Raw genomic sequence first — 72,089 nt, forward strand, 5'->3', positions numbered from 1 at the left:
TTGCTTCTCAAAATTTGTGTGGCTACTTTATCTGACCCGAGAAATCGTCTGTATGATTTACAGACATTTTTGTTTTAGGACCCTGAAATCCTAAAAACCGTGTATTATACACTTAAATTTGAGTCGTTTGTGAGGTCGTTTCGGGTCATGTTTCTTTTCCTACCAATTTTTATTTTTTACCACGTGTCTGGGTCACTTCATGAGTTACCATATTCAATTTTCAACACTAAATAAGAAGTATTCATCTATTTTTAAGGAGTGACTGATTTTCGTCCGAGAATTATTTATCGCATACCGGCACCCTCAAAAGTTTTTTTTTGCTTCTCAATATTTGTTGTTTCTCAATATTTGTGTGGACGTTTTATCTTACCCGAATAACCATCCGTATGATTTACGGACATTTTTGTTTTCAGGATCCTGAAATACAGAAATTGAGTATTATACACTTAAATTTGAGCCGTTGGGAAGCTCAAACCGGGCGATGTTTCTTTTCCTCTCAGTTTTGTCACCATGTGTATGGGGTCGCTTCCTGATTTACTATATCCGTTTTAAGCCCTAACAAGTTATCATCTATTTTTAAGGAGTACTCGATTTTCGTCACAAACTAGTTTATTGCATACCGGCAAACTCAAATGTCCTCTGTTTTCATCTCAAAATTTGTGACACTGCTTTATCTGACCCGAGGAACCGTCTGTATGATTTACGGACATTTTTGTTCCGGGACCCTGAAATCCCGAAAACCGTGTATTACACTTAAATTTGAGCCGTTTGGGAAGTCAGACCGGATCATGTTTCTTTTTTTTCCCAGTTTTTCTACTACGTGTCTGGGTCGCTTCATGAGTTACCTTATTCGATTTCAGCCCTAAATAACATGTTATCATCTATTTTTAAGGAGTAATCGACTTCATCGCAAACTAGTTTATCGCATACCGGCAAACTCAAATGTCCTCTGTTTCATCTCAAAATTTGTGACACTGCTATATCTCACTCGAGAGACCGTCTGTATGATTTACGGACTTTTTTGTTCCGTGACCCTGAAATCCCGAATACCGTGTATGAGCCCGTTTGGGAGGTCGTACCGGATCATGTTTCTTTTCCTCCCAGTTTTTGCACTACGTGTCTGGGGTCGCTTCATGATTTACCTTATTCGATTTCATTTCTAAATAACAAGTTATCATCTATTTTAAAGGAGTACTCGATTTTCGTCCCAAACTAGTTTATCGCATACCGGCACACTCAAATGTCCTCTGTTGGCATCCGTTATAACAAGAGTAGTTCACCTTTTTTTTTTTTGGATAAATTACAAATAACCACCACGTATTTGCGTATTTTTACAAATAACCACCTTGTATTTCCATTTTTACAAATAACCCCCAGACTTTGTATACTCCCAAATCACCACCGTATATTTGAACCGAGACTCGTTTTTCATATTTTCCGACTCGTTAATGAAAAACTTACGCAAAATACCCATATTACCCCCGCTTACTTACCTTCACTAACTTTACCCAAACATCATCGCTTTTATTCGGAATGTAGTCACTCCTTGGTTTATGCTTTAGGAGAGTTGAAATTTTAGCTACACTTTGTGTCAAAGCAGCGATTTTCTCCAAGAGGATACAATTCACTTTCCCTCAAAAGGCTTGGAGTTATGTGTTGCTTCATAATTGTGTATGATATTCATATTACTGGATATATACGAGTATTAGATTATTTGATTATCACGATCGATTGAATAGGATCAATTGATTTGGGAATTTTGGGGATTTAAGGTTTGAAAAGTATTAATTGAATGATTTGGGGGAATTGGGGAAAATATTGGGTATGTTATGTTTGTTAAAGTTAGTCAATGTAAATAAGTGGGGGTAATATGGGTATTTTGCGTAAAATTTTCATCGAGTCGGAAAATATGAAAAACGAGTATCGGTTCAAATATACGGTGGTGATTGGGAGTATACGTTAAAGTCCGGGGGTTATTTGTAAAAACAGAAATACAAGGTGTTTATTTGTAAAAATATGTAAATAGGTGGTGGTTATTTGTAATTTATCTTTTTTTTTTTTTTAACTTAAATATGTTTGTGTGACATAAGATTTGATGCAAGTCATTATAAAACTTTATTTTAGATGTTCAACATGTTTTCTAACCTAACTTGTTGTATGAGGCCGTTTGTTTGTTATCAAGGGTGGAATGGGGTCTCTTTTGGGATATTGGTTTGTATCAAAGGTGGAATGTGGTCTCTTAACATTGCTTTTGTTATCCGACTTCAGCATGTTACATGGTTTGGTTACTCAAGCAGAGTGATACGAATACGCATCCAACGAGGAAAGGCAGTAGCTATTGAGGTTCTTAACACAACAATTGAGGTATATGATCAGTACTTGTAACATAATAGCAAAAATATTGGACTGATCCACGGCAAGAGCACAAGAGTTGGTCACAAACGGAACAATTTATTATTTACCAAACAGAAATCGAACATTCAACGATGCTCATAATAACAACTCAAAGATCAGAGAAACATTGTTCACAGATATTACTGAAACGTAATACTTCCAAACATTAGTAAAAGACATAACACACAATTATCATAACATCAATCAACTAAAGCACTGCAACATCTCCCACTGACAACCACCCCATTGACAACCACAGACCAACAAGCAAGCTTAGAAGCCACCACGAAGACGGAGGACAAGGTGGAGGGTAGATTCCTTCTGAATATTGTAATCAGCTAAAGTGCGGCCATCCTCCAACTGCTTCCCAGCAAAGATCAACCTCTGCTGATCTGGTGGGATCCCCTCCTTATCCTGAATCTTCGTCTTGACATTATCGATTGTGTCACTGCTCTCCACCTCCAAGGTGATAGTCTTCCCAGTCAATGTCTTGACGAAGATCTGCATCCCACCTCTGAGACGCAAAACCAGATGGAGTGTTGACTCCTTCTGAATGTTGTAATCAGCGAGGGTGCGGCCGTCTTCAAGCTGCTTTCCAGCGAAGATCAATCTCTGCTGGTCTGGGGGAATTCCCTCCTTATCCTGGATTTTGGTCTTGACATTGTCAATGGTATCAGAACTCTCCACCTCGAGGGTAATAGTCTTTCCAGTCAACGTCTTAACGAAAATCTGCATACCACCACGCAGACGGAGAACCAAATGGAGAGTGGACTCCTTCTGGATATTGTAGTCAGCAAGAGTGCGACCGTCTTCTAGCTGCTTTCCAGCGAAAATAAGCCTCTGCTGATCTGGGGGAATTCCCTCCTTGTCTTGGATCTTAGTCTTGACATTGTCAATTGTGTCGCTGCTCTCAACCTCCAAAGTGATGGTCTTGCCAGTGAGGGTCTTGACAAAGATTTGCATACCACCACGAAGACGGAGGACCAAGTGGAGGGTGGACTCCTTTTGGATGTTATAGTCGGCAAGGGTTCGGCCATCTTCGAGTTGTTTACCAGCGAAGATCAAACGTTGCTGGTCTGGGGGAATTCCCTCCTTGTCTTGAATCTTTGTTTTGACATTGTCGATTGTATCGGAACTCTCGACCTCGAGAGTGATTGTCTTTCCGGTAAGAGTCTTAACGAAGATTTGCATCTGATCATTAAATTACAACAATCAATCAGCGATCAATCATATACAAAAATTGACAGTACTTATGAAAACAAGATCAATTGCGGAAAACTCAAAAACTCAAAACCTCAAAACCTCAAAACCAGATTAGTAAAAATTTAACAAAGCATGAAACAAACAATTTAATCTATAACTAATGAAGCTATTGTCCTTTGAACATAGATCAAAGGTCTTCAATTATTTAAATAACATAGATAAACTCTAAAAGAACGTTAAAACAGGTGAAAATTAGGTTAAACAAGCCGACAATTAACAAAAAAACTGATTAGTTTGATAATCTAGTTCGCAAATTTAGAAAATAGCAACAAAGCAGGTTGATTAGCTCACTAATCTAGATATTAGCCACAAAACAGGTGGATCACCTCACTAATCTATAAATTCAACGAAATAGGTGGATTATTCTACAAATTAACGAAACAGGCGGATTATTCTACAAATTGACAACAATAACTCAAATTCAAAAACATAATTAACAAATCAATTTGATAAGTTCGATAATCTACGAAAAAACAACGAAATCAATTCGATAAGTTCGATAATCTACAAATTAACAACGAAATCAATTTGACAAGTTCGATAATCTATGAATTAAGCACAAATCGATTCGATTGGTTCGCTATTCAACAAATTAACAACAAAATCCTCAAAATCAAAACATAAGCATACAGTTTACGATCGAAACAATTAAGAAAATCGTTCCATCAGATGTTCTACCGATTAACGTAAACCCTAAATCAATACACAAATTAAACAATCTAATTGAACAATTAATCAATACAGCTCTCAAGCAAAATTAAATTAATTAAATTAAATAAAAAGAGATTAAAATTATACCTTGAATGAGTAAGAGAGAAATTTAGGAATTAATTTGGGGGAATTTGTTGAAGAAGATTATGATGATGAGAATTAATCGAATTGTGAAGGATGAAATAATTGGGGGAGAAATTGTGAGTATTTATAGTGATTATTAGACCTAGTTGTTCAAGGATTCACGGCACTATAACCAATTAGAGATTGACACGTGTCCCAATAAATTAATGGAAATCCTCACGGTGTGAATTTTTTGGTAGGATTAGTATTTTTTTAGGGATAGAGATATTGTTTTTTTTGTTTTATCAATTTAAAATTATCTAATATTTCTAGAACATTCATAATGAGGCGGCCCCAACAAATGGACTATGGAGCTATCAATCGTCAAGTGTGCCTAGTTGGTTCTAGTAGGTTGAATTTGCACTGGATCGCATTACTTTGTTTGATGGCGTCATGTGGATTGCTTTATCTAGATTTAGAACTCGGTTTAGAAAAAAAAGTTGGAAAATTGTTGAGTGAATAAATAGTACGAGTAATTGACATGGTTATTGGTTACCTTCTTAATTGATATTGTGAATTAGGAAAAAATTTTACAGAGACGTCAATTATAGACCTCATACACATCTAGTAGGGAGAGAGGTATGCAGTTATGAATCGTAGTATAACTAGAATAAAAAAAATTGTACTCCTTGACACCCTTCGAGCCTTTGTTTTAAGCAACATCAGTTTGATAGCTTTATGAACAAACGATTACCCAATTACCTCTTCGGGTTTATCAACTAAGTTTATACATACTATTAGCCCAATCGATATAGTCCATTTAACGTTTCTACTAGTGGTCCGAATACGAATGAGGACAATATCGTCAACAACTGGTGTACTGGACGTGTTATGTTACAGGTTCAGTTTAATACATACAGACTACAAAGTACATGACAATCTTTTTCATTCCTCAGGTGATAGCGGTCTGCTCGAAGCGGATGTCATATAGAAGTAATAGAACTGAACACGAATGAGAACAATTGTCAAGATACAGCTCACCCATGATAAAGGCACATGTGAGTATCCCACATTGGAAAAAGAGGAAAGAGTTGTTTATCAGAGCATCCACAATAGAGAGGATGTTATCTTCCTCCTATTTTTCCACTCTTCCTATATTTTTTCGACACCTCATTTTCTCTTTCATCAATCTTATTTCTCACCATTACCATCCTCTTCCATTATTTTTTCCTACAATAGAGATGATCTTCTCATATTACCTCTCTTACTTTAAATAATCTCAAAATTCTATAAATGATAAAAATAAAAGAATTATTATGCACAAGACAAATAGTGATTGGTTTGTTGGCACTAGGGCCAATGTAAGCTTTCCTCTAAAACTATAGGAAGTAAGCATCTTCCTCTTGCTAAGAGGATATGTAATATGTGCCTCACAATAGAGAGGATGTCCTCTTAGAGGAAAGAGAGTGTTAAGAGGATCTCTCATCCTCTCTATTGTGGGTGCTCTCATATAAATCAAGGAGTTACTCCACCCATTACCAATTGGTTTTGGGATGGAACCTCCTCGGACTTATAAGCTGGACTCTCTCTCATCCAACTATGTCAACAATATTCTAGAACCTGACTATAAAGCATCCAAACAATGAACAAATACCTAATTATTGCTAGTTTCTAACACTAATTAAAATAAATGATTAGCACCCGACTAGGGGTGTTAATGAGACGAGACAGCTCGTGATCAACTCGATATCGGCTCGATCAAAGCTCGGCACGTGCGAGATCGGCTCGAGAGCTTAACGAGTCAAACCGAGCAAACGCTAACTTGGCTCGAAAAGCTCGTGAGCCACTCAAACTTGTGTGATTATATAAGATATTGCTTATATTTTATAAATATATTTTATCTTAATTATATATTTGTATCACATATATCAAATGGCTCACCGATTTGCCAAATATTATACATTTAACTTTCGAGCCTTGTTGTGAAAATATCGGAAGCAAAAAAAAATCAAAAACTTAACCATTATTTATAGGCTCGATTTGAGCTCGAGCTCGTCTTAAAGCTCGCAAGTTTGATATCGAGCACATTTTTTACAAGCTCGGGCAAGCTCGCGATCGGCTCGAGATCGAGTTTTTGTTCTTGAGCACAAGCCGAGCAAGGCCAAGCTGGGGCTCGACTCGGCTCGTTAGCAGCCCTACACCCGACTGAAGATTCGGAATGATAACATACTTTAATTGCTACGTTTCTAGCACCAATAGAGCTAAACTATTAGCACCAAACCCATGAGGCACTAAACCAACTTCAATTGGGCTACATGATTAGCACCCGACCCATGAAGGATTCAAACGATCACCATAATCTAATTGCGAGTTTTTAGCACCAATTGGGCTAAATGATTAGCACCCAACCATGAAGCATCCAAAAAAATGAACAAACTTTAATAATGCTGTTTTTATACCACCCCGTTTAGCAATCACCCGGTCACGTAACACCCAACTTAATAACTTGCTAGTTCCTCTCCCATCAATATTATGAATAAAACATAGTATAAAGATCTAAAATGCAAACTTAATTAACTGAAACATAGCACAGAGATGAACACAAACGGAACAATTTATTCACAAACGAACATGAAACTTACACAGATAAAGCACCAGTCATTGCTGATGCACACATATTGTAAAATAAACCAGCCATAGTTCACAGATTATAAAAACCAAACACATCAAACACTACCAACATCAACCAGCTTCCCAAAACACAGGACCCAAACACCGGTACAACAACAAGCTTAGAAACCACCACGAAGACGGAGGACAAGGTGGAGGGTAGATTCCTTCTGAATATTGTAGTCAGCCAAAGTGCGCCCATCCTCCAACTGTTTCCCTGCAAAGATCAACCTCTGCTGATCCGGGGGAATTCCTTCTTTGTCCTGGATCTTAGTCTTGACATTGTCAATGGTGTCGCTACTCTCGACCTCCAAGGTGATAGTCTTGCCAGTCAATGTCTTGACGAAGATCTGCATCCCACCCCGGAGACGCAACACCAAATGGAGTGTTGACTCCTTCTGGATATTGTAGTCAGCAAGAGTGCGACCATCTTCTAGCTGCTTTCCAGCGAAAATAAGCCTCTGCTGGTCTGGGGGAATTCCCTCCTTGTCCTGGATTTTAGTCTTGACATTGTCAATGGTATCAGAACTCTCAACCTCAAGGGTGATGGTCTTTCCAGTCAAAGTCTTGACGAAAATCTGCATACCACCACGCAGACGGAGAACCAAGTGCAGGGTAGACTCCTTCTGGATATTGTAGTCAGCAAGGGTGCGACCGTCTTCTAGCTGCTTGCCTGCGAAAATAAGTCTCTGCTGGTCCGGGGGAATTCCCTCCTTGTCTTGGATTTTGGTCTTGACGTTGTCAATGGTATCAGAGCTCTCAACTTCGAGGGTGATGGTCTTGCCAGTTAGGGTCTTGACGAAGATCTGCATACCACCACGCAGACGAAGGACAAGATGGAGAGTGGACTCCTTTTGGATGTTGTAATCGGCAAGGGTTCGGCCGTCTTCGAGTTGTTTACCAGCGAAGATCAAACGTTGCTGGTCTGGGGGGATCCCCTCCTTGTCTTGGATTTTGGTTTTGACATTGTCGATTGTGTCGGAGCTCTCGACTTCGAGAGTAATTGTCTTGCCGGTGAGAGTCTTAACGAAGATTTGCATCTGATCATACAAATTACAAGAGTGAATCAGCAATCATGTGACAAAATTGACATTAACTGATGAAGAAAAGATCAATTGCAGGAAACTAAACAATTGAAACCCTAACTACTCGAAAACATGTGATTAGAGACAAAAGTAACCGTATTTCACAAATTATTAATAAAAACCAGATCATTTAATAAATAATCATCAATCTACAAATTAACAAGGAGCTAATGTGCAAATTAACAACGCGCTAATGTTCAACTATCGACAAAATCAGTTTGATTATCCAGCTAATTGACAAATTAACAAAGAAATTTGATCGATTAACTCGCTAATCCACAACGAAATTTGATTAATTATCTCACTAATCGACAAAATTAACATCGAAATATGCTTGATTATCTCGCAAATTAACAAATCAGCCAAGAAATTTGTTCAATTAATTCATCAATTGACAAATTAAAAACGAATATTCAAAAGTGAAGCTAAATCATAAAGTTCAATCAAACGAACTAGAAAATTAATACCGTATACTCCAAATCAATAGCTAAACTTAACAGTTGAATCTATTAATTAATACGCCTCAAGCAAAATAGAACAACAATTCAGAACATGTGTTAGAAAAACCGATAATACAATTAGAGATAGGGATTATACCTTGGTTGAGGAAGGCGAAAATTAGGAGTTGATTTGGGGAATTTTGTTGGAGAAGATTATGATGATGATGAGAATTAATCAAATTGTGAAGGATGAGAAATTTGGGGGAGAAATTGCGAGTATTTAAAGAGATTGTTAGGCCCTGTTCTTTCTGGCTTTTTAGAAATGAATCAATCGAATCGAATCGAATTGAATGAATCAATCGAATCGAAATAATCGAATCAATGGAATGAATCAATCAATCAATGAATCGAATGGAGCTGAAATGGATCAATCGAATCAAATAGAGCTGAAGCCAAATCGAATCAATCAATAAAGTTCAAATTGAAATTTGAACTAAACTGAAATAATCATATTAATAATAATATTAATAATAATATTTAATATTATTGTTATTATCAACTATAATAATAATAATATTCATAGTATAATACTATTTATACTAAAATTAATATTTTTAAGAAAAAAATTATAATATTATACTCCCTCCGTCTCCGGTAATTTGTTGTCTATTCCATTTTTTGGGGTGTGTCTCATTCAATTATTGTCCTTTGTATTTTAAGAATGAACTTGATGAACAATTTGATCATTCACACTCAATTTGGTCCGCTTGTCATTTTATAATTGGCCACTCCTCTTTTCTTGGTCTTTGTGCCAAAACCAAAGGACAACAATTGACGGGATAGAGGAGGAGGAGTATATGAATAATCATAAATTATAATAATGAAAAAATAGTAATTTTTTACTAATAATATTCTTAATAACAATAATAAATAATAATGTCAATATTAATAATGATATTAGTAAAAATAATTGTTTCGAATAAAAACACTCAAGTAAGCGTTGCTCGAATCCGGCCGGGTCAACGACTCCTCTCGTGACGATGGCACCTCGAACCTATGTTTGCTCTCTCCGGATGGATCTTTCACGCGTAACAAATAGGGCCTCAAAAGGTTCGCAATAGGTTCTTCTCTGATGCCTTACGGTACTGTTGGATAGTTGGGACCTTGCTTGAAGCTAAGGTTTCCGTGCCCTCTCATAGTAGCTCGAGTAGTCTTACTTCTAGAGAGAGGAAGTTGTTGGTGAGAAGTATTTTACCATTGATGGGTGAATAATGAGGTATTTATAGATTTCTATGTGTACCTCAAATGATGGCTGGCAAGCATAGTTACCATATTCGCTATGAATACGCCTTATCGATTCGCGATTCGCTTATAGAAAATGTGTTATATGTATTTTCAGTAATCAATTGATAGAATTCGCTTTTAACAATTCGTGATTCGTAGAGTATCAAGCGAATCCGTAACCATGTTGGCAAGCGTGTTGACTTGTATGACCCCGTATTGGCTACTGGGTCAAGTCGGTTGGGTGTGCCCCATCAATAATATTACTAATAAATGTTATTAATTTTAATAATAATAATAATACCAATAATTATAACAACAACAATAACAACAATACTACTATTAATAATAATAATAACAATAATAATAATAAATAATATTATTATTAACATTAATAACATTATTATTCATTTTAACAACAACAACAACAATATTATTCATTTTAATAATAATATTCATAATAATAATAATAATAATAAATAAATTATTAATAACATTATTATTAACACTATTATTAAATATAATAATAATAATAATAATAATAATAATAATAATAATAATAATAATAATAATAATAATAATAAAGAATAATATTAAAAAAAATAGTATTATTGATAACAAAATTAATAATAACTATTAAATTTAAGATGAGTAAAAATTTGAAATGAGTTTGAACTTAATGGAGTCAATCAATCAATCAATCAATCAATCAATCGAATGGAGTCAATCAATCAATCAATCAATGGAGTCAATCGAATCGAATCGAGCCGAATCAATCAATCGAATGAATCGAATCAAGTAGGTCAAAATAAGCCCCAGAAAAGAACAGGGCCTTAGACCTAGTTGTGTTAAGACACACGTCATTATAACCAATTAGAGATTGACACGTGGAGGTTGTTACGACGTGGCTTGACCTGGCCCTCACGTCTTTCCGTTCCTTTTCTTGAGTGGTTGATTGATTGAGAGTTGGGGCGGTCCAACAAGTTAACGGAGATTCTCACGGTGTTAACTTGTTTGGTGGAAATTAGGAGTATTATTTTTATTCTTTTTTGTTGAGATTTTATTTTATTTTACAGAAAAAAATCTTAAAAATTGAGCTGTCAAGCAAGTGTTTCTAGTTGGGTCTAATTGGAAATTTGGTATGAGGATTCAGGATTGCCATCTACTTTTTATGTTTTAGTGAAAAACTAGTTTGAATACCCGTGCGTTGCAACGGGGTAATAAACTTATTTATAAATGCAAAAAAAAAAACGTTATAAGGGTTTAATGTTTACATTTTATATCTAATGATTGCTTTACATATTATTAAAATATCTCTTTAAAAAAAAATAAAAGATAAATATATACGTGGGTTAACTCTTATTTATAATCATATAATCACCCTACCTTATACTAATCTTTCGATGTGGGACAATCCTATTATTTATATGTAATATATTCACCAAACTTGGATTATTTTTCTGATGTGGGACAATTCTACTATTTATACATAATATATATTCATCAAACCTGCATTATTTTTCAATGTGGAACAAATAACATACTAAGAATTACACTATCTTTTTTTCACTAAGTTCGACATCCAACCAGATCCTGAATACCGAATACGGACAATTGCTACTCATTATATCTAATAGTTATATTTAAATTTAATAATATGATCAAGTACTCTCCATTAATATTTGTACGTTGTTTTTCTTCAAAAAATAAATTCATAATTGAGATACAGAAATTTTCCGTGGTACACCTTAATTTTGTCAGATTTTTCGTGTTACCCCTACTTTTAAGAATCTCCCTACGGTACCCTTGAGGTTCCATTTTTTTGCCCATGGTACCCCCTAATGTAAAATTTATTAAATGGACTTTAAGTTTGATGGTGTGACAATAAAATAACGATTAAAAAATAATTCTCCCTTTATTGTTTTATTGGTACGAATATCTCTCTCTTTTAAATGAAAATTTAATTAACTATATCATTATAATATTAGAAATTTCTCATGGTAACTTTGAACTTTGATAGATTACACATGGTACCCCTAATTTTAAATTTCTACAAATGGTACTCTTGTGTTCACCTTTTTCTTTCTCAGAATACCATTTGACAACTTCCGTCATAAGCCCATTACTCTTATGACTTGGGACGCCTTTTTCTTTTGTTATCTCTTAAACAAACACTTCATTATCTAATTCCTAAATCCATATTTTATTTAATAAACTAACATTTAATACCTAAATAACAAAACACAAATAGCATGGCATGCTCAATTACTCATCTAGTTACTCATATGAGTAATAGCGTTAAGAAAATAAAGTAAACACAAGGGTATTATATGTAGAAACTTAAAATTAGGGGTATTATGTGTAATCTACAAAAATTCGAGGGTATCATGAAAAATTTTCGTTATAATACTGACCATTTTATCGATCTTTCTCCCACCTAAAAAAAATGTTACAACTTTAAAAATTTAACATTTAATTCAAGATTATGTTTAAAGTCTCTTATATAATAAGTATACTTTGAGAGATTAATATATTTGGGGTGATACCTAAGTTCCAAGGATAAATCCTATTTATAATCATGGGATCACCCCAGCTTATGATAATCTTTTGATGTGGGACAATTTAACTATTTATACGTAGTATATATTTATCACACCTACATTCTTTTTCAATGTGAGACGAATAACATATTTAAAAGTACACCATATTTTTTGAACCTAATTCGACATCCAACCCGATTTAATAATAAGTAAATACTATATTATCTATTAATATTCATACATTTGTTTTCTATTTTTTTTATCATAATAAAAATGTGCAAATGATATGAACCTATACTCTAATGATAGAATTTTTTTTAACACAATTCTAATTATATTATTTAAACGTAGTATATTTATCACACCTACATTATTTTTTAAATGTGGGACATATAAAATCAATAGGTAGAAAATATAATGATATAAACTTTTAAGGGCACTCCAAGACAGTACTTAAGATACTCAAATGATTTTGGGTTGATGCCTAAGTTGCAAGGATGCCTCTTATTTATAATCATGGAATCACCTACCTTATGTTATATTTCGATGTGGGAAAATTCTTTTTTTTTATATGTAGTATATTTGTCACACTTATATTATTTTTTAATGTGGGACATATAACATACTATAAAATACACCATCTTTAATATGTGCAAATTATATGAAATCTATACATACTCTAATGATAGCATTTCTTACCATGAATCTAATAATATTATTTTCATAATTGTTTTACCGACATTATTTCTTTAGTTTTGTACTCTGTCAAGAGACTACCATTAGTAAAACCTTTAGTTTTGTATTTTTTGATTTTCTTGCTCATGTTCTTAACTCTTCCCCGAGTAGTTCCCAACGATTTCCACTTTATTTTTTTTATATCATATCGTAATGATTGAAAATCTTAAGAGCTCTTTAAAACAATATTTATGAGACTCAAATTTTTTTGGGTAGATCATAAGTTCCAAATATGCCTCCTATTTATAATCATAGGATCACATCACCTTGTACTAATCTTTCGATGTGGGACAATTATACTATTTATATGTAGCATATTCACCGCACCTACGTTATTTTCCAATGTGGGACAAAACATACTAAAAAGTACACAATTTTACATATTACGAAGTACACCATCTTTAATATGTGCAAAGAATATGAAATCTATACTCTAATGATGACATTTTTTCCCACAAAGCTAATTATATTATTTTCATAATTTTTTTAACGATATTTTTTTGCCAAATGAAATGTAAAAGGTTGATATAAAAATTGGAAATATCACTTAAATATAATTTAGGAAATATACATATTATAATAATTAAAAGATTCTCCACTTTATTTTTTACATTAAAAATTATACTTTCCTAAATTGATTTTTGATGATGTGGACGCTCTCAGATCGCTCGAAAAAACTCTCTTTTATATATATATATATAGATTGTTAATAACTACTCCCTCCCCTATTCATTATATGACGTTTTACAAATGTGCACAGGAATTAAGACCATCCCCAAGCAAGGTCACCGACTGGGTCGTGACCTTGCCGGGTCACGCTAATGACTCCTTAAATTAGGATTAACAAGATGATTTTGGTGACCTTGAGTAACTGAGGGGCACCAGGTGACCTTGAATAGGGAAGGTGGTGAATGTTGGTGACCCGATAGGTGGCACCTTTTGATTTGTTCGGCAAAAAAAAGAAAAGGGAAAGAAAAAAAGGACAAGCGAAAAAAATTGTCTCTGGTGTCTTTGCGTTGTATATCTGCAATAATTGAAATAGTAATTACTAGTAAATAAATTAAATTAGAATTTTAGATTAAATTAAAATAAAATAAATTATAAACATACAAAAAACGACTATATCTTTTGATTATCTATCAAATTAACTCAAATTTGATATTTTTTTACCCACTTTTATTTTTTCTATATTCTTATACTTACTCCATTATATATACTTGGTAAAGAGATTTCTTGATGCGCGATGGTGATGATGGTATTCAATAATGGTGTTGATGCGCTAATGATGGTGATGATGCATGTGTCGACTTTGAGAGGATCTGGGAATTTCGATGGTGATACAATGATGATTTGAAAATAAAACAAGAAGGCAGATGATGGTTGGTGTCATTTGGGGGATAAAACAAGATGGTGATGATTTGGGAAATAAAAGAAGGGAGAGAAATTAATTTGGGGAAATTAGAAGGATTTCGGATCCGGGATGGGGTAATTTGGGAAATTAATTTGGGGGAGGACAATCAAGTTTGATTTTGTGGTATAGAAGGCTCAATAACGTTTAACTTAACTTGGTTTTTTTCCTTTTTTTTTTTTTTTTAGTTTCGTTTAGTATTTTTTTAACTCGATTAAGTCGTTTGATTTTAAATACGATCTTAGATTAAATTAATTTTTTATTTAATATTCGGAATAAAATTAAAATATTTATCAAATTGGAATAATTATTTTGTTAAAATATTTACGAAATTACAAAATTAAGTTATTTATAATTTGTTAATAAATATTAATTGAAAAAGTAAGAGAAAGGTTTTGGTGGGGTAGATAATGTGGGAAATGATTGAAAAGGTTGGAAAGAGGAAAATGATTGGGTTGGTGACCTAGGTCGTGACCTTCTGCATGGGAGGGTCAAAGTGGGTCAAGATAAATAAGTTGAGATTAAGGGTTAAAACATTGGTGACCCAGTTAGCGTGACCTTCTGCTTGGGGATGGTCTAAGATGTGAATTTCCTCCACTTTCTTATCTCTCTTCATTTATTTACGGTACATATGTTAGCATGTATATTCTATTTTAAAGGCATTTTGTTCTAGAAAATGGTGCATTGTTAACCACTTGTCCTTTTTTTTGTTTTTGTTATTGGTTGAAATGGAAAAGCTGCATAAACCATATCTTGGAAGATGTGGAGCCTTAATAAATAAAGACTAAAACGTCAAATATAGAGTAAAAAATAGAAAACCTTAAAACGTCATATAATCAAAATTGGAGGGAGTACCTAGTATTTACGGTATTTTATAAACTATCACCCTTTATTTCATTTATTACAAAATACCACCTATATTAGAGTGTATATCTCAACTCACACCGTATTTTACTTCCGAACATATTTTTACTTATTTTCCGACTCGGTTACTAACTAAACTAAAAATTATCTTAATTAACCCTCCAAATAATACCCCCAAAACAATTATAATAACTCTTATGAAAACAAAATCACCCAGTATACCTTATAAGTTATACCCCAATCAACTTATCAATCAATCAATACTATATATTAATTCCAGAAACCAAGGGATTTCAATGTAATTAAAGAAATCTATACAAATTAATTATATTATATAGTTTTAAATCGATAGCACCGTGTGATGGACTTGATAAAGGGACCTCAATGTAAATATTATATAGTTTTGGTTAAAAGTATAATATAAAAATGCCTTGATGAAGAATATTTATGAAAATTACATTAAAGTAATTAAATTTAGAAAACACAAGGATATAGTGATTTTCCTTAAAATTAACATGCACCACTTATAGAATTAATTAGTATCATCATAGAATTATACATTAAATTAAATGTAGTAAAAGTAATAGTAGCAACAACGAGATTAATAAAATTATTAATGTGGGAGTAGTTACAGTTATAATAATGATAGTGAGAGTAGTGAAAGTAACTACGAATGTAGTGAAAGTAACAGTGATAACAATGAAAAAAAGTATGAACAATTAAATAACCAATCGACTCATGGAAATATTTTATTTATTTAAATATAGAGCGGATAAAATTAACGGGAATAATAAATTTAACAGAAAAAAAATAGAGGAATTAGTAAAAGAAACAATAGTAACCACGGGAGTAGTGAACGTAATGATATTAAGAAAGAATGTCGTGAAAGTAATAATATTAATAGCGTGGTAGTGTGTGTCTCATTTGAAAATAATTTAGTACATTTCATCATAATTACAAGATATGCCGTAGGAAAATATATTACAAATTGTAAACGTGTGAGTTAGATAATTTTTTTTGGGTATTATTTTGAGGGTAAATTAAGGTAATTATTGGTTTAGTTAGTAATCGAGTTGGAAAAATGTAAAAACATGTTCGGAAGTGAACATGGTGTGAGTTGGGATATATACACTCTTAGGTGATGTATTTTGTAATAAATGAAATATAAGGTGATAGTTTGTAAATTATCGTAAATACTGGGTGGTTATTGACAATTTTCACTATGTTTTACAAGTGAATAAGTTGACATATATCATGTCCTATGACAAGTGGATGAGGCTAAACAAGCCATTAGTATAATACTCCCTCCTATTCACTAAGGGCATTAGCAATAGATGAACCTTCAATAGGTTTGTTCTCATGCCACATAAGATAATATACAAACTCATTTATTTACAAACCTCATAGCAACAATAGATAAACCTCTTCAAGGTTCATAACATGACCCACTATACTATTTCTTCTCTCACATTCTCTCTCCACAAACCTGTATACCATATTGTAACCCCTCTCATCCATGAACCTCAACACTCATGCCCAACAATAGAGAGTTTATAGACAAACCTCTAAAATAATTGACACATCATCCTACAAACCTTTTGACAAACCTCTATTGCTAATGCCCTTCCACATTACTTTTTGGTAGAATTTAGTGGTATGGTGATATGTGGATATAAATGAAAGTAAGAGAGAGAATGTGAGGTCATAAGTTATGATAACCATAAATAATATACCAATAAGAAAAGTGGAAGATCATTGTGAATTTGCTGTTTTAGGAATTGCGTAAAATCTTAGAGGATAGGAGGGATAACATTCTATGGAAGATGTTTGAAAAAAATTGAAATTTGCAAAAATGAGATCAGAAGGGAGAGATAGTTGACTTCGTAGAGTCAATGGTGTTTTTTCCTACAAACCAATTGGAAATCGGAGGAATAAGTCACTGGTTTATGAAGTGGATAATAACCTGATGTGAGACATTCAAATAAGGAAAATGAGACGGTGTCACCGGGTGATAGTAAAATTGGACGCCATTAAGGGCATTAGAGTAAATTACGTAGCTATATTCATATCCCTCCTCTAAAATTTGAATTTCAAGCTGATTAGTACAAAAGGGTAGTCTAGGAATTCAGAATTGCATGATTAATTAGAAATAGCAAATATTAAATAAAAAACAGCAGATTTTTTCTAACACTTTGCCCCTTTTAAGGAAAAACGGTACAACAAACAAATTGTTCTCCAACTTTTGTTCACGGTTTGGTGCCTCCTCCATTTTTTTGGGTGAAAGAGAAGCGGGATTAACCCATAACAAGAAACGAAAACAAACAAAACAAAAACAAACTACACGACTTAACACGGAATGGAACGCGGCCAAGACACGCCCCTCGCATCCTACTCCAACTGTAATACTACGGATTTTATAGGCTGGTACTCGACCGAGTATGGCCTGCTCGGTCGAGTAGAGTGTGTCGTGTAGCCTGTTTGGCTACTGCCCAGGAACACTCGGCCGAGTATGCTGAATACTCGACCGAGTAGAGGGTACTCGGCCGAGTATACTCTATACTCGACCGAGTATCTGGTCTGTCGGGTATTATTTCCGCGGTTTTGATTAAAATGATTAGAGATTATTTATATGATCGTTTGTCAGTTTCTAAAGGCATTTTCTTCCAAAACATAAACTACGTTTCTTCCCCCTCTAATCATCTTCATCAATTCCAAGGCAAAGGTCATCAATTGTGGGTTCTAGTACCATATTCCGTGTCAGTCGTCATGGTAAGTGTCTTATCTTTATTGATCTATTGTTGTTCTTATAAGTTAGCAAACCCTAGTTTGGATTAATTTGAGGGTTTACGGTTTGCTCATCATATACGTGTTGATTGTTGATTACCATTGTTGTAGGTGACGATGTGGTATTTCTTATGCATTTGTATGATTGATTGCAACATAGCGGATTGCGAAAAGGTAGGGTTTCTCTACTCAGTTTACTGTTAATCGATTTAAGACTGTGATTGTATTTGTTTCATAATTTTTGTTATCTGCTGATCAACGGAGGATGGGTGTTGTGGTGACGGTGTTGATGTGGTTGTGTCGTGACGGTTGTGGTGTTGTGACAGCTGTGATGCTGTGGTGTGTGTGTTTGTGGTGGAGTCACTTGCGGGAGTGGCTTCACACCCTAGTTCGCCCTCCGTGGAACCCGTCACGGGAGGGGATGTGCACATTAAGGGACATGGATTGTTAGTAGCTCGTTGATGAGCTGGACTTGGTGGGGATGGGCTGCGGTCACCCACTGGCGGAGTGGATTACCTGTTGCGATGGGTAATCTGGCAGGGCTACACACTTCGGTGTGTAGTCGGTTACTGTGGAGGATGATCAACCGGTTACATTATTTGTTTGTCTTATCTTGATTGAACGGTACTGACCCCGTGTTGTTGTTGTTTTATAAAACCTGCGGTGATCCATTCGGAGATGGTGAACAGATTATGAGAGGTAATGCAGATGTTTAGCTATGGGACAGTCATGGGGAGTGTGGGCATGGGCCACGTCTCGGTCTGTGGATTTGGGCCACCTACCAATCCGTAGTCACGGGCCACCTGCACGGCAAGCCAATCTGTGGACATGCAGCGGTCTTTTGAAAGCCACGCTCGGCGGCGTAAAAATGTTTTCGACCGGATCGTTTGAGATCGGTCGATTTCGTCTCGGTAAGGGTCTCGAAACGATTAGAGATGTTCGGAGTCGCCACCAAGCATTTGTGGGATGCCTGGAACCCGTTCGAATTCCACTTTATACCTCGGTCAAATCGAAGCACAAAGCAGCGTTTGACATAGGTACTAAAGATAAGGAAATCGTCCATCTTTAGCATCCTATCTCTAGAATGACTCTCGTACGCCCTGGATAAGGTCGTCCACTATCCAAAGTTTCTGAGTAAGAGGTGAAGGTACATATTGGGAAGCCCTTTAATCAGACACCCAATCCCGCCCGCGTTTAGCGGCCTCTACTGATCGATCTTGGTTGGTTGAATGCAAAAGTTGATAAAACGGTTTAAATGCATGAATGCGCATCCAATGATTTAAACCTAACATGTGAGAGCTTTCTAAGTCGGCTGATTTAATCCATGTATCAAGTATAAGATATCGAGTTGGATTAATGATTGATTTGCATGCAAGACGGAAATTAAACATCCATTTACCGTATTAGGTTTAGGGTGCATAACATGATCCATTTGTCTTAGTAAGGCATTTTGCAAATATGGTTTTGAATAATCGAATAGTCATCTGATCCGTCCTATATCCGGGTTAGCCGGAGTTGGGATCGTCCTAGACTAATCTTTGGAAGGGAACATGCCCTGCACTGGGGACGGCTATAAGAGGCGCGAGCCACCCGGCGGTGTAAGGGGCCTCCTCTCGGTTTTGAAAATGAGAAATGAGGAGCCTGCTTGAGGCGCGGGTTAGCCAACGGTTGTATGCCGTGTTCTGACTATTTAGAAAACGTTATAAAACGTGTTGAAAATGGGTATTTGAACCCGGTTTGATTTTGAAAGGGTCGTTTAGACCGCATTTGTTGATTTGAAGAACTAGACTCGAACAATCATCATTGTTTGATAATATTCGGTGTCGGGTTCGATTTGACAAAGTTGACATGAATAGTTTTGAAAATGATTATGGACTAATTGTTTTAAGTCCATTTGAATGTAATTAGTCGATACTCGTCATCGTACCCGAGTTAAAATCCGGCATAGTATGTAGAACCAAAGATGATTTTGTGTTGGTGACTAATATGTTTGTTTGGAAATGTGAAAAAATGAAATAAAAGGCTTTAAAATACCTTCTAAATGTCATTAACCAAATGTTATCACCGAAACACGGATTTAACCGTCATGGTATGAGGAACCAAGGGTGAAAAATGTTTTATGGTTAAAACATGTGAAATGAAACAAAAAGGTTTCGAAAATACTTGAAATGGTAAAAACCGATTACAAATATGAAAAATGGATTAAGGGAAATGACGAGAAGAAACACGGTTGATTTCTGGTCTGAATACCCCATTTAGGCGCGAGCTAGTTGGCGACCTAAGGGGCTTCTTCCTCAGACCAAAAATCAGTTTTGGCTCGTTTATTCCATGTTTTGGTTCATGTTATGCATGTTTTAGCATGTTAGAGTCATGAAACAAATGAAAACATAATGAAAGAGGATTTTTACACCCTCATACTTACATATTTGGTTATGGCGAGTGACCGACGTAAGTGTAACAACTCGTTTGATCGGAAAAAACTCGGTTTAAAACCGTTTTGGTAAGTAAAAGAGTGTTTTAAAAGTTTAGTGATGGTGTAGTGGTCGAAGTGGTCGGTCAAGTGATTTAATGGACGATGACGGTACCAAACAATGTGTAAGGCTCGTGTTTACGATCGGTAGGTCGTAAATACGCGTCGGATTGTGACTTAAGAAGTCGAGTCGAGAATTTTAAGGGAGAAAAGAGGGGGCGGACACTCGCGTAAGTCTCAAATGGGTGGCATTTGAGGGGTATTTATAGGAGAATGAGTGGTTGTGTGAGTTTTGAACGACGTGGCCACTTGGGCTGCTCAAAGAGGCGCGAGCCACGTCGCGGGTCCTCGAGCTGTGTTGTCGCTTTCACAACAAACGCAATCATGATTTGTTCTATCCTAGGATTTGTAGTCATATGTTTGGTACTTGACCAAACATAAATCCGGGAAATCTTAGCATAGAAGGTTTGAAAAGTTTGTTTTTTGTGTTTGACTCGGTTTGACTCGTTGTTGGAGTCGGGATTTGAATTTTTGAGTCGATTTTTGGTCCGGTGTCGGTTTTGACTCTAGTTAGTGTCATTGCGACCCCGTCGTCGTGCATTAAACACTCCAGGTATTTTTGAAATGTTTTGAGATGTTTTATTTTCGAAATCATTTTAAGTTTTCCGACGTAAAGTTGTACACAAACTGTCGATCAAACGCTGCGATTCCAAAACATGTTGTAGTCCGATAATCATCGGGTGTTTGTTGGAGTCTCAGCAGATACCGGGTATCTACAGAGCCCCCACTTTGACTGAGGCTTGGACAGGGCGAAAGTCAAAGTAGAGTCCCCAGGTCAATCGAAGATTACAACCTGGAGACCCGAGCGACGTCGAGGCGGCTCGAAAGGATTCGGGCCAAGGACCTGCCGTCGGGAAGGGCGACGCCAAGGTGACTCGAGGGTACGAGCCAAGGACCTGTCGTCGGGAACAGTTTAGAGTCTGTCGTCTGTCCGTGCGGGTCGTTTAAAGTCCGTTAGACTACGTACAAAGGCTCGCCAGCCATAGGAAGGAGTCATACCTGAGGCATCTTCGGATATATTCTTGCATGTTTGCGGACAAAGGCTCGCCAGCCATTGTAAGGAAATGTACCCGAGGCATCTTCGGGATTTGTCCTCGATGGGTTGCAGACAAAGGCTCGCCAGCCAAATGATAAGGAAATGTACCCGAGGCATCTTCGGGATCTGTCCTTGATTGTGTTGCGGACAAAGGCTCGCCAGCTGATGGTAAGGAAATGTACCCGAGGTATCTTCAGGATGTATCCTTGATGTGTTGCGGGCAAAGGCTCGCCAGCCAAATGTAAGGAAATGTACCCGAGGCATCTTCGGGATGTATCCTTGATGGGTTGCGGACAAAGGCTCGCCAGCCGATAATGGTAAGGAAATGTACCCGAGGCATCTTCGGGATGTGTCCTTGACTGCTTGCGGACAAAGGCTCGCCAGCCAATGATAAGGAAATGTACCCGAGGCATCTTCGGGATCTATCCTTGAAACGTTGCGGACAAAAGCTCGCCAGCCAAATGTAAGGAAATGTACCCGAGGCATCTTCGGGATGTATCCTTGAAAGGTTGCGGACAAAGGCTCGCCAGCCGATGGTAAGGAAATGTACCCGAGGCATCTTCGGGATCTGTCCTTGATTGTGTTGCGGACAAAGGCTCGCCAGCTGTTGTAAGGAAATGTACCCGAGGCATTTTCGGGATGTATCCTTGATTGTGTTGCGGACAAAGGCTCGCCAACCAAATGTAACGGTCGGTTAATGGACCATGGGAATAGCCGCGTCGAATGGGCTTGTTTTGGAAGTAGCGAACTCGTGATGTCGGTGGGGAAATAGTGAGTATGGATTCTTACTATCACTATTTTTGGAATGAGTGGGTTCCGCGAGGAAGCCCCCTGCTCGTATTTGAAGGAATAGTGAATTTGGAATTTTCACCATTCGTCGGCTTGAACTTGCAGTGGCGGTTTTGATCGCCGTTTGTTCTAATCTTGAAGGAAAATAGCAAATTTGAGTTTGCTATAGCGTTTGAAGTGACGGTTTATGTGCCGCCGTTGACATTTGAAAGAAATAGTGAATTTGGCATCTTCACTTTTGATTGAAGTGACGGTTTATGTGCCGCCGTTGACATGTGATGGAAATAGTGAATTTGGAATCTTCACTGTTGATTGAAGTGACGGTTTATGTGCCGCCGTTGACATGTGATGGAAATAGTGAATTTGGAATCTTCACCATTGATCGAAGTGACGGTTTATGTGCCGCCGTTGCTTGAATTTTGGAGAAATAGCGGTTTTTGAATTTTCGCTATTATTTTTGAAATTGACGGTTTTAATTGCCGTTGTTCGGATTTTGAGGAAATAGCGATTTTGAATTTTCACCATTATTTTGAAGTTGGAGGAAAATAGCGAATTTGAATTTTCACTATTTTTGAAGTTGGCGGTTTTGATCACCGTTTGCTTGAAATTTTTGAAAATAGCGAATTTGAATTTTCACTATTTGGTTTTGTTTGTTTTTGAGGAAATGACGACATTCAATATCGTCAACGAAAATCCGAATTTGTTGTGTGGAAATCGGGCCAAAGCCCAAATTTCGCTGAAAAGGCAAGGGAGAGGCCTGGTTTAGGCGCGAGCCATCTGGCGATGGAAGCCGGCTTCCCTATTTTCTGTTAAAAAGACGCGAGGTTGAGCTGCGGATGATTATTCATCTTCAATCTCAAAAATCCCGCAAAATCGCCATTGAAGGACCTTCTAGCTTGCTTTCACTTGTGCCATTGTCAACAAATGTCATCTCAAGGTATGTATTTCCTCTTGAATCCTTTCAAATTTGTTGATTGTTTAGCTTGGTTAAAATAGGGCGAAATTTTGCCCTAAAAATCGAATTGGGCGTTTTTGATTGAGCCAATTTCGAGTGAAATTGATGTTCGCATTAGGTTAGAAACCTGTTTAGGAGTATAGGGGTGCTTTTAGTTTGCATTTTGGTCCCCGTTCCCGCTCCCTGTGCTCGAAAAACGTGAATGAGGCGAGAAACCATCTCATTTCACAATGCCAAGTTTATTTGCTTGGGTAGTGGGTCCCACTAGGTTGCATTGTAGTTGGGAAAACCCGTGTTTGCCATCTAAGGACCTTCGTTGGATGTTTGTGGGCAAAATTGGATTTTTGCCTTTTGCGACAGTCTTACGACTTACGTCTGACAAAATAAGCGCCTGCTTGGGCTTGAATTGAGTCAGTTTGCCTTGAAATGGACCTTATTGGTATTTTAGGTCACCTTGAGGCGTGATAAAATCACGTTTGCCTTTTTGCGGTCGTTTTTGAATTTTTGACCGTTTTGGGCTCGAATTAGCGTATGAATTGCCTTTTGAACCGTAGAAAAATCCCCATTGTGTCGGGAATGTATTTTGGGTTGTTGGCGAACCTTGTATGGGTCTTGAAGTGTCGTTTTTGTGGTTTTGGCTCGTCTTTTGCTTGAAAAGAGGGGCGAGTCGTTTTTGTGTTTTTTTTGTGAATGGTTTGGGGCGGGATTGCCCCTTGTTTTTGTATTGCAGATTGTGTTTTTTTGTTTTTGGATTTATCCATTTCATGTCGTCGTAATGCCGAAATTTCGGCTGACGTTTTTTGTTTGTTGTTTTTTTTTTATCACAGGGTATTGTTTGGGACCTATGGGGTCCGTCGTTGAGGCTTTGGAGGAGGAAGTCGATCCCGGAGGGGCTGTAGCGGCCGAGGAGGCTGCCGTATTCGAGGCGGTGGTGGAGGATGCTTCCGTAGAGGAGGATAGGCGGCTGATATGGCCGGTTTGTCCTTTTCGTTGTGGCTCATAGACAGGGTGGCTGATGAGTGGGGTTCAGTATCGGAATGGTGCATCGCATCATGGTTCTTGGCCTCCTCATCATCCGAAGTCTGCAAGACACTGTCTTCTTTTTTGTCATGGAGCAGGAGCGGAGGGTTATCGTCATGGTAACCTCCTCTGCTTTCGCTGTTGCTCCTCCGTTTCCCCTATTGCTCTCTTTCTTTTCCGTTTGAGAGGATAGAGAGTGCTTAGTTCGGTAGGTGGCGGATAACCCCCAGTTCGTTGTCTTAGGCCAGTGTCTGTATGATAGACGTTTGTTTTAGGCCAGTGTCTGTATGATAGACGTTTGTTTTAGGCCAGTGTCTGTATGATAGACGTTTGTTTTAGGCCAGTGTCTGTATGATAGACGTTTGTTTTAGGCCAGTGTCTGTATGCTAGACGTTTGTCGATGTATTTTGCGTAAGGCGGTTTGTATATATGTGTTTTTGGATTGTGGTTTATTTTGTGATTTTTGCCTTTTTTTTGTGTTGTGTTTCGGAGGAGCGCTGTCGGCTGTTGATTCTCCTTTTGCTTTGCACCAGTTCCTGCATCGTTAGTTTTAGAAAACAGGCAACAGATAGCACATACGCAAAAATGTAAACACGTAGAAGCATTTGTTTGAAAATCAAAATTAACCAAGATGACTTGAAGTTAAAATTGAAATTTTGAAAATTCCGTGACAAATCGTCGCGTTTGGAATTCAAAAGGAACTGATTTGAGAATTTGAGCAATTAACTCGTGTCGTGAATTAAATTGCGTCGAAATTATTGAAATGACTCGAAAAAATTCAAACTCAGACCGTCAGGAAAGAATTTTAGAAAGGGATTTTTGCGAGTATATTTGATTTTTGATGTCAAGACTCGAATTTGTGAGTGCTTGAATTTTGAGGAAAATTGATGTCGTGTTATCAATTTTCGATTTTGATTTTTGCTGGAAAATTGCGAAAAAGCGAAAAATTTTCGGAATTCGACTGACATGGAAACGATCCATCGCGGATCGGGGCGACTAGCCCTTCCCCCCTTTAAAAAAGAAAGAAAAATCCGTATGTTTAAAGCTGCGTCATGGAAACCGTCTCGGATTTCGTAAAACGCGAAAACAAGGAAATGTGAGTGTGAGGAAACACAAAATTTCCTGAATCATTGATACCGTCGTCAGGTACCAAAAATAAACCTAAATACAACTAACAGAAGTCAGCGGCAAGTAGGGTCGATCTCCACAGGGAGGCAAAATTGAGATTTATCTGTCTAATTTTAGTCTATGAGTAACGGGTCACAATGTGGGGGTTTGAAAAGTGATATTCTAAACTAAAGAGAATAAGGGAGAGGGAAATAAAAAAGAAGGAAGCAAACAGATAAAGAGGAACAGCTAAGACAGACGGTTCACCATAATCATTCGATTAAGTAATCTAGGTCTCGTGTCAATGCAAATACGGTCTAAGGGGTAGTGAACGTCACCTTTCGGTCCTTAATTCACCCTAAAGTGTAAACAACTTAACTTTCGCCCTCACTGCAATACCCTATTGTTCGCTACTAGTCTCGCCTTTTCCAACCTTTCGGTCCAGGTCAAGGATCACTAAGAATTAAAGGTCTAATTGCGTCGACTCAATTAGACGGTTACAGTTAATTGTAGCATTTAATCAACAAAGACTATACTAGCATTAACCCAATAAATCGATCACTCTCCCTTCATAATTATGGATCCCCTATAGTCTTAGCATAAGAAAATTAGCTACTCATGGCCAACGAATTAACAATAACCAGAAATAGATAATTGAAATTCAACATAATAAAAGACTAAAGAGAATTGAATTAGAATAATTACGATAACTAATATAGGGAAGAATGGATTAAAGCGATAGAAGGGATTAAAGATTTAAAGAAGGATAATAATACCAATACAATCTGAATCCGAGTAGCAAAAGTATAAGGGAAGAACAAAATCCAAAGGGCAGTCACAATTGATCCGAAAAATAAAGAAAATGAAGAACAAGCGTCGTCCGTCCCCATCGACTCCAGGAATGAATGAATACTTTAGGTCTAACTTAGTATCTCTTATATAATGAGAGATAATTATTATTAATCTAATTATAAGATAAAACTAAGATATAATCTAATTATTCTCGACTAATATCTTCTCGCTGTAGCTAGTACTCGATCGAGTGATTTATCTACTCGATCGAGTACTTTTCCTGCTTTGCGCACTGAACTTCAAATGACTGCCATTTCTTCGTTACTTGGGCAAACAGGGCGATTCCGGTGGCGTTGGAAAGCTAAGAGGACAAGCTTTCATCTCCAATCGGAATCACCTGAATATCTGTTGTATAACTCGAGATATAGCTCTTCAAATTAGGTACTAGCAATTTGAAGTTCTTCCTTTGCTCGTCTAGCTATCTTTCTTCTTTGCGCATCTCAAAATAGCTACATTCCCGCTCCAAATTCACTCTTCCTCCAAATGCATGATAAACGGACGGTAAAAGACTTGATTTCACTACTTTCTGGTTCATTCCTGCAAATAAGACAAAAAACAAACCAAAGTAGCATATTCGGGGCATTTCGTAGCATAAACTACGATAATAGCATAGAAATACGTGCATAAAAAGGCCTAAAAAGACTATATAAAATGCACGTATCAATCATCCCGAAGAGGCGCGAGGTTCCCGGCGGGAGGTTTGAGGTGTCAGGAGAAAATACATGTTGAAAGAGACAAGTCAACAGCGGGAATCCTGGAGGAGCCTCAAAGAGGCGCGAGCAGCCTGGCGATGGAAGCTAGCTCTCCCCTTTTTCTGAAAAATGCGCTGAACATTTTGTATAAATAGGGACGTTTGCGCTTCATTGTTTCATCATTCGAAACACAAAAACATCTCTACAAAACCTCTTCTTCTTCCACAAAAATATTTCATGGATGCTTTTGAGAACGCATTGCGACAATGGTGCCGGGATTTGTCGCCTCCCGAAAAGCATCAACTCGTTTGCATGGGAGTTGGTCAATTGTTGGTGCTTCGTCAAGTCAAGGTGCAACCTTCGTTTCTTGAAGCATGTTCTCGGTTTTGGGATTCGAAACACCATGTTTTCGTTTTCCCGAAAGGCGAGCTTTGTCCTCTTGCCGAAGAAGTTGGAGCCAATGGTGGGTGGCCGGGTTATGCTCCGGTGTTTCCTCCGACTCGGTTGTGCTACAAGGAGAAATTCCGTTCCATGTTGGGCTTGTCAACAAGCCAAATCAACTTTCTTCTTGCTCCACATGGTGTGGATATGTTGGCTCTTATCAACATCTTTTCAAACCGATTAGATGCTAATGTCTCGGAGGTGGCTAGGAGAAGGGCTCTTGCATTTTGCCTTGTCCATGTGTACCTCTTCGTTGATGTCTTGAAGAAGGAGGGGCCGAGATGCCATGGTAGCATGACCCTCATCCATGTGATTGAGCAAATGGAGCATGGTAGAGATCCATCATGGTTGGTGCTTGGAGAGATTATCCAAGCTTTGGACAAGGAAGGATCTTGTGGAGAAGCTCCCTCTTTTGGATCGCCAAGGATCCTTCAAGTGTGGCTATTGGAGAGGCTAAGGTATGTAGAGCCTCCGGTTAATCCTTCTTCTTACTCCTTCCGTCACCTTACTATGAGGAAGAAGTTGTACCCGGATAGTTTTGCTTCCACCGAGGCCTATTGGGCCGCAAGATTGGCGGAGGAGGGTGGTCCTCATATCCGTTGGGTGGTGCCGTGGTGGCACTTGAGGTCCTTCACGGGGTTGCCCGCTTCGGGTGCTAGTCCTCGTTCTTTGATGGTGGTGGGCTTGAAGGTTGTTTCCTTCATTTATCCCGAAAGGCTCATGAGGCAAATGGGGCGTCAACAAAAAGTGCCCGCTCAAGATACTCTTGTCCAAGAGAATGTTTTCCGGAACTCCGAGCTTGTGGAATTCTTTGAAAGGTGGTAGGCCACTCGGCCGCTTTGGGAGGTACCAAACCCCGTTGCCACGACATGGGTGACTCCCGCTTATGTCACATGGTCACGAGCTCCGTCCTTGGAAGAGAGATCCAAATTTCGTAAGGACGAGGTTGTCGACTTGAAGTACCGAGAGGTTGGCAAGGCCAACCGTGCCTTCTTTGAGGAGTATGTTGATGGAGCTACCCCCTATGTGATGAGACCACCGAAGAGGAGGAGTTCCGGCCCCAAGAATAGGTGGGCCGTGCATTGGCTCGTCTTGGGTCGAATATGGGGTCTTGTGCTAGAACGGAGGTCGTCGCCGTCTTAGATCCGTTTAGGATCCTTTCCGAGGAAGACGTCCAAGCTAGGCGGGCCAACAAGAATAACAAGGGGAAGATGTACCCCGAAGGAAAAGGCAAGGGTAGAATGGAAGAGTGAAGACCTCCATTACCCACTTTATTATTATGTTGTATTATTGTTGTGAGTTTTTATTATGTTGTACTAGCTAGTTGTTGTGTGTTTTGTGCTAGTTTTACTATGTGAGGTGTGTTAGTGGACACCTTAGCTTTGACAAGTTGTAGACTCGTCGAGCTTTATTTGTTGTTGAAATTGTAATCCCTCCCATTATTAATTAAATAAGAGGATTGCTCGTGTAGAAAGTCGTGAACGCTTGTTTGTTCCATCCATTTGGTAAAGGCAATTCGATTTGAATCGTCCTAAACATTTGCACTTGGGAAAGTGGTATTTTGTGGAAAGGGAGAAAGGCTCATTTTTATATTTTTGTGGGAAAGGGAATGATTTTCCCTTTCTCTTTTTTTTGGGAGTGTTTTTTGTATGTGGGGAATGTTTTTTTTTGATTGTGGGGATGGTTGTATCCTTCTTGTGTAAGAAAGGACTGCCTACGTATCCACGTGAAGAGGTGAAATCAAACCATGCTCGTAGTTCGAAATGTTTTGTGAATTTGAATTGGGTTTTGTGGTTGTATCCCTCAGGCATAAGAGGGACTGCCTACGTATCCACCTGAAGAGGTGAAATCAAACCATGCTCGTAGTTCGAAATGTTTTGTGAATTTGAATTGGGTTTTGTGGTTGTATCCCTCAGGCATAAGAAGGACTGCCTAGGTATCCACCTGAAGAGGTGAAATCAAACCATGCTCGTAGTTCAGGGGGTTTGTTTTGTTTTAGTGCAAATGGACGTTGCCTTTGACGGATCAAAGGTCATTCGAAACGGGCAAGGTGCCGCAGCTTAGACTCGATAAAACATGCAATTTCAAATCAGAACATATTGAGGAACTTGACTTGAAAAGGGTTGAGGTCGATGCTAGTTGTAAAACTAGGCTAGGCTGTTGGTTGATAGGGTTCAAGGGTAGTATTTCTTGAGTTGGTCTAGGTTGGTCGGGTTTGTAAAGTCTTCCCCGTCTAGGTCACTCAGTCTCACCGCGCCCCCCGAAAGTATTTTCTTGACCAGGTATGGCCTGGCCCATTGGGTTTGAATTTTCCCCTCGGATCGACGGGTAATGGTGCTCGAACTGACTTGAGGACCAAGTCGCCCTCCTGGATGTTTCTGGGTTTGACCTTCTTGTTGAATGCCCGTTGTATACGTCGTTGGTATAGCTGGACGTTGTGCAAGGCGTTGAGTCGCCGTTCGTCTAGAAGAGTGAGTTATTCGTACCTTCGACGGGTCCATTCCGCCTCAGGGACTTGACTCTCCAATAGAATGCGTAGAGATGGAACCTCTAACTCTACCAGTTGAACCGCCTCCATACCGTATGCTAGGTAGAAGGGTGTGGCGCCTGTCGGTGTTTGAATGGAGGTTCGGTATCCCTAGATTGCGAATGGGAGTTTGCTCGGCCAATCGCGGTAGTTGTCTTGCATTTTCTTGATAATGGTGACAAGAGTTTTATTCGCTGCCTCCACCACTCCGTTAGTTTGGGGACGGTAGGGGGATGATCGATGTCGTTTGATTTTGTACTTGTCCAGCAAGGCTTGAGTTTCCGCCCGGAAGTGAGAGCCTTGATCGCTGATGATTTCGTGGGGTACCCCGTATCGGCAGATGATGTTGTTTTGAATGAATTTGGCCACTTGTTTGGCGGTCAAGACTGCGTATGACTGTGATTCCACCCATTTGGTGAAGTAATCGATGGCGACGAGGACGAAGCAATGCCCCTTGGTGCCGATCGGGTTGACTTTCCCGATGATGTCGATGCCCCAGGTTGAGAATGGCCAGGGTGATGTCATGGTGTATAAAAGGGATGGTGGTATGTGTTGTATGTTGGCGAAGATTTGGCAATTATGGCAGTGTTTGACGTAGTTACGGCAATCGGCTTCCATGGTGGTCCAGTATTAGTAACCTAGCCGCATGATTTTCCGTGTAAGCATCATTGCACTCATGTGAGGGCCACATTCTCCGTCGTGAACCCCTCCCATGACCTTCCTGGCTTTGTGATGGTCAATGCAAAGGAGGAGAATTCCTTGGGGTGTTCTTTTGTAGAGTTGATTTTGGTTTATCACGAATTGTTTTGCGAGTAAACGGATGGCTCTTTGTCCTCTTTGATCAGAGTTGGGAGGGAATTCGTTTTTGGTTTTGTAATTGAGGATGGCTTGGCACCAAGGTTCATTATGGCTTTCCTCGTCGTCGATAATGGCACAAATGTGAGCTGGCTCGCTCTTTCTCTCGACACATAGGGGCATCGATGTCATGTCGTCAGGTATGTTGACGAGCGCGGCAAGTTTTGCCAGGGCATCAGCAAATTGATTTTCCTCTCGCGGCAAGTGGAAGTAGTCGACTTGGTCGAAGAACTCGACCTCTTGATTGATCTTTGCTCGGTAGGGAGCTAAGTCGCGGTCGGATTTTCCATGATCCGGATACCGATTGATGATGAGTGAGGAATCGCCATGGACCCTCGCCTCTCTTGATGCCAAGTGTGATGGCTGCTTGTAGGCCGATGAGACATGCTTCATATTCAGCGGCATTGTTGGTGACGGCGAAGTCTAGCTTAACCGAGATCGGAACATGTTCTCCCTCTGGCGATATTAGAAGGATTCCTACCCCGAAGCCTCTCAGATTAGATGCGCCATCAAAGTATAGGTCCCATGCGTCAGAGTCGGCACAAAGGGTGTCTTCGTCAGGAAGTGACCATGTGTCGGTCGTTGGATCCTCGTTGACGGGATTTTCTGCTAGGAAATCGGCAAGAATCGCTCTTCCCTTGATAACCTTGAGAGGTATAAACTTGAGATCAAATTCGGACAAAGATGAGTGTCTATCTAGACAAACCTTTCATTTAGTACGGGTTTTTCGAAGATGTATTTAACCGGGTCCATCTTGGAGTAGATGTGGACCGAGTAGCTGAGCATGTAATGCCGCAGCTTCTTTGTTGACCATACTAGGGCAAGGCATGTCTTTTCCAGTTGGGTATACCTCGTCTCGTACTCAATGAACTTTTTGCTGATGTAGTAGATGGCCCGCTCCTCGTTGCCAACTGTTTGTGCTAGCATTGCTCCCATGGCTGTGTTGGTAACAGTCAGGTATAGGGATAGAGGAATCCCTGGTTGAAGTGGCATGAGGACAGGAGGTTTGGATAGGATTTCCTTTATCCTGTCGAATGCCTTTTGATAGTCGTCGTCCCAATCGGTGTGGTCGGAGGCACGAAGCTTCTTGAATATCGGTTCACAGATCATAGTGAGCTTGGCAATGAACCGACTGATGTATTGAACCTGACCGAGAAATCCTCGAATCTCCTTCTCGTTCCTAGGCCGAGGCATTTGTTGAAGGGCTTTGATTTTGGTTGGATCAATCTCAATGCCTCTTTTGCTAACGACATGTCCCAAGAGTTTTCCGGAGGTGACCCCGAATGCACACTTCTGAGGATTTAGTCTCATGTTATATTTCCGCAGACGAGCGAAGAATTTTCGGAGGGCATTGATGTGGCTGTCCCGTTCTTTTGATTTGACGATCATGTCATTGACATATACCTCTACCTCCTTGTGCATCATATCATGTAGGAGAGTGGTAGCGGTCCTCTGATAGGTTGCTTCGGCGTTGATGTGGCCAAAAGGCATAAACGTGTAGCAATATGTACCCCACTGTGTAGTGAACGCAGTTTTGTGCATGTCTTCCTCAGCCATTTTAATCTGGTTGTACCCGACATACCCGTCGATGAATGATAGGAGAGCATGTTCGGCAGTGTTGTCCACCAGAATGTCAACATGTGGCAAAGGGAAGTCGTCCTTTGGACTCGCCTTGTTCAGATCCCTGAAGTCGACGCAAACCCGAATTCTTCCATCTTTCTTTCGTACCGGCACAATGTTGGCCACCCAATCCGAGTATTTGGACACTTTGATGAACTCAGCCTTGAACTGTTTGTCCACTTCTTCCTTTATTTTTAGGGCCCATTCAGGACGCATCCGGCGTAGCTTCTGCTTCACGGGTTCAGCCCCGGGTTTAATGGGTATCCGGTGCTCTGCAATTTCTCTGTCAATCCTGCATGTCTCTCAAGACCAGGCGAATACGTCCTTGTATTCGTGGAGGAGGTCAATGAACTGTTGTCTTTCCGAGGGGTCCAGGGTTGTCCCTATCCTAAGTTCTTGAGGTGTATTGTCGGTTCCTACGTTAATAGGCTCGGTTTCCTCAATGATGGGGGTTCTGGTTTCCCGCTTGTCAAGTTCTTCGACTAAGTGAGGTGGGTAGTCACTCAAGTCAAATTCCTCATAATCATTCAGAATTGCATTGCAGTTAAATTGAGACGAGTAATAAGCAAACTTAGCGTTCATTAAGTTGACACGAGCGAATGGCTCGAAAAGGACAGACATCTCGTGGCCAGTCAGAGGCGACACGACAGAGGAAGTGGCCCCTGGAACAGGCTCCAGGTTGTCACCTTTCATAGGAGTGGGGGTGACCTTAGTAGACTCGGCCTCTGAATCAGCCACGACTTTGTGATAAAATAGTGGGAAGGGGACCTTGACTGGGACATCATGAGTGTTAGGAGCTATGACAGACTCTGACTCTGACTCCGACTCAGACTCAGACTCAGATCCTTCCTCACTTCCTTCCTTGAATATAGGGCCTTCTCCAGTCGTTATCTTGAGAATGCGGCCTTGGCGATCGGTCCATTTGATGGTTTTCCTCCAGCCCTGGGTGGCTTTCTCCGGGTCAGTATCGGAGATCAAGGTAGTTGGATCAAATTTGTTGTCTTTCAGGGCGATGTTGGTAATGTCCTCATAGTCGAGGTGTTTGACGTTATCTTCCCCAAATAGGAGTGTGACAGCTTGTCCGTCAAGGCATGGTGACGGCTTTTGTAACACCCCTAATTTCCATAATATAATTATTTAATTTTATTTTCCCATATTTCATATTTTATTTCCCGGGAAAATATCCGTCTTTTATCTTTTGGGCTCGAAAAACGATGAAGACCCGCTTCTTCCTTGGGTTTCACGTGATTTTGGTGGTTATGGGTGGATTTTGGGCCTAAACCTAGAATAAACCCATGAGCTTCTCTATATATATAAGGAGAAACCAAACCCTTGCTCTTCTTTTCTCATAATTCTCACAAAACCCTAAACCTAAATTCTCTCCTCCTCCTTCCTCCTCGTGCCGCGCGCCCCTTCCTAGGGTTTCGTGCCATTCTTCCTTTGTTCCTCCTTCGTTCTTCATCGTTCTTCGTGCTTAGATCGATCCTACTCCTTGGATCTATCTATCTTCTTCGTAAGTTTTATGTTTTCGCATAGTTTTATAGTTTTTATAGTTTATCTATATATAGTTAGTATATTTATTAGTTTCGTTATCTTTGGCACGTGGACGATTTAATAAAGGCGTCGATGTTGCAGCTGGAGAAGACGTTTATATCGTTGAAGACGATCTTTAGGATTATTTGCTTAATAAGGTAACTAGGTGTTTTCTTTTAGTTGTGTTTATGCCAATTGATGTAATTAATATGATTTAATGAATGTTTTGCATGGTTGGTACATGTTTGATTGTTTATTATAGTAGAGGTTACTATAACCTCGCATCCAGAGTTTATGTTATGGTTAGAGTTACTATAACATTGAATGGTTATTGTTAAAGTGATAGCTGAAGTTACTATAACATTGGTTACTTATATTTGTTTCATATGTTGTATTGTGTTCAACGTGTTATGTCCTTGTGTTTGCTTATGTCTTTGGTTGCTCTTATTCATATGATAAGTAGGGTAGTCAGTTATACTATCCTATGAGTTGAGTCGTGATGTTGTTCACGCATGTTAGTACAGTCAGTTATACTATGCATTTGTTGTTGGCTAGTGGTATAGATGACGTGCGGTATCAGTTATATACCAAACGGAATGAACTAACGCCACCCATTATGGGATTTATTTGGTCTATGTTCGGGGTGGCCATTAAATTCGCGATTATACGCCGGGTCCCGAGTGTCGTCGGTGTACGATTATTGCATCGAGAGGTCCGGCAGTCTTAGGCATATAGGCAAAGTGGTGATACGCTATACATAGTACCGTGAGTATCGATTATATACTTCACACCGACGGGGAGTCGATTATACGATCCGTCGATCGAGTATCGATTATATGCTCGACGAGTTAGAGTGTCAGTTATACGCTCGAGCCGGTGTTCGTTTTATACCCTATGCGTATTGTGTGGAAGTATTGGTTACATACTCTAATTGGTATGACGTGTGGTGTTCACCCTATTCGCTACGCTTTGTTGCTAGCTTTATGCCTTATGTTGCTATTGTTGATGGGTAACGTTTGTGTCTCGTAATATGGGTTTTCATTGGAGATGTTATCTTGAAAGGATTGTCTAAATATGTTTTCGTTTAATGATAAGTTTACAGTGGGTTTTCATGAGTATAGATGGTCTCGCATGTTTACTGGTTTTGCATTTCAATTGTTAATGATTGTTGATTATATTCAATTGTTATAAACATGACTGGGAGAGCATCTAGTTACTCCCGACTGATTGTCGACCCCCATTCTCAGGTTGTTGAGATGTTGCTGTTTTGGATGATATCTTCTCGGGAAGTTACGTGCGAGATGAATAATAAATTAGGACTTTGCTTTACGTTTTAAGAACCTTTGAAAAATGTATTAGTTTGGTTTTGGATTTAGTAGCGAACCGGATTGGTCAGGTGTTTCCGCCACCTTGACTCTTTTATCAGTATCGTACTCTGATATTTACTTTATATAAGTTTTTCCTTCGTTTTATAATCCGGGTTGTTACAGTTGGTATCAGAGCGAACACGCTCCCAACTCTCGCTTAGTTGATGACTAAAATAAATGACCTAGTTAATGAGTGAGAGTAAATGGGGTAGAAACCAATAGGATTGGTTGGTTTTCTTATGTTGTAAAGTGCATGAGTAGTTGTTTGGAGTGGTACGTTGGTTTTACCACTTATAACGAGACTTCGTTCTTGCAGATGATGCGTAACGCTAATGGTGAGACCGATCCTGACCGCATCAGGAGGCTTGAGGCCACTTTGGCATCTATGGCCGAAGGTTTCACTAATCACCTCAACAACAACAACAACAACAACAACAACAACAACAACAACAACAACAACAACAACAACAACAACAACAACAACCATTCGCAACCTACTTTGTTTGATCGCTTTGCTCATCACCGTCCTCCGACTTATGTGAATGATCCTACTACTTTGGAGGCTTGGATTCGAGAGATCGAGAAGCTGTTCCTTGCTACTGGATGTCCTGAGGATCAGATGGTGGATATTGCCACCTATTATTTGAAGGACGAGGCCGACAACTGGTGGGCTCTGGCTAGAGCTGGTCTGGAAGTTCAACCAGGATATGGTTGGGCTGTCTTCTCTGAAGCTCTGAAGAAGAGGTTTTATCCGGAAGAGATGCGCTGGCAGAAGGAGCAGGAGTTCCTTCGTCTACAACAAGGTTCCATGACCGTTGAGGAGTACACCAACAAGTTCGTGAAGCTGTCACGTTTCGTTACTTCTGTAGCTATGGACGAGGTTTCGAGGACTCGTCGCTATGAGAAGAATCTAGCTCCCAAGGTCCAGACTGCTATGTCTGGCATTCCTTCAACTTCTTTCCAGCAGGCTTATGATCGTGCTCTTAGCATTTATGATTCAGTTCTTGCCACCGAGGCTGAGGAGAGTGCGAAGAGTAAGTTCGTGAAGAGGCCTTATGTTGCGCTTAGTTCCTCCCAGAAGAAGCAGAAGTTCGAAGCTCGTCCGTATGCTCCGCGTGATCAAGGTCAAGCTAAGAAGGATATGGTTTGCTTCAAGTGTGGAAAGGCTTACCATCCAGGTAAGTATTGTGACACCGTAATCCGGTCACATGTTTCACCCGCAAAGCTCCGGACACAAGGCTATCGATCGCCCCGAAGCCAAAGTTTGATGTTCCTAAGGCTGATGCTCCGAAGACCGGTCGAGTGTTCGTTATGAGTCGTGCTGAGGCCGATGCTAATCCAGATGTGGTTACGGGTACCTTTCTCGTTCACTCTTTATCTGCTTTTGTTCTTTTTGATACGGGTGCATCGATGTCTTTCGTATCCGAATCCTTTTCCATCCGAGTTGGATTGTCTTCCTCATCATCCGTTCATACCTCTATATCCCTTCCTACGGGTGAGATTGTTTCTTGCTCCGTTCTTTTCAAGGACGTACCTGTCAGTATCGCATGGGCGATCCTTCCTGCCGATCTCGTCCAATTCAAACTCGGAGAGTTTGATGTGATTTTGGGTATGGATTGGTTATCTCGCTATGACGCTAGGTTCCTATGTCGTGATCAAAAGATCGTGCTTAAGAGTCCTACAGGTTCGAGGGTTTCTTATCAGGGTGTTAGGGTTACACCTACGGTCAAGTGGGTTTCTGCTATGAAGATGGTTAACATGGGTAGAAAGGGTCATCAGATCTATATGTGCAGTGTTCATGGTGTTTCAGTTGAGCCTAAGCTAGAGGATATCCCTGTGGTTAGTGAGTTTCCCGATGTCTTCCCTGAGGATCTACCTGGTATTCCTCCTGAGCAAGATGTAGAGTTCTCGATTGAGTTGCTACCTGGAACTGGTCCCATTTCGAAAGCTCCTTATCGTATGGCACCAGCTGAGTTACAAGAACTCAAGAAGCAACTTGAGGAGATGATCAATAAGGGTTTTATCCGACCGAGTGCTTCGCCGTGGGGTGCTCCTGTTTTGTTCGTCAAGAAGAAGGATGGTAGTATGCGGTTGTGCACTGACTATCGTGAGCTGAATAAGGTTACTATCAAGAACAAGTATCCTTTGCCGAGGATCGAGGATTTGTTTGATCAACTCCGTGGTGCTAGTGTGATCTCGAAGATCGATCTGAGTTCAGGTTACCATCAGATTCCAGTCAAGAATGAGGATATTCCTAAGACTGCGTTTTGTTCGAGGTATGGCCACTATGAGTTCTTGGTGATGCCGTTTGGTTTGACGAACGCACCTGCCGTTTTCATGGATCAGATAAACCGCACTTTCAGCGAGTATTTGGATAAGTGTGTCGTGGTGTTCATAGACGACATACTGATTTACTCGAGAGATGAGGCTGAACACGAGAATCCCCTTCGTGTTATCTTGGAAATTCTGTGTAAGCAGAAGTGGTATGCTAAGTTCTCGAAGTGCGAATTTTGGTTAAAGGAAGTTACCTTCTTGGGTCATGTGATATCCGGCGATGGAGTTATGGTTGATCCGTCGAAGATTCGAGCCGTGGTCGATTGGGATAGTCCAAAGAATGTGAACGAGGTTCGGAGTTTCCTTGGTCTAGCTGGGTACTACCGTCGGTTTGTACATGATTTCTCTAAGATCGCGAGACCGATGACTCAGTTAATGAAGAAGGAATCCAAGTACATTTGGACTGAGGCTTGTGAAGCTGCTTTCCAGGAGTTGAAAAAAAGGTTGACTACCACTCCTGTGTTGACTCTACCAGAAGAAGGCGTTGAGTTCATGTTTTCTGCGATGCGTCAAAGTTTGGGTTGGGTTGTGTCTTGATGCAAAAGGGTAAAGTTGTGGCTTATGGTTCCCGACAGTTGAAAGTTCACGAGATGAACTATCCGACTCACGATCTTGAGTTAGCAGCAGTGGTGTTTGCACTTAAGCTGTGGCGACACTACTTGTATGGGGTCTCTTGCAACTTTTATACGGATCATAAGAGCTTGAAGTATATCTTCACTCAGAGAGATCTTAACATGAGGCAGAGACGTTGGTTGGAGTTGCTTAACGACTACAAGATTGAGCTGCAGTATCATGAGGGTAAGGCAAACGTGGTTGCCGATGCTTTGAGTCGTAAGGTGTGCCATGGTATAAGATCTGTGTTGGTGTTACCTGATGACTTGAGTCGAGAGTTCCAGAAGATGAACCTTGAGTTAGTTCTTCCTGGTACTTTCGATTTGAGTGCGATGGTTGCTGAACCCGAGATCCTTCATGAGATCCGAGTTAAGCAAAGAGAGGATGAATACTTAGAAGGAGTTCGAGTCGCTTTAAGCGAAGGACGTGCCAAAGACTTCGACTTTGGACCTGATGATGGTCTACGATTCCAAGGTCGTTGGTGTGTGCCTAGATGTGAGTCTTAAAATGTAAGATTCTCAAAGAGGCTCATAGTACTCCCTATTCGGTTCATCCTGGTGGTGATAAGATGTACAAGGATCTGAAGCTAAAGTTTTGGTGGCCGGGTATGAAGAAAGAGATCGCCGAGTTTGTGAGCCGTTGCTTGGTTTGTCAGAAGGTTAAGTTCGAACATCGTAGACCTGGTGGTCTCATCGCAACCTTTGGAGATTCCCACATGGAAATGGGATTCAATTTCGATGGACTTCGTCATGGGTTTGCCGAGGTCGCCGAGAGGAATGAATGCGATTTGGGTCGTGGTTGATCGTTTGACTAAGGTTGCGCATTTCATTCCAATGAAGAAGACTTGGAGTCTCGAGGAACTAGCGAATGCTTATCAGCGTGAGATCATTCGTCTTCATGGGGTTCCTAAGGATATCATCTCCGACCGTGATCCGAGGTTTTGTTCTCAGTTTTGGAAAAAGCTCCAGTTGGCTTTGGGCAGTGAGCTTAAGATGAGTACGGCTTTTCATGCCGCAACTGATGGTCAAACTGAGCATACGATTCAGACGCTTGAGGATATGTTGCGAGCTTGTGCTTTGGAATTTCAAGTTAGTTGGGAGAAGAGTTTATCCCTTGTGGAGTTCTCCTACAACAACAGTTACCAAGCTAGTATTCAGATGGCTCCGTTTGAGGCACTTTATGGAAGAAAGTGTCGTAGTCCTTTGTGTTGGGACGATTCTAGTGAGGCTGTCATTCTTGGCCCAGAGTTGGTTCAGGAATCGATTGAGCAAGTGAGGTTGATCCGCGAGAAGCTTAAGGCAGCCCAGGATCGACAGAAGACGTATGCAGACTTGCGGCGTAGGCCGATTGAGTTTGTGGTTGGCGATAAGGTTTTTCTTAAAGTTTCGCCGATGAAAGGTGTTAAGAGGTTTGGGCTTAAGGGAAAGCTTAGTCCTAAGTACATTGGACCATACGAGGTGCTCGAGAGAGTTGGCGAGGTAGCCTATAGGTTGGCTTTACCTCCGAATCTGTCGAAGGTTCATGATGTTTTCCATGTGTCGCAGTTGCGTCGTTATCGCAGTGATCCTTCTCATGTTCTACAGGCTGATGTTATCGAGATTGAGCCTAACCTGACTTATGAGGAACGTCCTGTTCGCATTTTGGAACGTCAGGAGAAGAGGTTAAGGAATAAGGTTGTACCTTTAGTTCGGGTTCTGTGGAGGAGTCAGAAGTTTGAGAAGGAGACTTGGGAAACCGAAGCGTCTATGCGAGAGAAGCATCCACATCTTTTCGAGTGAGGTAGTTCTCTTATCAAGTTTCGAGGACGAAACTTCTTTTTAGGGGGTTGGATTGTAACACCCCTAATTTCCATAATATAATTCTTTAATTTTATTTTCCCATATTTCATATTTTATTTCCCGGGAAAATATCCGTCTTTTATCTTTTGGGCTCGAAAAACGATGAAGACCCGCTTCTTCCTTGGGTTTCACGTGATTTTGGTGGTTATGGGTGGATTTTGGGCCTAAACCTAGAATAAACCCATGAGCTTCTCTATATATATAAGGGGAAACCAAACCCTTGCTCTTCTTTTCTCATAATTCTCACAAAACCCTAAACCTAAATTCTCTCCTCCTCCTTCCTCCTCGTGCCGCGCGCCCCTTCCTAGGGTTTCGTGCCATTCTTCCTTTGTTCCTCCTTCGTTCTTCATCGTTCTTCGTGCTTAGATCGATCCTACTCCTTGGATCTATCTATCTTCTTCGTAAGTTTTATGTTTTCGCATAGTTTTATAGTTTTTATAGTTTATCTATATATAGTTAGTATATTTATTAGTTTCGTTATCTTTGGCACGTGGACGATTTAATAAAGGCGTGGAAGTTGCACCTGGAGAAGACGTTTATATCGTTGAAGACGATCTTTAGGATTATTTGCTTAATAAGGTAACTAGGTGTTTTCTTTTAATTGTGTTTATGCCAATTGATGTAATTAATATGATTTAATGAATGTTTTGCATGGTTGGTACATGTTTGATTGTTTATTATCATGTTAATTATGTTTTCTCATGTTTGTATATGTTTCAATGCATTAATTATACATCGTATATTGTTTATATGTTTATTATGGGTGTCATGAGCGCAATTAGGGTTTCCGAATCTAACCCTAGTGGCGGCATGATAGGCGGCCAAGAGTTCTCTCCAAAGTTATAGCTAAAGCTAGTATAACCTTGATGATGATTCATGTGTTATGGCTAAAGTTAATACAACTTTGGGTAGTTACTCTAGTTATGGCTGGAGCTACTATAACATTGAAGTACGAGTTAAGGTTATAGCTGGAACTAACATACCCTGAGATTTATGGCTCAAGGTTATGGTTGGAACTAGTATAACTTCGAGTTTCGTGTCAAGGTTATAGTTGAGGTAAGTATAACTTCAAGTTATAAAGGTTGAAGTTATAGAAGAGGTTACTATAACCTCGCATCCAGAGTTTATGTTATGGTTAGAGTTACTATAACATTGAATGGTTATTGTTAAACTGATAGCTGAAGTTATTATAACATCGGTTACTTATATTTGTTTCATATGTTGTATTGTGTTCAACGTGTTATGTCCTTGTGTTTGCTTATGTCTTTGGTTGCTCTTATTCATATGATAAGTAGGGTAGTCAGTTATACTATCCTATGAGTTGAGTCGTGATGTTGTTCACGCATGTTAGTATAGTCAGTTATACTGTGCATTTGTTGTTGGTTAGTGGTATAGATGACGTGCGGTATCAAATATATACCAAACGGAATGAACTAACGCCACCCATTATGGGATTTATTTGGTCTATGTTCGGGGGTGGCTAGATTCGCCGCTTATACGTTAAGGTCCCGAGTGTCGTTCGGTGTACGATTATTGCATCGAGAGGTTTGGCCAGTCTTAGGCATATAGGCGGTGGTGATACGCTATACATAGTACCGTGAGTATCGCTTATATACTTCACACCGACGGGAGTCGATTATACGATCCGTCGATCGTAGTATCGATTATATGCTCGACAGTTAGAGTGTCAGTTATACGCTCGAGCCGGTGTTCGTTTTATACCCTATGCGTATTGTGTGGAAGTATTGGTTACATACTCTAATTGGTATGATGTGTGGTGTTCACCCTATTCGCTACGCTTTGTTGCTAGCTTTATGCCTTATGTTGCTATTGTTGATGGGTAACGTTTGTGTCTCGTAATATGGGTTTTCATTGGAGATGTTATCTTGAAAGGATTGTCTAAATATGTTTTCGTTTAATGATAAGTTTACAGTGGGTTTTCATGAGTATAGATGGTCTCGCATGTTTACTGATTTTGCATTTCAATTGTTAATGATTGTTGATTATATTCAATTGTTGTAAACATGACTGGGAGAGCATCTAGTTACTCCCGACTGATTGTCGACCCCCATTCTCAGGTTGTTCAGATGTTGCTGTTTTGGATGATATCTTGCTGGGAAGTTCTGTGCGGCGAGATGAATAATAAATTAAGACTTTGCTTTATGTTTTAAGAACCTTTGAATAATGTATTAGTTTGGTTTTGGATTTAGTAGCGAACCGGATTGGTCAGGTGTTTCCGCCACCTTGACCCTTTTATTAGTATCGTACTCTGATATTTACTTTATATAAGTTTTTCCTTCGTTTTATAATCCGGGTTGTTACAGCTTGGACTCAGTTGATGCAGCTTCGATGTTGTCGGGGATAAAGTAGCAGTCCTGGAAGACTTCCACTCCCGGGTATCTAGCCCTTGCCACAGAGTCATAGATCGACTCCGAAAAGCCGTGGTAGAGTTCAGACTCTCCCTCGGGGACAAAGTATCCGTTGAGAGTCAGGTGGTATGGACGGAGGATGACCCCGTGCTTCTTGCGTTTTCATATTAGGAGGTTCATCTCCTGGATGTCTTCATTGGTAGGTTCGTATCCCAGCCCAAAGGGAATGTTGGGGACCTTAGCCTGTTTCAAGGGAGGCAATGGGTCCTTTAGTGGATTGAGCGGCAAACCCGGGAAATAACCTTGATGCATCATGATACGGTTGATCGTGAGGTTGGTGAACGGGTCACACTCAGAGGTTGCAGGTTCATCAGTTATGGCGTTTACGGCTTGGAAACCCCACATTTCATTGTCGTCCTCCTCAATGGCTTGGGAGGCTACCCCTCTTCTCATAACTGCTTTGATTGGGGAAGCGGGGATCGTGATCGTTTTCCCATTGAAGGGGACCCAGATCTTTTGGTAGAGCGTTGAGGTGACCGCCTTGACGGCGTGAATCCAGGGACGTCCCATGAGCATGTTGAAGGACGCGTCGATGTCGACCACTTGAAAACTGGTTTGTCTTTCTAATGGCCCGGTTGCGACGGTCAAAGTGACTAGCCCAGCGACCTTGCGACGAGTGCCGTCGTAGGCGCGTACTCCTTGATTCTTGGGATCAAATTCGATTCCTTAATACCCACTGTGGCGATTTTGAGAGGAATGACATTCACGGCGGAACCGTCATCCACGAGGACCATTGGTATATTCTTTTGGAGGCATTGTACGGTGATGTACAGGGCCAGGTTATGATTGGCTCCGAATAGGGGAATGTCCTCGTCGGAGAAGACGACCGGGTTGCTCAGATCAGGGGCGTCTCTCGTCATGTGTGCCACTATTTCTTCTGGGGAAGAGGTGGAGGGCACGGTTAACTTTCCCAAGGCCTGCAACAAGGCCTGTCGATGCTCAAAAGACGTTGCGATCAGTTGCCAAATTGAGATTTCGGCTTTTGCTTTCTAGAGCTGTTTCAGGATTGAGTTCTCGGGAGCCTTTGGTTGAGTGTCCACCTCTGGGACGATTTGGTCATTCGTTGTTGGAACGACCGTTGGGTTGCTCGGATTCTGATAGGGACGTCCGGACCGGGTGAGATGTCCGATTTCCTTCGTCCGCTTTTCCTTCCTTGGGATGACATAGACATCCTCATCATCATCCCGCCATATGCCGTTAATTTCAGGGTTTCGAGGATACCTTGGAGGGGTATTCCTCGGTGGGTAGTTCTTGTGGGGAATATTTTTGTGGGGGCGATTTTTGTGGGGGTAGTTATTTTGAGGGTAGTTATTTTGAAGGTGATTTTCGTGAGGTCTATGCCAGAATGGTCGCGGGAGCAATCCATCCTGGGGCGGGTAGTTTTGAATGCTTGGGGAAATCTCCCTTGGGCGCGGTGTTGGGGGATTGAAGATGAGTCAACGGTAGGTGTCGTCGAGTCGGGTGATTCTCTCAGAGAGGCTGGCTATGGCCTCCTTAACTTGCTGAAACATAGTGAGCATAGTGGCAGCACTGAACACGAACACTCCGTCTGAAGGATCCTTTTCCAGAACATTCACCTCGTCGTCAATCGGCAAGATGAGATGAGAGTAGTCTAGGGTCGGCTCATCGTCAGAGATGGCGTGAATTCCCAGGGGATTCGTTTTGTTGTTCGGTTTAGTTGGTGGGGGTATAGGCAAATCTCCCTTCTCAATCATGTCTTGAATGAGGTGCTTGAGTTTGAAGCAATTTTCGGTATCATGCCCTTTTCCTCGATGATACTGGCAGTAGGCATTGGGGTTCCAAAATCGGGACTTCTTGGCGTCGGCCGGGTCCGGGGTGGGCCCGATCGGTTGTAACTTACCTTGATCCATGAGCCTTTTCAAGGCACTTGCATAAGTCGACCCTATGTTGGTGAACACTCTCTGGGGGCGTTCAGTTTTCTTGGCAGATGGTTCGACGAGGTTAACCTCATCAATATTGTTTTTCTAACCGTAAGGGCGAGATCCGATTGGGGTGGATCCCTGGTAACCCATGCCAGTGGTCTTTGCTAAGACACCCTTTCAGAAGTCGTCCTCAATACGTGTCCCCAGAATCTGCAGATCTTGAAAAGTTTTGATATTCTGATACCTCAGTAGGTTGGCATAAACCGGGCGGAGGTTGTTGACAAATTTTTCCACCAGAGTTGATTCGCTTGGCTTACTGACCAACTGAGTACTCACCCTCCTCCAACGGGTTAGGAACTCAGTGAATCCTTCCTTGTCGTTTTGGGTTAGCACCTCAAGAGTATGAGTGTTGGCCTGGATCTCGACATTGTCGGCATACTGTTTGGCAAACTCAACTGCGATCTCATCCCAAGTAGTAAGGTTTTTCGGATCCAAGGAGTAGTACCATTGGCGGGGAATCGGCTCCAAAGAGGATGGGAAGATCCGGGTAAAGAGCTCCTGTTTGACCCCTTTAATGGCCATGTAGTCTTTGAAGACACGCATGTGGTTGAGTGGGTCCTCCACTCCCTTGAACTTAGGCACATCGGTCAGGGTGAAGTTGTCAGGTAATTGGTCCCCAACAGGTTCGAACCTTCGGTTATTTTCGAGGTGGATATTGTTACCCCGGGCTAGGAGCTGTTCTTCCAAGAGTTTCAGTCTCTTCTCAGTTTTAGTCAGAGGTGTGGTATTATGTTCCCCAATTTCCTTGTTCTCGAGGGCATCGATACGGGTCTCGACGCGATCCAGGGTGACTTTAAGAGCGGTAAGTAGGCTGGCTAGCTGATCAGTTGTGACATCTCTGTTGTTATCATTGTTGTTGTGGTTGACAGACGAAGTTGAAGACGGGACCATGGCTCTGAGGCAGAATAACGGCTCACATTACAACTCAATCCGACACGGTTCCAAGACTAAACGCAGACAACACAGAGGACGAGACAAAGATCGACTCAACAAGACGGGGTGACCGTGTGTGGTCCCTCGGTGCTGACTCGATTTATGACATGACGGTGTTTGACCGAACCTTTGACACGAGTCCAACATGACGGCGTGACGCCATTGGACGGGTCTCGTGATGAGACGACTCATAAGTAAAGACCCATAAGTACGTTTGCTTTGACTCGATAGACACGAGGCGGAATTGGAATGGTGGACTGAAGTTTTCAAAAATAGGAATTTCCAAAAAGATTCATTTGTCGCTTTAATTGACGACTTTCGAAGATAGAGATCTCCGCAAGTCGATCAGTTGAAAAGGGTTGTCTTAAGTTTATTTGCAGAAGACGGTTTGAGTTTGAGTCGGCTCGGAAAACAGTGTGTTGCTTCCCAAGACGGTTTTGAAATTCAAAATTATATGTTTTGAAAATCGAGTTTGAAATGTTTGAAAAGGTCTCGGGGACGGTGCATGGTCCTCGGGATCCCGAAAGTGTCTCGAGAAAAGGGTGTGTGCTTTTCTCGGGTTTTGAAAGAAAGCCATTGTCGGCGCGAAACGGGTTAAAATCCGTGTCTAGACGCGGCGATTATAACGGCGTAAAAAGGTGATTTTAAATGGTTATACAAAACCGGGTTTGAAAATCGTCATTATGATGGCCTAGAAAGGCGTGTTGAAATGGTTATACAAAACCGGGTTTGAAAATCGTCATTACGACGGCCTAGAAAGGCGTGCTTGAAATGGTTATACAAAACCGAGTTTGAAAATCGTCATTACGACGGCCTAGAAAGGCGTGTTGAAATGGTTATACAAAACCGGGTTTGAAAATCGTCATTACGACGGCCTAGAAAGGCGTGTTGAAATGGTTATACAAAACCGGGTTTGAAAATCGTCATTATGACAGCCTAGAAAGGCGTGTTGAAATGGTTATACAAAACCGGGTTTGAAAATCGTCATTACGACGGCCTAAAAAGGCGTGCAACGGTCGGCGAAAGACCGAGGTTTGAAACGGCCATTATAACGGCGCGAAAAGGGTGTTTTTGAAAGTTTGAAAATGACACGGAAAGACTTATGATCAGATAGCACATAAGCACTCACAGTTCATTATATTATGCATCATGCTGACACGGGTTTTGGCTTAGAAGGGTGGGTTACACACCAAGCAATCAAACCCCAATTTCCGAGAGGGATACCAATCCAAACAAAATGTGTAAGGAGGGTGCCCTAGCCTCGTGCTCGAAAGTGATGAAAGCTCTTTGACGAAACAGAAATGTGTAACGTCAATGGTATGCTTGACTCAATCGGGATTCAAAACGCGGGGATGAGAAAACTCACGCCGACGCAACGAGCCAATTGGTCGAAAAGGGTTAGGTTGTGGGCCCGGACAAGGAAACCCGACCGTGACCGTAATATCAAATAATGCATTCCAACCAAGACCTCGTTCGAGTCTCACCATCTAGGGATCACAAAGACGTAAGTGTCCTAGTTTTCCCCAGCGGAGTCGCCAATCTGTGGGCATGGGCCACGTCTCGGTCTGTGGATTTGGGCCACCTACCAATCCGTAGTCACGGGCCCCCTGCACACCAAGCCAATCTGTGGACATGCAGCGGTCTTTTGAAAACCACGCTCGGCGGCGTAAAAATGCTTTCGACCGGATCGTTTTAGATCGGTCGGTTTCGTCTCGGTAAGGGTCTCGAAACGATTAGAGATGTTCGGAGTCGCCACCAAGCATTTGTGGGATGCCTGGAACCCGTTCGAATTCCACTTTATACCTCAGTCAAATCGAAGCACAAAGCAGCGTTTGACATAGGTACTAAAGATAAGGAAATCGTCCCTCTTTAGCATCCTATCTATAGAATGACTCTCGTACGCCCTGGATAAGGTCGTCCACTATCCAAAGTTTCTGAGTAAGAGGTGAAGGTACATATTGGGAAGCCCTTTAATCAGACACCCAATCCCGCCCGCGTTTAGCGGCCTCTACTGATCGATCTTGGTTGGTTGAATGCAAAAGTTGATAAAACGGTTTAAATACATGAATGCGCATCCATTGATTTAAACCTAACATGTGAGAGCTTTCTAAGTTGGCTGATTTAATCCATGTATCAAGTATAATATGTCGAGTTAGATTAATGATTGATTTGCATGCAAGACGGAAATTAAACATCCATTTACCGTATTAGGTTTAGGGTGCATAACATGATCCATTTGTCTTAGTAAGGCATTTTGCAAATATGGTTTTGAATAATCGAATAGTCATCTGATCCGTCCTATATCCGGGTTAGCCGGAGTCGGGATCGTCCTAGACTAATGCTGGAAGGGAACAGGCCCTGTACTGCACGGGCTATAAGAGGCGCGAGCCGATCGGCGGTGTAAGGGGCCTCCCTCTGGTTTTGAAAATGAGAAATGGGGAGCCTGCTTGAGGCGCGGGTTAGCCAACGGTTGTATGCCGTGTTCTGACTATTTAGAAAACGTTATAAAACGTGTGAAAATGGGTATTTGAACCCGGTTTGATTTTGAAAGGGTCGTTTAGACCGCATTTGTTGATTTGAAGAACTAGACTCGAATAATCATCATTATTTGATAATATTCGGTGTCGGGTTCGATTTGACAAACTTGACATGAATAGTTTTGAAAATGATTATGGACTAATTGTTTTAAGTCCATTTGAATGTAATTAGTCGATACTCGTCATCGTACCCGGGTTAAAATCCGGCATGGTATGTGGAACCAAGGATGATTTTGTGTTGGTGACTAATATGTTTGTTTGGAAATGTGAAGAAATGAAATAAAAGGCTTTAAAATACCTTCTAAATGTCATTAACCAAATGTTATCACCGAAACACGGATTTAACCGTCATGGTATGAGGAACCAAGGGTGAAAAATGTTTTATGGTTAAAACATGTGAAATGAAACAAAAAGGTCTCGAAAATACTTGAAATGGTAAAAATCGATTACAAATATGAAAAATGGATTAAGGGAAATGACGAGAAGAAACACGGTTGATTTCTGGTCTGAATACCCCATTTAGGCGCAAGCTAGTTGGCGACCTAAGGGGCTTCGCCCGCACCAAAAATCGTTTTGGCTCGTTTATTCCATGTTTTGGTTCATGTTATGCATGTTTTAGCATGTTAGAGTCATGAAACAAATGAAAACATAATGAAAGAGGATTTTTACACCCTCATACTTACATATTTGGTTATGGCGAGTGACCGACGTAAGTGTAACAACTCGTTTGATCGGAAAAAACTCGGTTTAAAACCGTTTTGGTAAGTAAAAGAGTGTTTTAAAAGTTTAGTGATGGTGTAGTGGTCGAAGTGGTCGGTCAAGTGATTTAATGGACGATGACGGTACCAAACAATGTGTAAGGCTCGTGTTTACGATCGGTATGTCGTAAATACGCGTCAGATTGTGACTTAAGAAGTCCAGTCGAGAATTTTAAGGGAGAAAAAAGGGGGTGGACACTCGCGTAAGTCTCAAATGGGTGGCATTTGAGGGGTATTTATAGGAGAATGAGTGGTTGTGTGAGCTTTGAGCGACATGGCCACTTGGGCTGCTCAAAGAGGCGCGAGCCACGTCGCGGGTCCTCGAGCTGTGTTGTCGCTTTCACAACAAACGCAATCATGATTTGTTCTATCCTAGGATTTGTAGTCATATGTTTGGTACTTGACCAAACATAAATCCGGGAAATCTTAGCATAGAAGGTTTGAAAAGTTTGTTTTTTGTGTTTGACTCGGTTTGACTCGTTGTTGGATTCGGGATTTGAATTTTTGAGTCGGTTTTTGGTCCGGTGTCGGTTTTGACTCTAGTTAGTGTCATTGCGACCCCGTCGTCGTGCATTAAACACTCCAGATATTTTTGAAATGTTTTGAGATGTTTTATTTTCGAAATCGTTTTAAGTTTTCCGACGTAAAGTTGTACACAAACTGTCGATCAAACGCTGTGATTCCAAAACATGTTGTAGTCCGATAATCATCGGGTGTTTGTTGGAGTCTCAGTAGATACCGGGTATCTACAGGGAGTCATCACTTCGAGTCTAGCTTTCGTTGTTACAAGTTTAGCTGTCTTTGATTTCAGTTGTATTGAGACCTTATACTTTTATTTTGAGTTGGTCTGAGATAATGTAATCACTAACTCTTTATACTCTAATAAATGTGTTTTGGATTGTTGCTTTTGATATATACTTACCTCGGGCAACCGAGATGGTAACAACCTCTTATGCTAGGGTAGTCTTTGGTAAGGTACCTTGGTATGAGGGGGTGTTACAAAGTGGTATCAGAGTCGACGATTCCGGCACCTAAAACAAATGAACCCAATGAACTTAGGGAGTCTAAATAAAATGAACCCGGAGAGAGTTGTTTGGAGCTACCGCAAAGACTTGGGAGACGTCCCGGAGTCGCACTATGGCCCTCACAAACTCAAGCCGGTCACGGGATGGAATGTGTTGTGTGTTTATTTGATTCATGCGTGTGGTGTGTCGAAATTGAATGCTTGGAACATGTGGTAGAAGGTGTAATGTGTGAAAATCTGTGAAGGACATTGTGAAAGTGGTAGAAAGGCATGATGGAATTGATGTGTGAAATCAGTTGAAATGGTTTTGGTATGAAAAGTATTGGCATGTTACGTGTTTACTATGTGGCTTTCAGATTTATGACGTAATGTGCTTAACTTTGGGTTGCGATGCATAGTATATAGAATTGCATGCTTAAGTATGTTATCATAAGTTTATGTCGTGTTTAATTTTCATGCGAGTATGATAAAAGTGCATCTATGTACTGGTTTCTTGAAGTATTGAGTCGTTGTTGTTGCCTTATGCATGTTCAAATTGTTTGGTTGAGAAAAATTTGATTTGTATGAAAACCGATTATGGAAGGGTTGTCTTAAAACTGTCATAAGTTGAGTTCTAGAAATGATATTGCTATAATTCCAATTTTAGGTTATATCTTGTCTTCTTACGATTCTAACGATAGGTCACACGTCCAAGTAACGAGTGAGGTATGACTGTTTTACGAAAACTGGACGGTGCTGAGAACTGCGCCGATACTCGACCGAGTAGTCCCTACTCGGCCGAGTATCTTTTATACTCGACCGAGTATTCCATATTCGGCCGAGTAATCTCTATGTGATAATACTATTTAGCTTCTGGAGTCATTGACTCGGCCGAGTAGTCTCATTACTCGACCGAGTACCCTGTACTCGGCCTAGTATGCCACGTACTCGACCGAGTACCTCAGTGGGCGACCATTTTGAGTCGGTGGCTATGTTCTTAGTTTTGTTTTGAGTCGGTGGCTATGTTCTTACATTGTTTCAAGTCGTAGCGTATGTACACATGTATGTTTTGGGTCTTAAAGCGTTCTTTTATATATGTGACGGTCTGGATAAGTAAGTTACCAAATGCTATGACAAGGAGAATTACGGCTTGTGAAGGACATGTGTTGGGTAAGGAAGACATGTGTTAATATGGTTGTGAGGGATAATGGAAAAAGGAAAGGGAGGAATGAGGAGCTAATCAAGGTAAGGAACATGTTGGTGAGATATGGTGAGTGATATAGTAGTGTGTTGAGTAATATAAAAGTCAGTGTTTATGGGCAAGAGTGATATAAGGGTAAGGAAATGTGAGGATGAAAGATCGTGATGAGGGATGCGAATAGTGGCAAATTGGGATGTGTAAGGATTTATGGAAAGGAGACGGTGAGGATTGTGTTGCTTAAGGATATATGTAATGAAAGGTTGCTTTAGAGGGATGAAGTAGAGGGGTATATAGTGAACGTAGATGGAGTTATGTCGCGACATGGATTTGTAGATGGTGATTGAGTTTGGGAATTTGGAATATCAAGGGGTGAGCCTAGTGTGTAATTCTTTGGGAAATTAACGGTATGAGGTAAATTTTTGATTTTCTAGAGATGCGAAAGGGAGATACGACTAATTGAAGAGTAAATGTTAGTGTGTGGACTTGATGGTGACAAGGGGAGTGAGAAGCAAGATGAGAGAGGATAAATGATAAGAAGAATGATAAGATATTGATATAAATTCAGGGAATTAGAGTTGCGGATCTATGGAAAAATAAACAAATTACTAAAGAGTTAGGTAGAAAGAGAAAGGAGATGAATTATTAATTGGTATTATTGAGTAAAAAGGGGGAAATAAGGATGGATGTAAGTTGAGAGAATGTTGACCGGAGTTAGGTAGCATGAAGGTAGAAAATTATGGAAATGTATGATAGCCTCAATAGAGGGTGTGAGTTAGTGGTTATATAGGAGAGTAGGACGACATGTTAGCCATGAGTTTCAAGGTATTAATGGAATGAGAAGCTTGTAGAGTGTTTGCACGATCTGAGATTTTGATGGAGAGTTAGGTAACGATATGATAAAGGATAGAATTGGGAATAATGTTGAGGTAGATTTTGTTGATGGATTGGATGTTCGTTATTTGGGATGATAACCAAAGAGAAGAAACAAATTGTTATATTAAGAAGTGATAGTAAGAGAGTAGTCACATGGAGGATGTTGGTGTCATAGTATTGTCACTAGTGGTTGAGGATGATATTACTTTAGGGAAGTTAGTTGTTCTAATGAGGTTGATTTTGTGGAGGTGATTAGTATGTTTGGTTGTGAGGGAGTATAAGATGTGGATATATGAGGTGTTCGCCTGAAGTTCGGTACTGATGTTATGGCTACATTTGCCGGAGGGGTGATAATTGTGTGTATGAGAGGATATGTTATGAAAGGCACCTGAGTTAAGTCCGGATGAAAGGTATTCATTGTCAAGTGGTAACTTACGTGATCAGGATTGGCTAGTTAGATTCAATTATGGGTCCATGAGGTATGTAAAACTTTATGTGAGGTCCTGGCCTCATGAGTAATGGTGGGGCGTGATAGTTACGAGTCGTTATATGTGTGTTCCGCGTCATATGTTATACTTATATGTGTATGTATGATATCTGTAAGTAATGGTGTGAGGTTCCAGCCTCAAGAGTCACGGTATGGATAATATTCATAAGGTTGGTATTTATGATCCCGTCTAATATGCTGCGTCGTGATCTGGTAGAGCAGTTTTAAGAAAGTCTTATGGTCAAGGAAGTTGTGCTGAGTCAGTGTAATGAGATTGTAAAAGTTGTGATGGCTATCGATGTGGTTTTTGTGCACTGTGCACGGTAATTCGTGTTGTGATACGAGTATTTTCGTGTTATCATAAATCGCTGTTTGTTTATTGCTATTTCTTGTGAGTGTCAGTCGGGGCATATAGACCGTTGTGTTATTTCCCGATGTTTCTTACCAGTGTCGGTATGGGTATGTTCCTATTGGTTTGTATAGAGTATGATATATATGAAAGAGAGTTGGGTATGGTTCTGTTATTTTCACGGAAAAGTAATATTCTGTTAATGGGACACTGTTGTGAGAGGTTGTTGGAGTAATTTTGATCTTGTTTTAGATGAGGCATTGGTGGACATAGTTGTGGCAAGAGAATTGTGGAGCATGTCTGGTATTGAACTGGAACTACGTGTGGTTTAACACCTTTTCTTGGGACAGCGAGTTGTGGACAGCGGGGGGCCCACGGGGGCGCTTGGGAGGAAGAGAACAAGCGTTTGCATTTTGTTGGAGTCGCCACCAATTTTAATGGGAAATTGGAACCGTTCGAATACTTCGTGCCATGTCAAGACACAAAGTAGAGACATGAACACTAGGCAATCGTTACCCTTAGCATTCTATGTCTAGAATGACTCTCGCGGATGCCAATGAACACGGATGTTCACAGAGATCTGGAGTAAGGGGTGAGGGTACGTATTAGGAAGCTCTTTTGATCGAACACCTAATCCCGCCCGCCTCGATAGTGGCCTCTACTAATGATTAGGGACATCATTCATACTTGATATATCGTCGATTATATGCATGCAATGCAACATCCAAGTTTTAATCCTAACATGTGAGAATTAGGCTAAGTCGGTAAACACGTAATTAGCAAACAATTGGGTCGAAGTAGGATTTAATGTTCAATTACATGTGAAAACATACAAATGATACAAAAAAATATGATAAATACTATAAGAAAATTACGAAAACGAAAATTACAATAATTACAACGGATTAGGTGATTTATGTCGAAAATACCTTTAAAACGGATAAATCAGAAGGTGATAATACGGATAATAGTTGATTATACGTAAGCTAATTAAACTAGGTCAAGCAACAATGGAGTTCAGAGACAGAACTCATCCTGAAACAGGCGCAGCAGGACTGCGCCCTTTGGAAGAGACGCAGCAGTTGCTGCGTCTGTTCCAAGGGTGAGTTATGGCTGTGAAGCCGGAACTGCAAATCGTTAATGTTAATTGGGGAATTTAAGGATCAATTATGATATTTACTCGGATGAAAGTGATTAATAGATTATTTACATGTGATTAATGGTCATAAAAGCAATAAACATGGATGAGACGGATGCAAACGAATTATTTACATGGAAGAATGATTGATTAATGACATAGGTGAATGAAATAGGCTAAACATGATGAATTGATGACAAATTAATGACGAATAACATGAATAACAAATGGAAAACATACCAAGGATCGAATTCCAGAAACCCGATATGAACAAATTGAATTCCTACAACCCGGATTGAATTTAATGACGAAAACCCGCAAATATGAGATTATAAGGGATTTAAGTCGAATTAAACATGTGAATGAATAATAAATAATATACATGTGAAATTAGTGATGATTATATCGAAGAATTAGCAAGAAACAAACGAAAACAAATAAACACGAACGAATTACAGAGGACGAAGGAAGAAGAAAGGAAGCGAGAATCGGCGCCTCACGAAGAGGCGCGGCAGAATCGCGCTCCTTCGAAAAGGCGCAGCAGTTGCTGCGTCCTTTCTCGTCAGTCTGTCTTCTGGAAATCCGCAAAAAAAGGTTTTAAAGCACGGTTTTATAAATCGGTTTTAATTGTTATTTTCGACATAAACCTTACAATTGTGATACAAAAAGGTAAATAACAATAATAAAAAAAAAGAGATTTATACACCCTCAGACTTACATTTTTGACGAAACGAGAAGGACTAAGATATCGATTAGCGATGCTCGACTCGAACTATAATGCAAATATGAAAGTGCCCTCGTAAGAGGAAAACGATTAGATTAATTAAGTTGATTGATGTGGATTTGGTCAAATTGGTCGGTCATGCAAACGAGGCTGGTACTCAGAAGGATCCGAGCTTACGTGGTCGAATGTTCAAGCACGTAGACGCCAAAAAGTAAGAACAAAGGTCTAGAATGCAAAGGGAGAAGAGAAGGGCGGACACTCGCGTGAGAAATATGAGGAGAGAAGGCTCCTATTTATACTAATCACGTGAAGGAATTAGGGTTTCGGAGAGTCTTTGGAAGTGAATCTCGGAAAGATATGAAAAAGATACGAAAATTACGCAGAAAAGGTCCTGGGAAGAGGCGCAGCAGCCACTGCGTCTCTTGGAAGAGGCGCAGCACCTGCTGCGTCTGTTCCTAAGTGGTTTCCTCCTGCGGAAGAAAGATTTCCGTGTTTAAGTTATGGTAGGACGAAATAATTTGGTTTTCCTTAACATCTTATGTGAATATTACGGGAAATTGTTTACCAAAGGATAAAGATTGTGAAATATTTATAAAATATGGAATAGAAATATCCGGAACATTCCAGAACATTCTGACTCGAGATTTAATAGTTATCAGAAAATGAAGACGGTTTTAGGCCCGGACTCCAAATGTACTCTAATTACTGTCAAAACGACCGTATCGGCACGTAGATGACAACTAAGAGGTAGACATTAGTATTTGAGCAATCACTTGACGATAAACTTACGAAATGTCACAAATCGTTCCGCGTAGCAAATATGCGGCCCAATCATCACCGGGTGGTTTGCGGGAGGTGCAGAAATGAGGTATCTACAGAGCCCCCACTTTGACTGAGGCTTGGACAAGGCGAAAGTCAAAGTATAGCCAGCAGGTCAATCGAAGATTAAAACCTGACGACTATGGCGACGCGAGGCGGCTCAAGGGGTCTGAGCCAAGGACCTTTCGTCGGGAACATTTTAGAGTCTGTCGACTATCGGGGAGGGTCGTTTAAAGTCCATTAGACTACGTAAGGAGGCTCGCCAGCTATAAGAAGAGACCATACATGAGACTTCTTCTCGAGATGCTTCCGGAGGTCCATGGGAGCTAAGGCTAAGCGTAAGAGCTAAGGGTAAGACCTAAACGATATATAGGGATTGTGCTAGGGTATGGGGCCCTAAAGGAAAGCATCGGTGGGAAGGAGGCCCGAGTACAAGTTCGACTTAAGGGTAAATAAGGCTCGAGTACAGGAACTCCATTGGTTTGGGAACTTGTGGAGAACGACACCTTCGTCGCACTCCGAGGGGAAACAAGAAATGTTGTGAGCGGCAGGACACGGGCGGGAACTGCTGGGAGAAATCTGTTCGTGTTCAGCTTCAAACAAACTTCGGAAAAGATAGGGGTTGATGTTGATCTCCATGTCTCGAGAGGGAAAGTCTATCCGCTTAATCTCGTTGGGGAACATAATTGGGGATTAATCTCCATGTCTCGAGAGGGAAAGTATATCCGCTTACTCTCGTTAGTGAAATATAATGAAGGCGTGTCGAAACACATGTGAAGGAATAAATGCTCGTTGCGACAAGCAAGGGTCTTGGAAGCAATAAATAACGTGTAATAGTCTGCTTTTGGCTTGGAAAACGCGGGCCGAAATGAAAGATAATCGTCAAACGGACATAAAGGATAAAATAGCATCGGGGAAGAGGCGCACCAAAGATGGGCCCACAAATAACGAACTCATAACGAACTTTTGAAAACTCGTATGAAAGGAACACCAGGAAGAGGCGCAGCAAAAGCTGCGTCTCTTAGAAGAGGCGCAGCGCCTGCTGCGTCTATTCCCCAAAGCGTTTTTCCTGCGTAAAAACGCGATAAATAGAGGGGTTGTGTTCATTTGTTCGAAACATAAATCCTCTCTTTCTCTCTCAAATCTTAACCATTTCCGCCAAGGTTTGATTCAAAAGCTTGCATTAATCATGACTAATCGAGGTATGTGTCTCATTCTTGCATTAACCTTCTGTATTTGATCAATTTTGGATCGAAAAAATTAGGGTTTATAACCCAATTGATCGAAAATTTGGGGCTTTTCCCCCAAATGCATTTGCCTTGTGAATTTGGTACTAGAAACGGGTAATTGGTAGTATGAGGAACATAACCATGTATTTTTTTCGAATTTTCGTTGAGTTTTGAGCATTTGAGTAAATTTGAGACGGTTTCACAGCTAAACCGTAAATTGCTTCGAAAATGGGCTTAGGATTGCCCATTTGCGATGAAACTTGATATTTGGGATCCTTGGATGATGGGTAACCTTCCTACCATCTCGGAATTTTGGTTTGTGATGACTTTTCAGGACACTTTTCTAGGGCATAATCGCCGTTATAACGAAATGTTGCCGAAATTTCGACTTGAACCCAGAACTAGGCTTCAAATTAGGCTTGACTTGACCCAAATGACCACATGAGTGATCGGGTTTGTGAGAATATCAGGGCTTCTAAAGGCTCGAAAATCCCTTAACCAAGGCTCGTCGTCACGTGACGCGACCTAAATTTGCTTTAATGTTGCAGGTGATGAGGCTTCTACTTCTGGGAGGACTCCCATGGAGATAGATGCTGCTGCTGTCAAGGAGGCTTTAGATCAGGCCTTCACCGCCGCGGTGATGGCTGCTGGGGACGAGATCCATGAGGAGGAGGTTGTTGAGGAGGAGGAGGCCCCGAGACGGGCCAACGTGGGACGAGGAGGTCGTCAGCTGAGGGGAGCTCCCGCGTGGGCTGAGACCTGGGAGAGTAGGCACTTGCTGTGGGCTGCAGAGGGTCACCTGTCCTACAGGACGGTGAAGAGCTTGGTAAATAGGAATTCACTACTTATCACCCATCTTCTTTCATTCATTTGTTCATATCTCTTCCAATTTTCATTCAAAAAACTAAAGATAGCTTTTGGTTCAAATCCCAATAGCAGGCCGGGAACATCAGGTCATTCTCGGGCTACACGACAGCGATAGAGTGCTACGAGCGACTGTCGGCGGAGGAGCGCGCCATGATCGAGCGCGGAGCGTTTGGTGCCTTGGTGCAGGCCTGGAGGGATATCGCGAAGAGGAAGCTGCGGGCTAACCTTAGCCTGGTCCGCGCTTTCTTGGACCGATTCTGGGATACGACCTCCACATTTCACATGCCTTTTGGTGAGGTGGGAGTCACTCTGGAGGACTACGGCATGATTTCTGGTCTACCGTGCGGGTCTGAGGCTGTGGAGTGGTCGGAGACTGCCATGAGGGTGGACTCGGCCGAGGCTAGGAGATTGATCGGCTGGAACTTGTCGCCGAGGGCTGTCACAGTGCCGGGTTTGGTGCCCAGCTCCTACGTTCTAGACTACTTTGCGGGAAAGATCCCGACACTGGTGACGATTGACGGGAGGGAGACGGCTCCTCCTCCCCCGTCACCGAGCGAGGGTCCGTTTGTGGCTCGTGGTTTCTGTCTTCGATTTACCTCGGAGACAAGGGAGAGAGGTTGTCGACGAAGCTTCTTCCCTTCCTTTCTAACCCGAGCTCCCTAGGGCGTTGGGGCCGGGTCATCATGGTTTTGCGGTCCTCATCCGCTTCATGAGGGCCATGGTTCGTCCGGAGTTGATGGAGAAGAGGACTTCTCCCCGGCGCCGCCGGACCGGACTCTCTGGAGGTATGAACTTTTATTTAGACCAAAATCAATTCCTTTATTTATCAAATCATGAAAGATCGTTATTGACTATCTTGCTTTACAGGCGTGGGTGTACTCCTAGTTTCCGGGCCTCGCGCCCAAGAGGACAGAGCCGCTGGAGAGAGCCTATCCCGTGGTGAGGGATTGGGTGATGTGCAGGACGAAGAGCAAGCGTTCTTCTCACAGTGCCTACCGGCGGGACGTGAACGCTCTTCAGCTAGACATCGTAAGCATCTTATATTCATTTGCTTCTATATTGCCTTTAAATTGATCATAAGAATGATTCCTTTGTTTATCTTGTCCCAGTGGGTGCCCAGGCCTTGGGCGGAGTACGCTGACACGCCTCCTTTTGTGGCTGAGGTCCTTCGACCTAGGAGCTCGAGCCGGCTGCTATTGAGGACGTCGATGGGTCCTGTGTGGTACTTGGGCGAGCGCTTGGCTCGTCAGTGCTATCGGGACGTGTTGACGGTTCCCGTCGATCCTCCCAGGACGATGTTCAGGTAGCCTTCTGAGGCAGAGAGGGAGGCTAACTTGGCTGGCGCTAGTGGTGACGCCTTCCTTATTCCTGGCGAGGACTACTCGGCGTTCCTCTACGGGAGGTTGGCGTACTGGCCGGTAGTGGTGAGCATCTTTACTCTTCCTCTTTACTTGATTTTTTGAGAACTATGATGAAAGATCATCGATTAATGAGAAACATTGGGTTTCGCAGGAGGTTAAGGCGGCGGGCATCGAGCCCCCAGAGTACCCCGAGACCCTCGAGTACACTGACGCGACCGGGAGGACGACGATCTCCGAGCTGCGTGACTTTGACGTGGCGGTGACAGATGCTGGCCTGGACGACTGGCAGCATCTGATTCGGAGGGTAAACCTCTAATTTTGTGTAATTTTTGTGTAAGAACACATTTGATTGAGTTTATTCAATTATTGAGGACTTCTTTTGAAAATGAAGGTTGCGCCGTCTCGGTTCGTGGCGTTATGGAGGGTGGCCAACCGGTTGCGAGCTACTGCCGTCGAGGCACTTGTCGGTGGTCGAGGTCGTCAGGTATGGACCTTGTGCCTGTTTCATTTTTGAATTTTGATTTTCCAATTTTTCTTGAAACGATTGACATGAGCCAATTTTGTTGTTTACAGGGGGACCGCGAGCTGGAGCGAGAGTTGGCCCAGTCTCGGGAGGAGACAGCTCACTTGTTGAGGGATCTCGAGGTTCGAGACGCCGAGATTGCCGCTCTTGCGGCAAGGGTTGCAGAGCTGGAGGGCGACCAGCAGTAGTTTTGTTTAGTTTTTGCTTGCTTGCTTGTTGGCTGTATTTTGCACAGTTGCACATTTGGACCTTCATTTTGAACCTTCTGGACTTTGTTTGGGGCTCGAGCCCCCAGTTTGTTGTACATTTCCCTTTTTGGTTGTATATATGATGGCTTGAGTGCCTTTGCTGCTGGGTTGCGTTGCTTGTACCTGCAGGTTAGCTTTGAACAGGTTTGGTAGATGACGGTTTACGCCGTCATGCCGCCGAAATTTACATAGAAATCACGCAAAGCATACATATGGCCTTAATTAGCGCAAAACGAATGACTCAAAAAAATTCAAAAATGCAAAAATTTTGTCGGAAATGACCGGACGGTAGGGAGGGTTTGCCCCCTAAAAAAAGGAAAAAATAGAAATCTATAAGTTAGAAATGAGATGATTAAAAAAATGAAATAAATGGAATAAATTTAAATTTAGAGTTATTTCCTAAAATGAATTATAAAAATGAAAATTATTTCCTAAAATGAATTATATTAAAAAAATGAAAATTATTTCTTAAAATGAAAATGTACAAGTGTGCGAAAATGACGAAAATGTCGATGTCGTCTCGAAATGCGTGCCCGCGGAAGTTAGGAAACCCGAAATATGGTAACTTTCACGTATTTACCAAAATAATAACCCGTAGGAATAGAAAATTATGGAATTAGGAAAGATCCAACGCGGAAAATCACAGAAGTTAAGCTGAGGAAGAGGCGCAGCAAGAGCTGCGTCCCTTTGAAGAGGCGCAACAGGTGCTGCGCCTATTCCCAGGTGGTTCTGTTCTGGCAGATTTTTGGAAACAGGAATTTGTATAAATAGAGACGTCGATGGAGCTTTTATTCACACAATTCTTCCGTCTCTTCTTCGTCTTATTACATAAAACTCTCAAAATAATCTTTCATCATGAATACTTTAGAGGTTCGCTTAAAAGAATGAACCAACGAATTTTCCAACACGGAGAAATATGATATGGGCGCCTATAATCTTGGATCATTGCTGAGTTTGAAGTTTATCAAGGTCGTCAAACCGTTCTTGGATGCTTGTCTTGATTATTGGGACCCAAATTACCATGTTTTTGCGTTCCCTGGAGGCGATATTTGCCCATTTCCTGAAGAAATTGCTGCGATTGGCGGGTGGGACCCTGAACACTTGCCTGCCATTCCTTCTACTTCGCAAGGGTACAAGAGAAAATTTAGAGACTTGCTTGGGTTGACTAGACTTGAGGTGGACCGTTTAGTGACCTCGAAGGGAGTGCGAATGTTGGACTTCATTGACCGATTTATTAACAGGGCTGACCCCACCGTTTCTTATGTTACCAGGCGAAGTGCATTTGGGTTTTGCTTGTTGCATGTGTATGTCTTCCAGGGGCATGTTGATGAAGACTTGAGAGGTGATCCCCGTCTTCTGGGCCTTGTTGAGCAAATGGAGCTGCGCAGGAGCCCAGCTTGTTTATGCTTAGGAGAGATCCTTTTGGGCTTGGATAATAGGAAAGCCAATCGTGACTTACCGTATTTGGGAAGTCCCGTCATTCTGCAGGTAAAAGAACTTTTCTTTATTTTTCTTTTCCTTTCTTTTTTTTCGTTCGTTTTTTTTTCGTTTTTTTTTGTTTTTTGTTTTTTGTTTTTTGTTTTTTGTTTTTGATGTCTAATACCCGCTTTTGGTAGGTCTGGCTTATGGAACGGCTTCGATTGATCGAGCCCCCAGTTCATGTTCCTTCCTATCATGCTCGTTCAATTGCAATGAGGACCAGGCTTTACATGGTGGACTTTGCCCGAGTCTGCAATTATTGGGAGAACAAACTGAAGAGTGATGATGGCCCGTTGATTAGGTGGATTGTGCCGTGGTGGCACCTCAAATCTGTCACTGGAGTGTCTTCTTTGGATCCTACTCGGTCCGTGCGCATTCCTGGCTTGGAATTTATGGTGTGCATCTTTCCGGAAAGGCTGATGAGACAAGTTGGACTAAAACAGACAATCCCGAAGCTTGATACCATTTCGCAGACTGCCGTGGCGCTTACTACAGAGAGCCGAAAGAAGTGGGCCATTAAATGGGCTCAAAGAAATGTATGGTTCTTGAACTCTTCTGCTAATGCCTTATGGGTGTCGGATTCTTATCTGCGATGGAGGAAAGCTACTAATCCGGAAGAGCGCGAGAGATTGAGGAAGCGCGAGCTCGTTGACTACAAGGTGCGCGAGGTGGAGAAAGAGAAAGAAAAGCATTTGACTGAGGGAGAGGAAGAAGCCGGGTTTGGAGTCGTTCATCCTTCGAAGAAACCGAAGACCTCTCCTGTCGTAGAGATGGTGATTGGCAAGAATGGAAAGTCTAGGCCCCGAGAAAGACCTTTGGTGATTAGGTCTGAAGTGGCGCAAGAGCGTCCGGCTCGAGGTCGTGACAAGAAGTATGACAAGAATGACAAGGGCAAAGGGAAGATGGAGGAATAGCCCGAGTCTTTATTATTTATTATTTATTATTATTATTTATTGTTGTAATAAAAAGGCGGGGTTTTTAGAATCCTAGCCTATTTTTATTTTTATTATGTAGCGTATTATTATTAGAAAACGAATGAAATAAAAAAGGTTAAATGGTTATGAAACCGTTGTGATTTTCTATTTATTATTCTTGTCGAATTCCAAATGCAATGCAAATGTCCTTCTATTTACATTTTAAATATAATGGGTTGTATCCTGTAAAGGATTGCCTACGTATTCATTAAAAAATGAAATCAAACCCTTGCGCGTAGTTCGAGTAAATGTAAAAGAATAATTGTTCTAAGCAAGAGCTTGTAATGAACTTAGAAAAATAAGCATGAGCTTTTTGCTTACTCTGAAGGTGCAAATTTAGTTTATTTGATGATATGAGGATGACAAATAGTCAGAATGCACGAGCAAAGTGACATTAGCTTATATCAGCTTGGCCAGGGGCCGTTTATTTAGTGCCATAAGAGCGACACGTGAGGTTACGCGAGGCGCGTTTTTTGTTCCTATTCTAGGCATAGTACCATTTTAGTTGGTCAAGGTTTGTCGGGTTGGAAAACTCATTCCCGTCTAGGTCTGTGATTCTAACCGCACCCCTGGAAGTATGGATTTGACTAGAAATGGTCTGGCCTAATTAGGTTTGAATTTTCCCCGTGGGTCAACAGGTAGAAGAGCTCTAACCGATTTAAGTACTAAGTCTCCTTCCTTGATATTTCTTGGCCTAACCCTTTTGTTGAAAGCTCGTTTGATACGTGCTTAATATGTTTGGACATTATGCAAGGCGCGTAGCCTACGTTCATCTAGGAGGATGAGTTCTTCATATCTATCCCTCTTCCAATCGGCTTCTGGGATTTGACTTTCGAGTAAAATACGCAAGGATGGTATCTCTAGCTCGACTGGTTGTACAGCTTCCATGCCGTAGGTCAAATAGAAAGGAGTAGCCCCAGTGGGCGTCCTAACAGATGTACGATATCCCCACAAAGCAAAGGGTATCTTGCTCGGCCAATCTCGATAGTTGTCAATCATTTTCTTGAGAATTGTGACAACGTTCTTGTTTGCTGCTTCTACCGCGCCATTAGTCTGTGGTCTATAGGGTGAAGAGTGGTGATGCCTAATCTTGTATTTGTCTAGAAATTGCTCAGTCTCAGCTTGGAAATGTGATCCGTTATCACTAATGATCTCATGTGGGCAACCGTATCGACATATGATGTTGTTTTGTATGAACTTTGCCACATTTTTAGCCGTGAGACTAGTGTAGGAAGCCGCTTCTACCCATTTGGTGAAATAGTCGATTGCCACTAGGATGAAACAGTGACCTCCTGTTCTGGCTGGGGTTATCTTCCCGATTATGTCAATTCCCCAAGCAGGAAATGGCCAAGGAGAGGTCATCGTATAGAGTAATGAAGGAGGGACGTGTTGTACATTCCCGAAGATTTGGCAATTGTGGCAATGTCTTACGTATTTGATGCAATCGGATTCCATTGTGGTCCAATAATATCCCAAACGTGTGATTTTCTTTGCCATCATGAGCCCATTCATGTGAGGACCGCATTCTCCATCGTGGACTTCTTCCATCACCTTTCGTGCCTGTGAATGATCAAGGCAACGTAGGATTACACCAAGAGGTGTTCTTTTGTATAACTCTCCTTGCATGAGAACGAATTGGGAAGCTAGTAGGCGTATAACACGTTGTCCCCTCTTGTCCATATCGGGTGGATAGGTACCATTGAGCTTGAAATTTAGAATTGCTTGGAACCAGGGTTCCTGCGCGATTTCCTCTTCGTCGGTGATTTGGTGTACATAAGCCGACTCTGACCGTCGTTCGATGCACAAAGGCATTTACACCATGTCATCTGGCATATTAATCAAAGATGCAAGTTTTGCAAGAGCATCTGCAAATTGATTTTCTTCCCGAGGTAGGTGTAGATATGTCACGTGATCAAAGAATTGGGCAACTTGGTCTATTCTGGCTTGATAAGGTGCTAGGCTTTCGCTTCTAATTTTCCAAGATCCTGTAAATTGGTTGATGATCAGTGATGCATCCCCACATACTCGGAGGTTTTTAATGCCCAAGCTTACCGCCGCTTGTAATCCGATGAGACAAGCTTCGTATTCGGCAGCATTATTTGTCACCTCGAAGTCGAGTTTGACAGCGATTGGTGTATGCTCACCTTCAGGATAAATGAGCAACACTCTTATTCCAAATCCTCTTAAGTTTGGAGTCTACATCAGTTTGGAGTATATCCTCGTCCGGAAATGACCAAGTATCTATTGTTTGTGCATCATTGGTGGGATTTTCTGCGAAGAATTCGGCAACGGCGCGCCCTTTTATAACTTTTAGAGGCACGTATTTGAGATCAAATTCTGAGAGCATCAAGGTCCATCTTGCTAGGCGTCCGTTGAGGACGGGTTTCTCGAAGAGGTATTTGACTGGATCCATTTTGGAGTATATTTTGACGAAGTAGCTAAGCATGTAATGGCGTAGCTTCTTCGTCGCCCACACAAGAGCGAGGCATGTCTTTTCGAGTTGTGAGTATTTGCACTCGTACTCCAAGAACTTCTTACTAAGGTAGTAGATAGCTCTTTCTTCACTTCCTACGGTCTGAGCTAGCATGGCACCCATGGTCATGTTTCTTCTTCGTGAGATATAAACCAAGAGGTTGATCTCGTTGAGGTGGCATGAGCACTGGTGGTTTAGCCAGTATTTCTTTGATTCGGTTGAATGCCATTTGACAATCATCATCCCACATGGTGTGGTCTGTTTTCTTGAGCTTCTTGAAGATAGGCTCGCAAATCATGGTGAGTTTCGATATGAATCGTCTTATATATTGCACTTTTCCCAGGAATCCTCTGACTTCTTTTTCTGTTTGAGGTTGTGACATTTCGATCAGAGCCTTGATCTTGGAAGGGTCTATTTCTATACCTCGTTGGCTAACGACGTATCCCAGGAGTTTGCCAGATGTTACTCCGAATGTGCGTTTCTGAGGATTGAGCCTCATGTTGTATTTTCGTAGCCTTGCGAAAAATTTGCGAAGGTTCGCAATATGCCCTTCTCTATCCATGGATTTGAAAATCATGTCGTCTATGTATACCTCAACTTCTTTGTGCATCATGTCATGTAAGAGTGTAGTTGCGGTGCGTTGATATGTAGCTCCGGCGTTGATCAATCCAAATGGCATGACCGTATAGCAATAGGTTCCCCATTGAGTGACAAAGGCGGTCTTATGCATGTCTTCTATGGCCATCTCGATTTGGTTATAACCCGCATACCCATCCATGAAGGATAGTAACGCGTGGTCTACAGTATTGTCCACCAATATGTCGATGTGTGGTAGAGGGAAGTCATCTTTAGGGCTTGCTTTGTTTAAGTCCCTAAAATCAACACAAACACGGATTCTCCCATCCTTTTTTGGTACAGGTACTATGTTGGCTACACAGTCAGAATACTCGGAAACTTTGATGAACCTGGCTTTGAATTGCTTGTCAACTTCTTCCTTAATCTTGAGAGCCCATTCAGTCCTCATTCGTCGAAGCTTCTGTTTGACAGGTTTGAAACCTGGCTTAATCGGGATTCTATGTTCGGCGATATCCCTGTCGATCCCTGGCATGTCTTTGTAGGACCAAGCGAAAACGTCTTTGAACTCTTTTAGGAGGTCTATGAAATCGACCCTTTCGGTAGAGCTCAAGGTAGTCCTTATGCTAAGTTCTTGGGGTTCTAGTTCGGTTCCTACATTGATGGGTTCGGTGTCCTCTATTACTGGTCCTCCTTCCCCTTCCTGTAGTATTTCTTTGGCTACGTAGGGAGGTATTTCGATCGAGTCTGGGTCTTGGTCATCCTCAGTATCATCGTAAATAGAATTGCACTCAAGATAACACAAAGAGTAAGCAGAACCTGATTTATTCATATTAAAGTTTGAGTAAAGTTGAAACAAAGAAGCCATCTGATCCATGGTCAGTGGTGGCAAAGGGACAGTGGTTGGGACATTTCCCGAACTACTGTGACTACTCGAGGCTAAGCTAGGAGAAACAGAGGGAATGGGGATGACGACAGGAGGAGACTCCCTAATGACTTCTCTAGACTCCGACTCCGACTCGAACTCATCGTCTTCTGGTTCTTTCTTTGAACATTTCTCCTTCTCCAGTGGTGAGCTTGAAGAGTCTTCCTTGATTGTTGGTCCATTTGATTGATTTTCTCCATCCTTTCTGCTGACTTGCGTTGGTTTCTGTGATTAACGCGGTGGGGTTGAAACGATCGTCTTGAAGTATCATGGTAATGATCTCATCCTGCGCGGCCCTAATAAATCGATCTTCTCCAAATAACAGAATAACAGCTTGTTCATCTAAGCAAGGTGCTTGACGGGTTTTGACGGTAGGAACCGTTTCTGGAGGGATGAAGTAGCAATCGTGAAAGATCTCGATTCCGGCTAGCTTCTTCTCGAGATAATGCCAAGGCTCGGGAAATCCGTGAAAGAGTTCTAGACTTCCTTCTTCAACAAAGTACCCATTTAGGGTAGGGAGATAGGGTCGCATTTGGACTCCTACATGCTTACGGTTTTGGACTTGAGCGAGCATTTCGAGAACCTCTTCTTTAGTGGGTTTGTACCCTAGTCCAAGTGGTATCCTCTTTGAGTTGCCTTCCTTGTATGGTGCGAAGGTGTTTCTTCAGGTAGGGTTCAAAGGCATTTCAGGGAAGTATCCCTGGGTTTTGAGTATGTGGTTGACCACCAAGTTGGAGTAGGGATCATAGTATAAGGGTGCCAATTCGCTTTTTATGACACTTATGCTTTGGAAACCCCCAAGTTCATATACTGGCTCTGCAAGGACTTGATTGTTCGACTTCTTTTCGATTATTGCCTTGATGGGTGACGAAGTGATCATCACTACTTTGCCATTTAGTGGGATCTTGATCTTTTGATGAAGGGTGGATGTTACCGCTTTGGAAGCGTGAATCCAAGGTCTTCCTAGGAGTATGTTGAAGGAAGCTTCGATGTCCACTATTTGGAAGTTAACCTTTCACTCAATTGGCCCTGTGGCTATGGTTAGGTTAACAAGTCCTACCACCTTTCGTCGTGTACCATCATATGCCCACACACCTTGATTGGTTGGGGTCCAATCTGACTCTTTCATGCCTAATTTGTATGCCGTTTTGAGGGGTATGACGTTGACCGCGGAGCCATCATCTACCAAGGTCATTGGGACATTCTTCTTTAGACAAATTACAGTGATGTAAAGAGCTAGATTGTGACTAGCGCAAAAAGGTAGCAAATATTCGTCTGAGAAAGTAATAGGATTACTTAGCTTTGGTGATTCTTGGAAGACCAAGTTGACTACATCTTCTGGTGTCGAGTTATGTGCTACATTTAGTTTGGCCAAAGCTTGCAGTAAAGCTTGGCGATGTGGGAATGAGCTTGCTATTAATTGCCAAACTGAAAGATCAGCCTTTGTCTTCTGTAATTGCTTGAGCAAATGGTCGGTGGAGTTATCTTCGTTGTCATTTGGTGTGATAACGTTGGTTGGACGATTTTGAGTAGTGTTTTGGTATGGACGTCCCGAACGAGTTAGGTGGTCCATATCTTGGTCTTCACCATTTCGGACTATTTCTTTGACTAGGGAGTTCTCAATGAGATACTCGTCCTCATCATCGTCGGCCCAAACTCCATTGATTGTAGCTAGTTCCCTCATTCTCATGATTTCATCTTCTAGTTGTAGGATTTGGTCGACTAATTTATCAACCACGGCGACTATTTCTTGCATAGTAGCGTTTTGATAGAAGATTAGTGGCATATGCTCCTTGGGTGTTGTGTTGGGATCTAGTAAAGTTGTCACCACCTTTTCTAATTCCCAAACTTGCCTATCCACACTCCTTGCCCATGTGACGAATTCGGAAATGGTAGGGGAGATAGTAGAGTAGAACCCTTCATTTTCGATTGCATGGATTTCGTCTTCAATTGGAGAAATGAGGTGTGAACAATCTAAGGTAAATTCGTCACTTGTAATCACTAGAACTCCAAGAGGATTCTGAGTGTTGTTGGGTTTACCTCCCGGCGGTATTGGTAGTCGACCATCTTCAATCATGTCTTGAAGAACATTTTTCAACTTGTAGCATTTTTCTGTGTCATGTCCCTTGCCCCTATGGTATTCACAGTACGAGTTCTCGTCCCAGAATTTGGATTTCCTTTCGGGTTCGGGAGTAGGTCCAATGGGTTGAAGTTTGCCTTGCTTCGTTAAGCTTTTTAGAGCGTTGGAGTAAGTGTCCCCAAGATTTGTGAATTTCCTTGGTGGGGTGCTTTTCTTGGATGGCTCGAGAAGGTTAACTTCATCGGTCTTGCTAGTGGAGCCATATGAACGACTTGTTGAGCCTTGATATCCTCGACCTACCGTTTTGGACAAGAGTCCTTTACGGATGTCATCTTCAATCCTTGTCCCTAGTACGGTTAAGTCCTTGAAAGTTTTGATGTTTTGGTATCTCAAATGATTGGCATAGATGGGTTTGAGATTGTCCACAAACTTCTCCACAAGGGTAGCCTCATCCGGGCATTCAACTAGTTGGGTACTAGTCTTCCTCCACCTACTTAGGAAGTCGGTGAATCCTTCTTTGTCATTTTGGGTAAGAACCTCTAGAGTGCGCATGTTAACTTGGATCTCGGCATTATCCGCATATTTCTTAGCAAACTCGATTGCGGCATCTTCCCAAGTAGCGACCTTCTTGTGTTCTAAGGAGTAGAACCATTGCTTCGGGATGGTGTCAAGAGATGAAGGAAAGATCCTTAAGAACATCTCGGGTTTGATGCCTTTGATAGACATGTAATCCTTGAAGGCACGAATGTGGTTCAAAGGGTTCTCGTGTCCCTTGAATTTAGGGATATCCGTCATATTGAAGTTGGTTGGCAATTTGGAATTGACGGCCTCATACTTGCGGTTATTCTCCCTATAAATGTCATCTCCTTTAAGGTACATCAATTGCTCCTCTAAGTATTGGAGTCTTTTCTCGGCTACAGTTAGTCCCATGGGAGGATTTTCGTCCCTGGATTGATCCGCGGAGTCACCTATTACTTCACTTTCATGAGGAGGCAATCTCCCCTCTACGGCATAGATCCGGCCCTCGATGGTCTCAAGGCGATCATGGACTTGGTCTTGGGTAACTTGGATTTGGGCTAGCGCGGCTAGGATTCGATCATTACCATCTTGAAGTTGGTGGAGGTTTGTTTCGCTGGATCCAGGCATCTTGAAAACTGGATAAGAGGTCGATGACGAATCAAGACACGATCGGCCAATCTAACACACTTGCTAAAAGAAGAAATGTTTCGACTCGTGAAGTGGGTGTGTGCCACTTGTGTTGAGTGAGCTTTGAAGAAAGGACGAAAATTTTGAAAATGTGTATCCTAGTCAACTATAGTGTAGTTGTAGGAGTGGACTTGAAGTGAGGTTTTTAAATGGGCTTGTGACCCGGATTTTGACTCGACAGAGTTTCGACTGGGTTTTGCGCTAATCAAATGGCCTTTTTCGAAATTTGGATTAAAAAAAGGATTTTGATTTTTACAAAAATCGTCATGGTTCCGTTTAGAAATGGTGATCACGTAAGGCACAAACACTTATACAAGCATTATAACGGGATGCTGAGTGCATTTAAAAGGGTTTTGGTTTAAAGGGTGGGTTGCCATACCGAACCATCAAACCCGAAGTCTGTGGAGAGGCTCGTACCAAACAAGAGTAAGGCCGATTCCTAGTCCATTTCCTCAAGTAGTGAAGGCCCTTGATACAAACAAGAGTAAGCATCATGGTATGGATGACGTCAATCGCTATCCATCCTTAGGCCCAAATAAGAATTAGGACCGTTTAGACGGGACGATTGGTCAAATGGGTTGGGTTGGGCCTAGGAAGGCCGAATAAAACGGTCTAGGAAGCCGAGTTATGAAAAAAGACAAATGTCTTGTACAAATTATTCCCTAACCTTGTTCAAGTTTCACCCTTGGCTACACGTAAGTGTATTATCCCCAGCGGAGTCGCCAAACTGTGGACAACAGGGGGCCCACGGGGGCGCTTGGGAGGAAGAGAACAAGCGTTTGCATTTTGTTGGAGTCGCCACCAATTTTTATGGGAAATTGGAACCGTTCGAATACTTCGTGCCATGTCAAAATACAAAGTAGAGACATGAACACTAGGCAATCGTTACTCTTAGCATTCTATGTCTAAAATGACTCTCGCGGATGCCAATGAACACGGATGTTCACATAGATCTGGAGTAAGGGGTGAGGGTACGTATTAGGAAGCTCTTTTGATCGAACACCTAATCTCGCCCGCCTCGATAGCGGCCTCTACTAATGATTAGGGACATCATTCATACTTGATATATCGTCGATTATATGCATGCAATGCAACATCCAAGTTTTAATCCTAACATGTGAGAATTAGGCTAAGTCGGTAAACACGTAATTAGCAAACAATTGGGTCGAAGTAGGATTTAATGTTCAATTACATGTGAAAACATACAAATGATACAAAAAAATATGATAAATACTATAAGAAAATTACGAAAACGAAAATTACAATAATTACAACGGATTAGGTGATTTATGTCGAAAATACCTTTAAAACGGATAAATCAGAAGGTGATAATACGGATAATAGTTGATTATACGTAAGCTAATTAAACTAGGTCAAGCAACAATGGAGTTCAGAGACAGAACTCATCCTGAAACAGGCGCAGCAGAACTGCGCCCTTTGGAAGAGACGCAGCAGTTGCTGCGTCTGTTCCAAGGGTGAGTTATGGCTGTGAAGCCGGAACTGCAAATCGTTAATGTTAATTGGGGAATTTAAGGATCAATTATGATATTTACTCGGATGAAAGTGATTAATAGATTATTTACATGTGATTAATGGTCATAAAAGCAATAAACATGGATGAGACGGATGCAAACGAATTATTTACATGGAAGAATGATTGATTAATGACATAGGTGAATGAAATAGGCTAAACATGATGAATTGATGACAAATTAATGACGAATAACATGAATAACAGATGGAAAATATACCAAGGATCGAATTCCAGAAACCCGATATGAACAAATCGAATTCCTACAACCCGGATTGAATTTAATGACGAAAACCCGCAAATATGAGATTATAAGGGATTTAAGTCGAATTAAACATGTGAATGAATAATAAATAATATACATGTGAAATTAGTGATGATTATATCTAAGAATTAGCAAGAAACAAACGAAAACAAATAAACACGAACGAATTACAGAGGATGAAGGAAGAAGAAAGGAAGCAGGAACTGCGGCAGCCTCACGAAGAGGCGTAGCAGGAACTGCGCTCCTTCGAAAAGGCGCAGCAGTTGCTGCGTCCTTTCTCGACAGCCTGTCTTCTGGAAATCCGCAAAAAAACGTTTTAAAGCACGGTTTTATAAATCGGTTTTAATTGGTATTTTCGACATAAACCTTACAATTGTGATACAAAAAGGTAAATAACAATAATAAAAAAAAGAGATTTATACACCCTCAGACTTACATGTTTGACGAAACGAGAAGGACTAAGATATCGATTAGCGATGCTCGACTCGAACTATAATGTAAATATGAAAGTGCCCTCGTAAGAGAAAAACGATTAGATTAATTAAGTTGATTGATGTGGAGTTGGTCAAATTGGTCGGTCATGCAAACGAGGCTGGTACTCAGAAGGATCCGAGCTTACGTGGTCGAATGTTCAAGCACGTAGACGCCAAAAAGTAAGAACAAAGGTCTAGAATGCAAAGGGATAAGAGAAGGGCGGACACTCGCGTGAGAAATATGAGGAGCGAAGGCTCCTATTTATACTAATCACGTGAAGGAATTAGGGTTTCGGAGAGTCTTTGGAAGTGAATCTCGGAAAGATATGAAAAAGATACGAA

The 72,089-nt window shown here is 41.2% G+C and overlaps 1 protein-coding gene across 2 annotated transcripts; it reads right to left on the reverse strand.

Moving 5' to 3' along the window:
* Window positions 1-2,431: 2,431 nt before the first annotated feature.
* On the reverse strand, window positions 2,432-8,869 carry LOC141657083 (polyubiquitin). Of its 2 annotated transcripts, XM_074464206.1 has the most exons (4): window positions 8,784-8,869; window positions 7,232-8,141; window positions 5,599-5,600; window positions 2,432-3,585 (listed from the first exon to the last, which is right to left on the reverse strand). In XM_074464206.1, exons 2-4 carry the CDS (start codon window positions 8,139-8,141, stop codon window positions 2,668-2,670), a joined length of 1,830 nt encoding a protein of 609 aa, XP_074320307.1. In that variant the 5' UTR covers window positions 8,784-8,869; the 3' UTR covers window positions 2,432-2,667. The 2 variants fall into 2 exon arrangements, with proteins under 2 accessions (XP_074320307.1, XP_074320306.1); XM_074464205.1 differs by lacking the exons at window positions 5,599-5,600; window positions 7,232-8,141; window positions 8,784-8,869 and adding an exon at window positions 4,456-4,555.
* Between the last annotated feature and the right edge of the window lie 63,220 nt (window positions 8,870-72,089).

Source organism: Silene latifolia, chromosome 5, assembly GCF_048544455.1.
Source record: "Silene latifolia isolate original U9 population chromosome 5, ASM4854445v1, whole genome shotgun sequence".
Taxonomy (NCBI): Eukaryota; Viridiplantae; Streptophyta; class Magnoliopsida; order Caryophyllales; family Caryophyllaceae; genus Silene; species Silene latifolia.

Bases quoted from the DNA above. Each gene is read 5' to 3' on its own strand.
- LOC141657083 (XM_074464206.1), bottom strand. From the start codon at position 8,141: ATGCAAATCTTCGTTAAGACTCTCACCGGCAAGACAATTACTCTCGAA.